This window comes from Sceloporus occidentalis, unplaced genomic scaffold, assembly GCF_023333645.1.
Source record: "Sceloporus occidentalis isolate IW3139 unplaced genomic scaffold, rSceOcc1.0.p SCAF_1, whole genome shotgun sequence".
Classification (NCBI taxonomy): Eukaryota; Metazoa; Chordata; class Lepidosauria; order Squamata; family Phrynosomatidae; genus Sceloporus; species Sceloporus occidentalis.
The window spans coordinates 113,854,392-113,925,582 of record NW_028316981.1 but is presented as its reverse complement, the minus strand read 5'-3'; the positions used below and the strand labels follow the sequence as shown (position 1 = coordinate 113,925,582).

General features: G+C 41.8%; 3 protein-coding genes and 1 pseudogene across 7 annotated transcripts; 3 read left to right on the top strand and 1 right to left on the bottom strand.

The window, feature by feature from the left end:
- Window positions 1–13,268: 13,268 nt before the first annotated feature.
- On the top strand, window positions 13,269–25,419 carry LOC149321964 (cyclin-G1-like). Of its 2 annotated transcripts, XM_089532032.1 has the most exons (8): window positions 13,269–13,334; window positions 13,426–13,500; window positions 16,142–16,405; window positions 19,688–19,941; window positions 20,653–20,731; window positions 20,818–20,916; window positions 21,929–22,123; window positions 23,108–25,419. In XM_089532032.1, exons 3-7 carry the CDS (start codon window positions 16,142–16,144, stop codon window positions 22,118–22,120), a joined length of 888 nt encoding a protein of 295 aa, XP_089388158.1. In that variant the 5' UTR covers window positions 13,269–13,334; window positions 13,426–13,500; the 3' UTR covers window positions 22,121–22,123; window positions 23,108–25,419. The 2 variants fall into 2 exon arrangements, with proteins under 2 accessions (XP_089388158.1, XP_089388163.1); XM_089532037.1 differs by lacking the exon at window positions 13,426–13,500.
- Window positions 25,420–27,228: 1,809 nt separating this feature from the next.
- LOC149321963 (nudC domain-containing protein 2) lies at window positions 27,229–33,636 on the bottom strand. Its single transcript, XM_089505560.1, has 4 exons — window positions 33,442–33,636; window positions 31,746–31,794; window positions 30,087–30,238; window positions 27,229–28,822 (listed from the first exon to the last, which is right to left on the bottom strand). Exons 1-4 carry the CDS (start codon window positions 33,628–33,630, stop codon window positions 28,739–28,741), a joined length of 474 nt encoding a protein of 157 aa, XP_089361686.1. The 5' UTR covers window positions 33,631–33,636; the 3' UTR covers window positions 27,229–28,738.
- A 1,719-nt stretch (window positions 33,637–35,355) lies between these two features.
- HMMR (hyaluronan mediated motility receptor) lies at window positions 35,356–68,329 on the top strand. 4 transcript variants are annotated; one of them, XM_089505318.1, is made up of 18 exons: window positions 35,356–35,411; window positions 41,552–41,650; window positions 44,491–44,579; window positions 46,663–46,743; window positions 47,756–47,944; window positions 48,447–48,530; window positions 49,103–49,203; window positions 53,211–53,282; window positions 53,778–53,959; window positions 57,422–57,540; window positions 60,775–60,989; window positions 63,702–63,818; window positions 64,733–64,888; window positions 65,442–65,588; window positions 65,728–65,827; window positions 66,677–66,853; window positions 67,702–67,864; window positions 67,990–68,329. In XM_089505318.1, exons 1-18 carry the CDS (start codon window positions 35,366–35,368, stop codon window positions 68,043–68,045), a joined length of 2,193 nt encoding a protein of 730 aa, XP_089361444.1. In that variant the 5' UTR covers window positions 35,356–35,365; the 3' UTR covers window positions 68,046–68,329. The 4 variants fall into 4 exon arrangements, with proteins under 4 accessions (XP_089361444.1, XP_089361452.1, XP_089361502.1 ...); XM_089505326.1 differs by lacking the exon at window positions 64,733–64,888; XM_089505376.1 differs by lacking the exons at window positions 67,702–67,864; window positions 67,990–68,329 and adding an exon at window positions 67,083–67,134.
- LOC149321962 (uncharacterized) lies at window positions 50,182–53,204 on the top strand (annotated as a pseudogene).
- Window positions 68,330–71,191: the final 2,862 nt, after the last annotated feature.

Sequence of the window (71,191 nt, the reverse complement as noted above, 5' to 3'; positions counted from 1 at the left end):
GCCTAAGTTGAAATATGAATATTAATGCCCATGCTTGACCTCTTTTTGTATGCACATGTGGGATTTTACTTCACTACTCCATCTTCCCTCCCTGCTCAATTTTGCTTTAGCAGCTTCTTTAATTAAACTGGCAAACCCCCTTCTAAACCCAAAATGAATTTAATAAACAGCAGCTTGTGTTCTAGTGTGAGTGGCTGAAATAAAATCAAAGTTAAAATCTGGGCATGTCTCCAGCAGTAACACTCAGTGGGCTACTGTATATACTCATGTATATGTCTAGAAATTTTAGTCAAAAAATTAACCCTCAAAACCTGTGTCAACTTATCCACGGGTCAGTGTAAGTACTGTACTTTAACACTTATTTTAAAATTTCATCCCCTTGTGAAAGGCAAGAGCATAATCTGTCCTGGAAGCACTGACCTCCCACTATTTTCTCATCCAGCTAGCCTTTGGTATGAGCATCTGCTAGAATTTATGTTCTTTGAAGTTGTTTTCCTTTGCTTTCTCCTTTACATCCTTTGTTACATACCTCTAAGTTTTACTGTCGACTTATCCATGGGTAATATCAAAATCCCTAATTTTGGCCCCCAGACCTGCCCTTGACTTATACATGAGGTTGACTTATAGTTGAGTATATATGGTAATTGCTCTTCCTATCAATGGGATTTGTGTAAATATTGGCATTTATTGCTGTTTTTACTTGCTATCAAGTTGATTTCAACTTTGGACAACCCTTTGAATGACAGACCTCCAAGAGTCCCAGCCATCAGCTGCCCTATTCATATCTTGTAAACTCAGGGCCATGGCTCCCTTGACTGCTGAAGGTCCATGTTGGCTTTTCACTTGCAACATACTTCTAGACCAACAATGTCCAAATTCTGGCCCTCCAGGTGTTTTGGACTTCACCTCCCAGAAGCCTTGGCCAATGGTTTGGGATTCTGGGAGCTGAAGTCCATCCAAAACACCTGGAGGGCCAGAGTTTGGACATCACTGTTCTAAACCTTTAGAAAAAGGTGTTCTCTTGGATTTTTTATTCTGCTTCCTTTTAAAGCTAAGATGGATCCTTCCACCATCTGCTTTGATCCTAAGAAGAAAGGGGTATCTATGATTTACATGTTTCCCCCTCTCCTTTTCTAAACAATAAACAGGAAATGGTATGCTGCTTGTAGAAGCAAATATGATGTGGATGTATCACCCTAATCCGTTTGAGTAAGTTAATATGAATGTGATTTCTGTCCTGTGATAAAAATACATATACAAGAGAAGTAAAGGGGTCTGATCTTTGCTAAAAAGTGTGAACACAATTGAATTCAAAGAATAGTTCTGTCCACTGACTTTGCTTGGAAAACAGAGGGGAAATCTCTTATTCCAGGAGCATCATACAATAGTTGTTGTTGTTTTTTTTAAAAAAAGAGCTGTTTACAAAATGAGACAAATACGTTAATTCATCCAATTCTTTTCAATGTTTTATTGAAAGGAGCACTTGTTGTTTACAAAATGCCATGACAGTTAATAAATTACAGCACTTTCTCCTTCACTGAATGCTTTCTTTTGCATTCTTCTCTCCCACTTTATGTACACGTGACAAAGGCACATTAGAAAGTTTGGGTTTTTTTTAACAAGTATGGTCAATTATAAACCAAACATTACTGAAGGAACATCCTATCTTGTTTTAACAAGTAGATTGTAATGAGGTAGAAGTATAAAGGGTCACTGGATTAGACCTGAATAAAGAAAACCCTTATTATTTGGTTATTTGTCACTATCACAGCAATTTGTCACTAGGCTTGGGCCCTTTCATGTATACACAGTTGTAACATATCTTATACAATCCTATGATTTATTTTTTGGCTGGAGACACCAGAGGAACTCTAGCTGAGAGCTCTTAAATGTCCATCCCTAAACTGCAAATCCTAGGATCCCATAGGTTGTTGTACCATGACAGTTAAAGTAGAATTATAACACTATGGGTGCACAGTGTGAAAAGAACCCCCCCCCCCCAAATTACTTTGATAACCCTAAAGACAATTTAGGGCTCATTCACACTACCAAAAGAATCGGTTCTGAAACCGATTCAATCACGTGAAGTTCATACTCACCCCGAATCTCACACAAGCGAATCCGAGGCTTGCACACCCGTTCCGTGGTAAATGGCCCCTAGCGCGGTGTTTTTTAAATCGGCGCAAATACCGTTTCTTTTTAAAAACCCCGGGTCCTGGGAATGAGAACTTGGCCTCGATCACGATCGAGGCAAATTGAGGGAGGGATTTAGGTCAGAGGGTGGGCAAAGGGCAAGGCATTTCCTCCCCTCATCGGAGGGGAGGGGGAAGAGGAAAGAGCCCTGGGAAGAAGGGCTGCTGCTGGGCAAGGAGCAGGCAGGGCTCCTGGCGCCGGGAGGAAGGGGATGCTCTCCTCCTCCTCCTCCTCCTCCTCCTCCTCCTCCTCCTCCTCCTGCTGTCCTGCTGGCCCCTGCTCCCTCCGGGGCCATTCAAGGCCGCCTCTCTTGCTGGGGGACTTGGCCAACCCCAGGAGGGCACATTGCATGCCCACGGAGGCAGCCGCTTCCAGCCTGGAGCCTGGCACGCAGAGAGGGGCTCCCCCGAGAGCCAGCCTGGCAGCCAGGGGATGGCGGGAGGAGGAGGAGGAGGAGGGTCGCTGGCCAGGCAGCAGCAGGCCTCCAGCAGCTGAAGCAGGGAGAGAGATGCCCCTCTCTCTCTCTCTCTCTCTCTCTGTGTGTGTGTGTGTGTGTGTGTGTGTGTGTGTGTGTCAGAGGGAAAAGGGGGGGTGGTCTACTTCCCGCTCCCGCAGCCTCCCCATTGCTCTTCTCCCTCACGATCCCAAGGCTGGAAGGGATCCCCAAGGGACATCCAGTCCAACCCCCAATCAAAGCAACAACCCCCCCCCTTTTCAAGCAGCCTCTTTTGACAATCTATGCGCATTTTTGGGGGGGTGACATGCCTGGGATGTAGGGAAATGGATGCAGGAGAAGCACCCTCTTTTGACAATCTATGCACATTTTTTGGGGAGGTGACATGCCTGGGATGTAGGGAAATGGATGCAGGAGAAGCACCCTCTTTTGACAATCTATGCACATTTTTTTGGGGGGGGTGACATGCCTGGGATGTAGGGAAATGGATGCAGGAGAAGCACCCTCTTTGGACAATCTATGCGCATTTTTGGGGGGAGTGACATGCCTGGGATGTAGGGAAATTCCCAATTGATCCCATGAGGTCACTCTCTCTCAGCCTCAGTGGAAGGCAATGGCAAAGTGTAAGCAGGAGAAAAGAGTTCAGCAGAGGAGGAAGCTACAATAATGTTGCAAAAGACCTCACAATCAATGTTACATTTTTAAACAATTTGTTTGGTGAGGAAAAGGAAAGCTAAAATGTTGCTTTTAAAAGCAAAAAAAAATGCATGGCAATCCCATCCTTTGCCTGGGACAGGGGCAGATCTGACCCAAAAGCCCACAGGTTTATAAAAAAAAGAGAGAGAGAGAGAGAGAGGCCTCTCTCTCCCTGCTTCAGCCGCTGAAACCCCTGTGCCTGGCTCTTTAAAAAGGGAGGACACTTTCCCCGATGCCCTGCAAACGTCACCATGACGATAGCTTGATTGGCAGCGGCCACCTCGCCAGCAGACTTGAATGCATTCGATTTCTGAATTTGCAGGTCAAAATGCATTCGATTTCAAATTTGTAGTGGGCACTTGGTAACGGAGCGATTCGGGGGAGGGGCATCCGGATCAGCCCAGTTCCTTCCAGGTCTTTTAGACCAGTATGAATGGGGCCCTAGTTTCAACTAACACCATTCTGGTGACATTAATTCAGACAGTAAACGTTAGAACTAATATTAACAAGCAACGAGATACTACACATTTTAACAAAGGCTAGAAGTCAATGACTGGATCAACCCATCTTTAGCATGTGTATATATGTGCCTTCATCTTGCCTGTCAGCTTATGGTGACCCCATGATTTTCATAGGATTTTCTTAGACAAGGACTCCTCAGAGATGATTTTGTCAGTTTTTTCCTCTGACATATAACCTACCGCACCTGGTATTCCTTGGTGGTCTCCCATTCAGGTACTAACCAGGGCTGATCCTGTGCAGCTTCCAAAATCATACAGGATATGGTGTGTTTAGGGCCATGGTTCCCAAACTGTGGAGTGGGACCCCCAGGGGATGTAAGCGTTGCTTGGTGGGAGGAAACACCCCATCCTCTGCTTGTGAAACCTTTTCTGTGTTGGAAGGAGGAGAAAGGTGAGAAGGGTGCTTGAAAGAGGAGGAAGAGGGCAGGGAAGATCATGACCTCTGGCAGGGCCAATCAAAAGCTACCATTTCTTCTTCCCCACCCATCCTGTCACTAATCCGGTTCTCAGGATGAGACATTGCTGCAATCTTAACCCAGCATCCTTGCTCAGTCCAGTGTACCCTAGACACATGGCTTCTGAAGAAGAGCCAGTGTCCATGAGTTTTCTGCTGCTCTACAAACTAGGACATGGTACAATGGATTCAAACTGCAAGAAAAGAGATTCCACCAAAACATTAAGAAGAACTTGCTGCTGACAGAGTTTTTTAACAGTGGAACAAACTCCCTCGGAGAATGGTGGAGGCTCCTTCTTTGGAGGTTTTTAAGCAAGGCTGGATGGCCATCTGTTGGGAATGCTTTGACTGTATATTTGTGCATGATAGGAAGCTGGACTGGCTGGCCCTTGGGGTCTCTTCCAATTCTATGATTTTATTATTCCATTATCTTGCTAGGGACTGTTCAGTTCCAACTCAAGAAGACCCACTGAATCAATGGAAGATAAATAAGTCTTGCTTTTTCTAATTCCTGTCAATTTATTAGCATTTTTTGCACAGATAGTAAAAACAAACTCATATTAAAAATGCATCCATTGTTTCCATTGGGATTTATGGAGCAGATTAAAGATTACTGGTATGCATAGACATGATATGCAAGGAAAAACTGGGGCTACAGTTGCTGCTTAAACCACTCTCGGGGTTTTTAACCAATTGTCCTTGACACAGAAATAACAATGGCTTGATTGACTAATCACAGAGAACAATAATTTGCATAAATGCAATTACTAGGAAATAATTATACATTTAGAATGCAAAATAGGCCCATGGCCCCTAAGCAATACACAAATGAAATATAATCAAACAGTTCAGGTCACAGGCTGAACAAAAATTCTATCCACTGAATATGCCAATAGGACTGAACATATGCAAACAGTAATTTGTGTGCTCAAAGATAATTTTAAACATAAAAAGATATGTAGACTGCAGTAACAGGTATTGAAACCAAATTTCCATCAGGTGGGCATAATCCTTTGGAAAGTTCTTGTGTTTCAGGAACAGAACAGGAGTTCCACAAGAGCAAGGTTGACCCTATTATTAGGTAGAGAGAGGTGGCCATCTCAGGCAACTTGTTTTTGGTTCCATGAAAACGCAACAGATGGCCGATTCCTTGCTTTTGTCATTCTTGTATTTTTATGACAGTATACTGTCCAACTATTCTAATTTGCAAGGAACAGTCATGATTAAGTATCCATCATCCTATCTTTTAACTGGTTCTAAATTAGTCGCCTTTTCCTCTTTGTTCTCCACTTACTTCAACTGCTGTAAATTGAGTTGTGGTGATCCTATTTTCTTGGCAAGATTTGTTCAGAAGAGTTTTGTCATTGCCTTCTTGTGACTCTGAGGCTTGTGAGGCTGAGAGAGTGTGACTCACTCAAGGTCACCCAATGGGTTTCATGGCCAAGCTTGGAATTGAACTCTGGTCTCCAGAGTCATAGTCCAATATTCAAACTACTATGGCATGTCTTATTACTATTTTTCCAAACTTTTGAGATGCTTGGATAATCTGGCTGTTTTAAATTTGCTCCTTTTGTAGCCTCTTCATTTGTTGTGTTTTCCATTTTTTTAAAAGATAAGTAGTATATTTTATTATTTTTTTAAATTAAATTGCCTTAGAAATATGATTGGAAGTTGATAGTAAAAGAGTTTTATCACAAAAACAATAAATAAACCTATTTATGCATACCGTAGGTCTCTGCAGGTAACAGAATGTGACTTGACCAAGCTGGTTTCCATGGCAGAGCGAGGATTTGAACCTGGTCTACGGAGTTGTACTCCAACACCCAAACCATTATACTACACTGGATATAATGGTACTTACTTCTGAGCAAAAGTGCATGTTAGCAATCTGAAACATTTGAAGAATCAGAGAAGGAAATCACTACAAGTTGATTACTGGCATCTTGTGAAGGCATTTGGTTTTGCAAGAGATGAAAGAATGCTGACGGCACATATTCTTTTACTGACTGTATTCCTTTAGGGTTAAGCCCTAATTTTCCTCTTTGGAGAAGAATGACAGTTTCTTAGAAGCCTTCTGAAAATGAGAATTGACTAATAAGTTAAAAATGGATATAATCAAACAGCTGCAGTCTTAAAGTAGCAATTCTGTAACTAGCAGCTGCTGATTGCATATAATTCTGTCTTTCAGCTGTTAAATACCATTTATGGCATATTTTCTTATGCCTGTGAGAGCACCATTTGCATAGGAGACTAGAATTGAGCACAATTAAGTTAAAAGTTGTGCATATATTATCCATTTTACTTCCAGAATTTTGCCACAGATATGTACTGACATGCATTTGTGTGCATGTGCACACACATAGACCACAGCAATAGGTCCAATTACAGTCAAATAAAAGAGCACATTTTGATTATGTCTTATTGGCACTGGACACAGAGCTTTGGGAAGCTGTTGGAGAAGCTGTATTGCAATGAATGAGAGTATGTTCTTGTGCATGGACAGCTCAAGACATTTTGTTGCCCAAGGCAGAAAAGAAAAACCCACATCAGGTTTTAAGGCAGCATGTTTCAGAAGCATCTCTTTCCTTCTGTCTTGAAACATATCCTCCAACATTTCTCGGATGAAAACTGGGAAACAAGTGACTAAGCAACATCAGAATGTGGTAAAGATGGCAAATATATATGAGAGAGAGGAAGAACAGACAAATTAGGAGAGACTGCTGCATTTTGGTTTTGTCTGAGCCTACTGGGAAAAACAAGATGCCACTTCTTCTTCTCCCCCTGCTGCTACTGAGTGTGCCAGGGTAGTGTTCAGGAGTGTCCTACACTCTTTACCTCAGGAAGGGAAAATGGGCTACTTGACAGCTTGCTGTGAAGAATTTACAAGACACTGCAGACAAAGTCACTCAGATCCTCTCCAGTTTGGATTTGTAGTAGATACAGGAGAAGCCCACATGTTGTAGTGGTTTGAGTGTTGGACTAGGACACTGGAAGACCAGGCTTTGAATCCCTGCCTATTCAGAAAAGCCCACCAGGTGACCTTGGAGAAGTCACATTTTCTCAGTCTTAGAGAAAGGCAAAGGCAACCTTCTCCTCCTTGAACAAATTTTGACAAGAAAGGTCCTTGATTTGTGAACCCTTGAGTTGCCATAAGTCAGAAACAACTTGAAGTCTTGCAACAAGTTCATACAGGTCAAGTGGATGTAACTTTTGTCATCTTCTTGTCCTGTATTATTGGATACATTTCAGTTTGGGCAGCCTGAGGATGTGGACAGGAGAGATGTGAGCCACCATATGGGTACTGGCTCCTGAAATCAACCTGAAGGAGACTGGCCAAGTGGCTCCACTGTGGCAAAGGAGGCTGCCCGCCTTGGCAGGACAGCCCGGTTGCCACTCGGGTGAGAGATGTGCGGCTCAGTGCCTCTGCTCTCCCAGCTCGGGCGGCCCAAGAAGCCTGTGCGCGGGGCCGCCCAAGCCATGATTGGCCAGCAAAGGGGGAATGGGAGGGACTTCCGCCCATGCCAGCGGGGACTACATGCCCCAGAAAGCGCCAGGGGGCAGAAGTGCCTCCTGATTGGGCGGCGTCATCACATGGTGCCGCCCGGGATTGGTGGGGAGGCCGGGAGGCGGGTCCTCTGCCCTATCCCGGCCTCCTATTGGATAAGAAGCCTATTTAAGGCCACGTGGCGCCCCGGCCAGCGCCATTGCCAGCTCGGCTCACCCACCCACCCTCCCTCTGTGGGAGCAGGGTTGCTGTCACAACTTTGGAGCAGTTGCATAGGTCTCGGATCTGGTGGGTGTGCTACCCAGGGCTGTGTAGCGCTGGATCAGGAGTCCAATGGGGACACAGGGTTGCTCTGAGCGATGTGGTGTTGCCATTGCGGGGGCAACATTGATACAGCGTTCCCTGTTGACAAGGGATAGAGATGTGGTGATTCGCATATGCGGAGATGCGATCAATCGCATGACCGGTTATTGGAACAGATGGGCGTTTAATTAGTCTTTCCCTTTGTCATCCCGAAGCTTGGTCAAGACCAAGTACTTGGGTTCATCCATCAGTCAGGGGTTGATGCAGGGGATGACAGATGCAGACCTCATGCATTAGAGCCAACCCTACGTTTTGGTTGTTATAGTTGTGTTAAATAAAATTGTGGCCTTTTTCTTCCAACTGCTGTGTATTGCATTTGTTCTGCGGCGACTTCCCTCTGAGGCAAGGAGCTTTCCGTCCTGCCTAAAAGGGGCTGTGTTGCAGCCGCTGCTGAAAAAATCCTCCTCAAACCCCATCATGATAGAGAATTACAGGCCTGTCTCTATATTCCTGTCCTGTGAAAGGTTCTAGAGCATAGGATGGCCTCTCAGCTCCAAGAGTTCTTGAATGAAGTGGATTTTCTAGATCCATTTCAGCCTGACTTCAGGCCTGGTAATGGTAGAGACTGGAGTCAATTGGGTGGATGACCTACCTACACAGGGAAATGGACAGGGGAAATGCGTCCCTGTTGATTTTCCTGGACCTCTTTCACCACTGACACCCAACTCTCTTTCGCTTTCCCATTGGATCCCAAGGTTCTGAACTAATGTCTGTTGTCAGTAATGGATTAGATCAGGGCAAAGAAATGGATGTGCTCCTAGTCAGTTGACTGGTGGATCCAGGAACAGAGGTCCAGCCTGCGCTAGATGGAGTTACATTATTCCTGAAAACACAGATTCAACCCTGAGCCAGGAAGCCCAGTTTCAGTGGTGGTCAGGAGTGTATTTGCAAAGTTAAAACCAGTGCACCAGTCAGATCTGGCTACAGTGACACACCTTGACTACACCCTGCTTGGACTATTTTGATACAATGTGGCTGAGCCTGTGTTTAGGAACTGTTTGGATTTTACTGGGTCCAAAATGCTGCAGCCAGCACGCTGACTGGAGCCAATCCTAGGAAGCATATAACTCACTTGTTGAACCAGCTTCCCTAGCTACTACTTTGTTCCTGGGCACAGTTCAAAGTGCTGGTCACAACCTATAAAGCCTTAGATCACTTAGGTCCAATCCTATACAAGACAGAGGCATCAGCCTCACCTAAGCTTGTTTCCTTTTTAAAAATATTACTTTTATATTCCCTGCCCCCCTTGACCTCAAGACATGGTCCTTCTGCCCTCCTTATGCTCTCAACAACCTTGTGAGGTAGGCTAGACTGGGACAGAGCAGAGTGACCAGATGTCCTAAACACAAAGGAGGACAAGGTACTGTAAAATGTAGGACATTCAAGAAAAATGACATGACCAAATAAAAGCTAAAACCACTCATATCAAAGTAAATTTATGATTCTTAGTAATGCTCAACATGGAGGAAATTTTGGAATTCCTCGTGGACAGGAGGTTGAAATGTAGGACGTCCTGGAAAAGGAGGCCATCTGGTCATCCTGGGAATAGAGTGACTGGCTCAAGGTCACCCAGGAAATTTCATGGAGTGGAGACTAGAACCTGGATCTCCCAAATCTCAGTCTAGTACTTCAGGCATTATATCTGCTCTCTTCTCTTCTTTGTCTCTTTATAATTCATAGTTTTTTTCTTATTGCTTGCATTGCTCCTTTACACAAGAGCCTCCTTGCAATGCTGACAGCCACCACTCTTCTACAGATCCTTCCTCAATTTATTTATTTATTTGTGGTATTTATACCCTGTTCTTCAGCCCTAAAGGCTTACAGTTTATAGATAGTTATTCAATTTTTTTTTAAAAATCCTTCCACCTTCATTTAAAAAATGTTTTAATAAGTTTTATCAAATAACAAACTTATAAACAATAGAAATAACAGGCCTTGGGAATAAGCAAAAAGCATTTCCACTCAGTGGAGTATATCACATGGGGCTTTTTGCAGCTCAGATCCAGGGTGACTCCTGGTTCAGCTATGCGAATTCATGTCATAATGTGAATGTTTTATCACACCTGGTTCCCCTCTGTTGCCCTTCCAAATCGAGGGGGAATCAAATCCAAGGCAAATCACGTGATGTGGATTCATGCAAAGTAGAGTGAGTGCAAATTGTATTACCACACCTGTGCATACCATGCGGATTCAACGAATTGAATTGGGACTCTTGTGCATGCTCAGAGGGGTTCTGGACGCTGTCCTCCTTCCCTGCCCCCTCTTTACCTGTTGTCATCCTTTATTGGACTGAGGAAGCAGTCAGGGGATGATGAGATAGGTCACAGGGGGTCACTGGAGCCAGGATTGGGCTGAAGGAGCAGTCAGGGGATGATGGGATAGGTTGCAGGGTGGCAGAGGGGGCGAGAGGGCATGAAGGAGGAGGAGGGGGATGAAGCAGCAGGACACAGGGGGGCATGGGGGATGACATTGGAGTGATCTTCCACACCAGACCAATTCGAAGTGAAATCGAAGTGAGCTTTAAAGCGAATTCTGTGAATTCACTTTTTCCGATTTCACAAAAATGAGGGGTCACTTTGGAATCACTGCGGAAGCGCCACAGAAAGAGCACCCATAGAAAGGAATCTCATCTGATAACACATTCACGTTAGGATGTGTATCCACATCATGGACCCGCAGTCACCCTGGATCTGAACTCCAAAACCCCCCAAAAATCTCCATGTGATAAACGCCAATAATACAGTCTTTTGAAGTTGTAAAAAGATCCAGAAAGGGAAATCATAGATCATTTTGCCACATTCAGGTGGTCAGTGTCCAAGATGTCCTTCCAAAAACCAGCTTGGTGCAAAGGTAGAGCAAAATGAGATATATTGTTATTGACATAATCAATAAAAACAGAGCAATCCTCAATGAATGTGTGTGCTTTTTTTTTTGTCCAGATCTGTTCTTGAAGGAATAGGAAGGTTTTTCTGATAACCATGTGTCCCAGCTCTTTTTCCACCAGTTTTCAAGTAACAAATTCCCTGTATTCCAGCATCTTGCAATTTCAGTTCTAGCTGCAGGGATTAGGAATAAAATGAGTCTCTGGTGTTTTAGATAACTATTCCCTTTGCTGATGCCAGGTTTCCTCTGATATATCCATATTTAAATCTAACTGCTAGGTTATTTGTCATAAAATCACATTCTAATAAATGGGTTCATATGGAGCTAGAGGATAATAATTTAACCAATCTTAATCTCATTTTTTCTACTAAAACTCAAAGGAAGTTGAGAGATATGCATAATCTGTTCCTCAACAATTCATTCTCGTATGGAAAGAATGGATGCACTGAATAATTGTCCCTGATCCCTCTCCTGTTGCCCTTTTTAGTGCACCCCAGCTTGATTAGCCTACTCCAGAAATTGGAATAAATATTGAATATATAGAATAATGGACTTATTTGATGCAGGAAAACTGAAATCTCCTGATAGTTTGTTCAAAGCCTTGAGACAAGCCAATCCCACTTGGCTCCAAATGTTGCAAGTCCTTTCCTTTGCACACCACATCCTGCTAAAAGGTTATAGTTCTAGAACCACAAGTTTTTATGAATCCATCTGTATAGATAAGGGACAATCCAAGAGGAAAGCATCCACTATATACAAAAACCCAATACAGTCCACTTATGGTAAAAATCATTCTGCCAAAATCCTTCCACCTTTTATCCAATTCTTATCTCATGGTTCTTCTCTTATATCTGGTTCTTATCAAGAAATAGTGTTATGTAGTGGTTTGAGTTATGACTCTGGAGACCAGGGTTTGATTCTCCACTTGGCCATGTAAACTCACTGGGTGACTTTGGGCAAGTCACACTCTCTCAGCCTCAGGGGAAGGCAATGGCAAACCTCTTCTGAAGAAATCTTGCCAAGAAAGCCTCATGATAGGGTTGCCCTAGGGTCGCCATAAGTCAGAAACAACATGAAGGCCCACAGCAACAACAACCTACAAAAACGTGCTGAATCTTAAGTCCCATCAGCATCCCAAACCGATTTGGAGAGAGCACAGGCCGCCTTTTCCCACCAGAGAGAGCCCAAGGAGACTTTTAATGACTAAATGCTTGCAGACGTCTTCTTATAGACAAAGGCACATGGGCACTGCAACTTTGAGGCTCTAGTTATAACATAGGGTGCATCTATAGCAGGGTGACCAGATGTCCTAACCTCAAAGGAGGGCAAGACACCACGAAATGGAGGATATTCGAGGCAAATGGAGGACACTGCAGAATAAAAGCTAAAAAAAACCCACTCATATAAATTCATGCTTCTTAGACCTGCTCAAAATGGAGGACATTTTGAAATTCCTCCCAGACAGAAAGCTGAAATGTAGGGCAGATACTAGAAAAGGAGGACCTCTGGCCACCCTGTTCTTAGTCCTGCTCAAAATGGAGGACATGCTCTGGAAAAGGAGGGCGGCTGGTCATCCTACACTGTAGAAATGATGCAGTTTGGCACTACTTTTAAGTGTTGTAGCTCCATCCTATGGAATCCTGGGATTTGTAGTTTTACAAGGCCTTTTGCATTCTCTTCCCCAGAGTACCCGTGTCTCATCAAACTACAAGTCCGGAGATTCTGTAGGATGGGGTCATGGCAGTTAAGTCAAAATGCACTGTTTCTACAGCGTAGATGCACCCTAAGTGAAAAATCTGTGCCTCAAAAATTAAAACAAACAAACCCAAAGTCCAATACGCATGCGCCATGCAGTTCCACCATTGGAGCAGGGGTGGACGGAGGCGCCGTTTGAAAGCCGGACGCCAGAGGGCGCCTGTAAGCCTTTTTCTCCCCTCTCCTTTATGGCTTCCCCCTTTCAACTTGAAGCTGATTGGAGAATTGGCCTGTGACGTTTTCAGGCTCGGTAGCCAATGGCAGGGAGCGGCTCGTGGGGTGGGGCTATATAAGCCAGGGGGCGGAGCTTGTGCGTGGCCTCTTGCCTTTCGCAACTTAGCGATGGCCAGAACTTGTTAGAGCTAGAAGAGGAAGGAGCGAGTTCTGGGAGGGCCAGCAGCAGCAGCAGCAGCAGCAGCAGCAGCAGCTCCTCCACAGGCGACTCTTTTCCTTCGTGCCTTTAAGAAGAAGGACAGATGTTTCGCTTTTAAATATAGAGACTTGGCCCAAGTGCGCTTATTTATTTGCTTTAATTTTAACCTATTTTTAAAATTAATTTGCATTTAGCTTTAATGCGAGCCTTGTTTTTAATTGACCTCAGCTCTGGAAGCTGCCAGCCTGCCTTGATCTCCCTGCTGCTCTGTTTCAAAACCTTCTGCCACGTAAGGTTTTAAGGGTATGCATACGGTCTTCATTTTTGTTCTTTCAGTGTGTTTTAGCATTTTATCTGCTTTTAATATGTGCTGTTTTTAAAGAGCTTTTCTCTTTTGGCTGTGTTTTATTCTGATGATGAGTCATGCTTGAACATTGTGCTGTTTTAATGTGTTTTAATGCTCTTTTAATGTGGGCGCATTAGTGTGTTTTTGATTGTACTGTTTTGGTTTGTAAAGCTGCTCTGTGCCCTCAATTTGGGGGAAAGAGTCAATAATAATAATAATAATAATAAGGTAATAAGGTAAGAGAAGAAGGAGGGCCATTTGCGGGACCTTGTGTCCCTCCTCTTCGGAGGTTGCCAAGGGCAAGCCTGGGCATGTTGCTTTGCTAGACTTGGGCCATAGAGGGGGCTGGTGGAAGGACTTAAGGCTTGAGCAGGATTCAAACACAGAGCCCTGTTAGTCTGGGGAATCAGAGTGCAAAGGGATCTTCTAGCACCTCTCAGACTAACTGAAAGAAAGAAGCTGAGAGCAGGAGTTCTCATAGACTAGAGCCTGCTTGAGTCTACAGATGCATCTGGGGAAGTAGCCTCAAGTCTAGGAAAGCTCCTGCTCCCAGCTTCTTTCTTTCAGTTAGTCTAAAGGAGCTAAAAGATCCCTTTCACTAAGAGTTGACTGGTATCTGGTTTATTTGCTTTAAGTTGCACACCTGTGAAACCACAATCCCCAGGTCCAAAAACTGGCTTCAAATGCAAAAAGGGCAGTAGGGGATTGGGGGGGGGGGGTGCAGTCTCAGCAAATGCTAAAGGAGACACAACTGAACACCAGCTTAGATTAAGTCTCAGCAATTTGCTATGTTTGCATCCTACATTTCTTCCAAGGATCTCAAGGTTGTGTTGGCAGGCCTCTGTTTTTTTAAATCCTTCTGGAGTGTGTCAAGCTGAAAGGTAGTGCCAGGCCTAAAATCACCTGGGGAGCTGAGGGAAGGCCTAGGTGAGCACCTTGTTCAGGGATAGCAGTACACCCTGCAGGGCTTCACAAAGACCAAGGGAAAGGCATCCCATTGATTCTCATACTTCATAGGCCAGGTGCCCTGATCTGAGAGAGAGGCCACCCAGATGTGCCTGTCTTAAACTGAATCATAGAGTGGGAAGAGGCCTCAAGGGCCATCCAGTTCAACCCCATTCTGCCATGCAGGAACTCACAATCACAGCAACCCCCCCCCCCCCCCGACAGATGGCCATCCAGCCTCTGTTTCAAAACCTCCAAAGAAAGACACTCCTTATAAATACCATACATAAACCTAACATACAACATATACATTTATGTATAAGCTTAGGCCTAAATACTCTGAAGGCACCAGATCCTGCCTGATCTTGGAAGTACTAACCAGGGCTGACCTTTCTTAGTACTTGGATGGGAGACGACTAAAGAATACCAGGTGCTGTAGGCTTTCATAGGAAGGAATTGGCAAAACAACCTCTTAATATTCCATGCCTGAGGAAACCCTATGAAATTACTTGAAAGCACATATAAACACATATGTACCTTTTAATTTATAAAATAAATAAAATAATAATAATAATTTATATTCCGCTTAATCTCAAGGAATCAAAGCAATTTAGAACAGTAAAACAAAATACAGTAAAAAAAGAAATGTTAAAAATTCCCCAAACCCCATCCCTCCCACATCATAACAACATATTTAACACTAAAAAGAGATTAAATCAAAAAAGACATTTGTTGACATTAAATACAATAACAATTAAAATGAAGTAAGGGTTTCTAGCAGGGTCAGGATAAAATAAAGATAAAGATGGGGGATAATGGAAGAAAAAGGAGGGGGGAGGCAGGTCAACAAAGATGTTCTAGTCTGGAAAGGCCTTCCAGAGTCTAGGATGTCATTTGAAGAAACGTCTTAATGATAAAAATATATGTATCCTCCTACCTCTGGGGGCTGCAAAACGATTAACCTGTCAACTAGATGTTGTTGGCTTTAACCTTTCTACTGACTTAGTATAATGAGATTGATGGGAGACATGCTTTTAGGGTAAGATCTCACTGTTGGTTGTCCTCTTGTAGTTTTCTGAGCATGTCCCCCCACCCTAAAGCTAATGGTTTCCCATTTCTTTGAAAACTGTTGTCAGCCCATCAGCTATCTTTAATCAGTCCTCACTCGACACACCTGCCTTTTGCATTACCTTGGCCATTCTGGCTTTGGGAAAAATGTAAACCAATAAAACATGCATCATAACACATTAGCTTTGGGTGACATATCTACAACAAGGGCAAAAACCTTTTGGCCCGCCACATGTTGAGCTGCAACTCCCAGCATTCCTCACCATTGACTAGGAATGCTGGGAGGTGTTCTCTAACAATGTCTGCGGCTCCATGTGATATCGCTCTAGTTCTACACCATTGATGCTCTTCTGCAGACTTACATATATGTTGGACCATGTCCCCCATCATCCTTGAACAGTGGTCATGTTAGCCGGGGATAATGTAGACTGGCATATCTAGAGGGTACTGGTTTGCAAAATTGCTGATCTATTCCTTTGTCACTTGACTTGTAACCAATGGCAGAATCAAATATGATCTTCATACAGGATGACAAGTACATGCTTTGCTGTAGGCAGTTATTCTGAACCAAGTCTTGTATTTCAGATGATTGAAACATTTGCAACAAGTGAGGCTCAGGAATTGCTGCACCAGCTGAATGTGTTACTGGATCAAGAGTTAAGATGTCAGCCAAAGTTCTCTGGTCTAAGAATAATTGAATCTGCTCATGATAATGGGCTCCGGATGACTGCGAGGTTGAGAGACTTTGAAGTGAAAGACCTGCTTAGTTTACTTCAGTTCTTTGGATTTGGTACAGAGACATTTTCTCTTGCTGTGAATTTTTTAGACAGGTTTTTATCAAAAATGAAGGTAGGTCTTTAGACTACTAAGTTATAAGCCAATTTATCTCTGCTTTTGTGTAACACTTCACAAATATATGGGTTCTAAGACTTCAGCTGTCAGGGAGACTTGCATTCAATACATTGTTGATTTGTAATCTTGTGTGCTGTTATGCTTTGTAAATCAATCCTATTAAATGGAATCAGGACTTGGGCTGCTCAAAACATACCCTCTGTCTCTTTCACAAAATACTGAATAAATTCACCATGGAGTATAAGTAAAGTATAGTGTCTGAGAAGTCTTGCACCTAGTTTTCTTGAAAACAGGCACGCAAGTGGAGTGTGCCTTGATTTTGAACATAAGATACACAACATTGGCTTGAGTATGCATGCTAATTTTGATTTGGGTTATCTGTCATAACAAATGGTTCAGATCTTATTTGCTGGCTGACATCACAAGGAGTGTGAGGTTAAGACTTGTTGCTCATGTCCAGAATATTCCTGGACAGGCGTATCAGTTTGCATTTGAATATCTGTTCTAAGGGAAATTGTGTCATAGCAGGGATGGAAAACCTTTCATTTATCAGATATTGTAATTTAAAACTCCTATAATCCTTAATCACTGCTATGATGTCTTTGGCTAATGGGATTTGAAGTCCAAATGGAGGGCCACTCCTGGTTTATAGGCTAGCTCAGGGGTAGGCAACCTTTTTGAGCCGGGGGCCGGGTTGCTGTCCCTCAGGCAACTGGGGGGCCGAAGCTGAGGGGTGGAGCTTCCACCCTCCGAGGCGGGGCCACGTGCCAGGGGTGGAGCTTCCACCCTCCGGGGCGGGGCCACATGCCGGGGGTGGAGCTTCCACCCTCTGGGGTGGGGCTGTGTGCTGGGGGTGGAGCTTCCACCCTCCAGGGGCGGGGCTGCATGCCAGGGGCAGAGCTTCCACCCTCCAGGGGCCAGGGCTCCCCATTTTTGCTGGCCCCTGACGGGGCCCCAGGCCCCGTCAGAGACCGGCAAAAAAGCTGGGGGGCCCCTGCCGCCCTGGGAGCCCTCCTGCAGGGCCCCAGGTACGGCAGCGGGCCCCGCAGAGGCCCCCTGCCGCCCTGGGAGCCCACCTGGAGGGCCCCAGGGACGGCAGCGGGAACCGCAGAGGCCCCCTGCCGCCCTGGGAGCCCTCCTGCAGGGCCCCAGGGATGACAGCGGGCCCCACAGAGGCCCCCTGCCGCCCTGGGAGCCCACCTGGAGGGCCCCAGGGACGGCAGCGGGCCCCGCAGAGGCCCCCTGCCACCCTGGGAGCCCACCTGGAGGGCCCCAGGGACGGCAGCGGGCCCCCCAGTGGCCCCCTGCCACCCTGGGAGCCCTCCTGCAGGGGCCCAGAGACGGCAGCGGGCGCCGCAGAGGCCCCCTGCCGCCCTGGGAGCCCACCTGGAGGGCCCCAGGGACGGCAGCGGGCCTCCCAGAGGCCCCCTGCCGCCCTGGGAGCTCTCCTGGAGGGTCCCAGAGACGGCAGCGGGCCTCCTAGAGGCCCGCCGCAGCAGCCGCTCTGGGCGCCGCCATTTTGGGCGGCAAAATGGCGGCGCCCATAGCCCCAGAGGCCGCTATGGGCGCCGCCATTTTTTCGCCCAAAATGGCGGCGCCCAGAGCGGCGAAAAGCCGCGATGGGCGGAGGCGGCGGCGGCAAGAGCAGCCGGGGGCCGGTAGCCAGGCCTTCGCGGGCTGCATCCGGGCCGCGGGCCGGAGGTTGCTGACCCCTGGGCTAGCTAGTAGGCATGTTAACTCCAGACCTGCTAAGTGGGCCGTTTGAACAATTTCCAACAATAAACAGAGAGATGAAGGGCAGACTATGAAAAGAACTTCAAGGCAGATAAGTCTAGGAAATGTTACATTGGATGCCAGTACTTAATTTCAATTCAAATGTCAACTACTATTAGGGTTTTTGTATGCATGTTCCTTTAAAGTTTAAAAGGATTACAATGGAAACTTGGGTGAACTGCTTGAAAGACAGTGCAGACCAAAATGATGCTGCATTTGACGTTTAGTGTACCCACCTACTTGGCACAATGCTAGAGGATGGCCTTTAGGGCAGATGCCCTGTAGAAAACCTAGTTGTGCATGGGCAACTTGCCTCCTGGTGGGTAATTAGTACCTGTTGTAAATTATTAGGATGCATTGGGCTGTTGGAAATAGAATAAAGTGACTTTCTGCATAATACCTCTGTGGGTGTAAGTAGTCTTGCTGGAACCATACGGGAACATTGTGAAACTGTATGTAATTCTCAAACTGCAGGCAAAGATGGTTCTGTCTGGCATACAGTGTTAAAAGGAGGCAGCATTCTGAACAACTGCATTCATCTAGTACATGTCTCAAAAGGTATTAAGCAACTAAGGCCCAGTACAGATGGGTCTTTTAGCACGTAAGGAATACATGCTAGGGTTGCCTCGGGGTGTCTCTTACAGACGCCCCGCAACCCTAGTACGTATTCTCTATGTCAAAATGGTGGTGCCCTGTACACACAGGCGACACCATTTTGACGTGACGGACACTTAGCGTCTGCCCGAGTGCTGCCATAGGCGCACTCGGGCATCACAAGTGCACCAGGTAAAGAACCCACTTTTTGCGGGGGGGTTTTTTTGCCAGTGGGAAACCGCATGGTTTATCCGCTGCGGCTTCCCGCTGGCAGAAAAGGGGCATTGGCAAACCGCCCTTTTTGGGCGGTCTGTATCCCGCCTATGTGTTACATGTTAAACCTCTCTGCAAGAATGGCGAGTGTTTATCAGTAGTCTTAAAACATTGAGAAATCTGTATGATAGTACATATTTTATCAGAATTATGGACAACAAGAAAAGTTCATCTGCTTTTCCTAAACAATATCATGTTGCACCAGACACAGTTTAGTGTTAATGGTACATATATTTGGTTGGAGAAATCATTGCAGAACAGCTGATTGGTTTGTAAAAATGATAGGTTTGATTGAAACTTTGTCTCACTTACAGCAGACTCATTGAAATCCATGCCTAACCTAACTTACTTTGCCAAGAGTAAGAGAATCTAATCCATTATGTTCAAGAAACCTGTTACCCAGCTTGGATATTGACATTAAATGAATGAATTACATGATTAGCTGACTTCCATTGTGTATAAAGAAGAAGCTACTGTACTTTAAGTTTAAATATGGTATTGAGTCAAAATTTCTGTTGAATTCCATGGAATTTATTTTCTGTTTTTCCCCCCTGTTGTGGCCTAATTGTAAAGCAAGCAAAGTTGTACATAATTATCCTGTGGGGGGAAATTGAACTCCAGTGAATCTTTGTTTTCTAGGTACAGCCAAAGCATTTGGGCTGTGTTGGGCTAAGTTGCTTCTACCTGGCTGTGAAAGCCACACAAGAAGAGAGAAACGTTCCACTAGCCACTGACTTAATCAGAATCAGCCAGTATCAGTTCACCGTTTCAGACCTCATGAGGATGGAGGTGATTCTTCTAGAGAAACTATGTGGGAAAGTGAAGGCAACAACTGCCTATCACTTTCTACAACTTTATCATTCAATCCTGCATGGTAGCCTGAGCTGTGAAAGGTACAGTCTCCCTTCTGAATGAATTTAGAATTGACTGTCCCTTTAAGGAGGATAGGAAGCATGGAATTAGAGAAAGACTCCAGTATGTTATATATTAGTAGTATACATTGTTGCAGAATAGCAGTTTAACTGGGTGTAATAACTACAGTCATCCCTCCCGATTTGCAGTCTTCCCATTCGTGTCCCACAGTCCTTCACGGACAGCAAGCCAGGAAGGACAAAAGGGTGTGTGCGTGCCCCCTTTGTAATTAATGGGGCTCCAATCTTGGCTATTTTCCCAATTTGTGGGAGGGTACCCCACAAATCAGAAGGGACTTCTGTAACTCCCTGCTGCCAGACCTATAGCTATAAATACTATTGTAAGAGGGTTTTTTCCTGCTTAATCAGTCTGGTGTTAGTCATGCCAGCTATGGTCTGTGATCTTTGTGTATGTGAGTGAAAGCAGATGAGGGGGAATAACGATTAACTTCTTGAGATGAATTTTTGCCTAGCTTTTTAGGTTCAGATGGTTTTTGAAGTGCCTAAATACCTTATGTGAGTCAAAAGCTAAATGCTATTAAATGCTATTCATTAATCTGCAGATGGCAGTATATTAGGGTGCATACTGAAAACCTTGATGGTTTCTTGGAGATTTAATTTAGTGAACTAGTACTAAAATGATGAAATACCCTCTTTTTGCAAGCAACTGAACAAGGCTTTGTTTTCTCACAGGAAAAGTCACCTTAGCTTAGAGAGACTAGAAGCCCAGCTGAAGGCATGTCACTGCAGGATTGCCCTTTCTAAAGTGAGGGTAAGAATTTTGATCAACACTTTCATGAGTTCTGTCAAAGCTTGATGTAACTGGTTGTAGTCTTAATTGCACTGTCTCTCCTTCAGCCGTCGGTGTTGGCTCTTTCAGTAATGGCTCTGGAAGTTGAAGAAGAAAAACTGCTGGAGTTGGTGGAAGTAATAGAAAGTCTCCGAATGCATTCCAAGGTAGGCTACATTTAAATGCTGAAGCACATCTAGGAATGACACAAGATTGCATAGCTTTGATAGTTTCACCATCCTCATGCTTACTAGTTAGCTTCTCTAGCAAATATTTTCTTCTGTTAGAAAAAAAAATTGTTAGAAAGCTCAGTGTCATCTGCATATTATCAGCATAATTTAGATTACAGTAAGAAATCCATCTCCTGGATCTTTTAACAGCTAAGGTCTGACTAGTTAGGAAGCCCCTTCGGCAGTGCATGATTCAATGTGGTGTGTTTCAGAGAAAAGATTGTTGAGGTCACAGTCTAAAAAGCTACCACCTTACTGACTCCGTGCTGTGAAATATGTTTGTCTAACATCAAACTGCCTTGTGCTGGACAAATTGCAAGTCATGAACCACTGGTGCCGCAATGCTACAGCTCAACTATTAAGGAAATATGTATTGCAGAATCATGTGTTGGTTAAAATGAAATGGGTAATTGTTGTCTAGAGTGAGTGCTTGGTCTTTCAAAAATCCTGTGGTTCCTGTTTGCTTAGGAGAATGGTACTTTGGAGATAAATCTCTCAAGATAATGGTATACTTTAGCTTAAAGTATGTTAACAATAACTTTTTGGACATTTGTCAGGGCCAGAGTGCAATGCATTTTGACTAAGAACATCAAAGATGTAGCACAGTGGTTCCCAAACTTTGGTCCTCCAGATATTTTGGACCTCAGCTCCTAGAATTTCTGAATGTTGGCCAAGCTGGCTGGGGCTTCTGGTGGTAGAAGTCCAAAACAATTGGAGGACCAAAGTTTGGGAATTACTGAGGTAGCAGCTTGATAAATGCAGCATGGCCTAGAACCTTTGCTGAATATAAAAGTGTATATTGTCACCTGCCAGTTGTATTGCTGGCATCCACTTTGAAAGGTGCCTAGTGTGTGTCATAAGGACATGTATGCACCTAACAGTCAGTACATTTGTTGCTGGTCTCTGGGTGATTTTGATTGGGTGTTATTTTCACATTTGCCTTCTGCAGATGAATGGCAGAGAGCTTTCCATTTGGAAGGAACTTGTATCAAAGTGCCTCTCAGAGTATTCCTCAAGCAAGTGCTCCAAACCAAATGTTCAGAAGTTAAAGTGGATTGTGTCTGGTCGCACAGCAAGGCAGCTAAAGCACAGTTACTACAGAATAGCCCATCTTCCCACTATCCCAGAAAGTAGTCTCTAAAAGGTGAGTGTTTGTTAAAATTATGTTTTGTGTCTGGGTTCTAGTAAAACAAAAATCCCCTTCAAATGTATGCTGTACATGATTTCTGTAGAATTCTTAACTGCCTTTTCCTTATAAACTGGAATAAGCTACAAATGGATGAGAAGCATTTCTCTCTTGTGTCCCGAAGAACCTAGTAACTGCATGTGTGTAAGATGTTGGGAAATCTCTTAATTCTCTGTGTAATCATCAGTCTCTAAGGCCTGTTACAGACTACCAAAATAAAGCTGCTTCGGGTCTCTTTGGAGGTATGCTGTTTAAATGATGCGTGCACCCTAAGAATCCGGAAGCTGCACTCCAGTGCTTAGGAATGGAGTGTGGCTTTGGCGCGACCTCCGGACTCTTAGGACCCATGCATCATTTAAATAGCATACCTCCAAAGAGACCTGAAGCAGCTTTATTTTGGCAGTCTGTAACAGGCCTAAGTCTGGTGCTGGCTTTGTGAGAATATCAAAGCTTGTAACCTGCTTAATTCTTCTGATCTCTTTAGAATGCAGGGAAGAGTATTGGTAGCAGCTAGGAGTGGCACAAGACAGTTATCCTAGATGGAGACCTCTTAATTTTTGGCATAGGTTTTCATAATAATGGTGGTACACATGAATATTTCTGCCATTTCACATACATGAATGTCTTTATAGAACTACAGAAGATCCCTGCCTTTGCTAATTTGGTCCCCTCCAGATATTTTGGGCTACAACTCCCAGCTTTTCTGGACATAAATCATGTTGCTAGGGCTGGGAAGAGCTGAAGTCCAAAAGACTGGTGAAGACTGGGCTGACTTGTCCAGGTCAGAATAAAATGAAATAGCAGGAAAGTTTGTGCAAATCTTTTTCTTACTATAACATTGTCAGTCCTAAAACAAATGTACTTGTAAGCAAGGTTGTTTAAATGAAGCACCTTGAAAAAACAGAGATCCTTTTAATGAGTTTCCTTTTTTGTTTTGGCTAGAAATGGTCCTGAAGAAGAAAAGATGGATTACTAACTGGCATCATGGATACAACCTTTTGGGCTAAGATCTGATTTAAAGCAGAGACTCCATTGAATGCCTCCAACCATACTGAGGGCCAAGTTCATGACTGATTAGACTGTGACCACATGCTGGGTGCTTTTGACCTATAGAACTGTACTTCACATTCCAACAAGACTGCTTTTATCTCTCCACCATCTCATGGGATTTCTGTTGAAGAAAACAAAGACATGCTTAAAGAATGATGCCTCAGCCTCAAACATATACATGGCAGCTAGTCTAGTGTTTCATACTGAGCCACCAATAATAGTTTGTTTGGTCCAAAACATTTCTGTTTTATACAGCACTTCCTGGACTAGCTACTGAAAGTGAATATGCACAAACTGATAGGCTGAAAATATGTTTGGACTAGTGCAATATAAATTCATGTGCCTAGTACCTTACAGACTAGAGTAGTACTAGTGCTCCCGAGCCTGCTGGTTTAGCTATGGCTCATAGTATTAAAAACTAGTTTTTACAGCAGAAGAGAGCAAAAAATTAAACTTCCAACTGTATCCAGAATTCTATTATTGCTTGAGTCAATAAAGCACTTTAGAAATGTGAAACTATTACTAAATTTTTGTGTCAGCATTAGATACTAAGGAGAATGCAGTAACTTCAGTTAAAATGGAGTGTTCAGTATCTTTAGTGTCTTTGCCTAACACTAAGATACCAAAATCTTGATAGTTATTCCTGCAATGTGAAAGAAAACCAATATGATACAATTCTAGCAAAGTATAAAAAACTCTTTGGAAGTACTACTTTTTAAAAAATGAAATTAGACAATATTCTCCTTTTAAAAATTAGACTTAATTAAAACTGTAGGGCATACACCAGCTGAGAATGTTGGCAGCATCTTAAAATAGAAGTAGACAGCTGATACATACTGGGTTGGATTAAAAAAAGAAAATCAAGACTGTATTCCAGGTTTGTTCCAGAGTAATCTGAGCTTGAGTCTACGTGTTATTGAAATCACTTGGTCAAGTTGTGACTGGGCTTCAGTTTCACTAATTTCAGTATGACCTTCCCTTAAAGCTAACTTAGTCAGGGTCCAGTCCTTTGTCTGCATAAGGTTAAATTTATTTCAAAGCCTTTGCAGTTGGAAGAGGAAGCAATTTGTCCTATGACACATCTTTGCAAACATAGTAGTGGCTTTTATATAGCACCTTGTAACTGATTTGTAGTAGTTCAGGTTAAATTGATTTTTCAGACCCTCATTAAGTGTTGACTAATAGAATACAATTTTCAGTTTGAAAAGTTATTCTGTTGAAAATAAACTGCAAACTGCAGCTGCAGTCATGATGAACCAGCCCATTAAACTGTACATTGGTTTCAGATTTGAATGTGAAGGTAGGGAAGCCAAAATAGTGTCCTTTGTCATTGTGATTCTCTGAATATTGACAGCAGTAAGTGTCACTTAGGGTCTTCTGAAATGTAAAGCATGCCGAGAGATGTTACATTAGCACAGTTTTGCCATGGCACTTTGTGCTTAAACCCTTGGCACTATGCCAAAATGTACTGGTAGCTACTTTTCCAGTTCATTTTTGGATACATTGACTTCTAGCCTTTGTTAAAATGTGTAGTATCTCGTTGCTTGTTAATATTAGTTCTAACGTTTACTGTCTGAATTAATGTCACCAGAATGGTGTTAGTTGAAACTAAATTGTCTTTAGGGTTATCAAAGTAATGGGGGGGGGTTCTTTTCACACTGTGCACCCATAGTGTTATAATTCTACTTTAACTGTCATTGCACAACAACCTATGGGATCCTAGGATTTGCAGTTTAGGGATGGACATTTAAGAGCTCTCAGCTAGAGTTCCTCTGGTGTCTCCAGGCAAAAAATAAATCATAGGATTGCATAAGATATGTTACAACTGTGTATACATGAAAGGGCCCAAGCCTAGTGACAAATTGCTGTGATAGTGACAAATAACCAAATAATAAGGGTTTTCTTTATTCAGGTCTAATCCAGTGACCCTTTATACTTCTACCTCATTACAATCTACTTGTTAAAACAAGATAGGATGTTCCTTCAGTAATGTTTGGTTTATAATTGACCATACTTGTTAAAAAAAACCCAAACTTTCTAATGTGCCTTTGTCACGTGTACATAAAGTGGGAGAGAAGAATGCAAAAGAAAGCATTCAGTGAAGGAGAAAGTGCTGTAATTTATTATCAACTGTCACGGCATTTTGTAAACAACAAGTGCCCCTTTCAATAAAACATTGAAAAGAATTGGATGAATTAACATATTTGTCTCATTTTGTAAACAGCTCTTTTTTTAAAAAAAAACTACTATTGTATGATGCTCCTGGAATAAGAGATTTCCCCTCTGTTTTCCAAGCAAAGTCAGTGGACAGAACTATTCTTTGAACTCAATTGTGTTCACACTTTTTAGCAAAGATCAGACCCCTTTACTTCTCTTGTATATGTATTTTTATCACAGGACAGAAATCACATTCATATTAACTTACTCAAATGGATTAGGGTGATACATCCACATCATATTTGCTTCTACAAGCAGCATACCATTTCCTGTTTATTGTTTAGAAAAGGAGAGGGGGAAACATGTAAATCATAGATACCCCTTTCTTCTTAGGATCAAAGCAGATGGTGGAAGGATCCATCTTAGCTTTAAAAGGAAGCAGAATAAAAAATCCAAGAGAACACCTTTTTCTAAAGGTTTAGAACAGTGATGTCCAAACTCTGGCCCTCCAGGTGTTTTGGATGGACTTCAGCTCCCAGAATCCCAAACCATTGTCCAAGGCTTCTGGGAGGTGAAGTCCAAAACACCTGGAGGGCCAGAATTTGGACATTGTTGGTCTAGAAGTATGTTGCAAGGTGAAAAGCCAACATGGGCCTTCAGCAATATAAAACTGACTTGCAGGCATTTCAAAGACACAGTACTTTATCCACTTGTATGTAAGCAGCCATTCTGCCTCCTATCAAGGGTAGAAACATGCAGCCCTCTAGGTGCTGGACTGTAACCTCCAATAGTGCACTCCTCAGCAGTGGCTATGATAACAGACTAATGCATGGGGAGCCACAGCTCCCACCCAATCCTCAATGGAAATTGAGGTTCCTTCTAGATTAGTTTATCCCTTTGGTCACAAGAGTGACTACACCTTTGCATTTTAAAGGGCCCACTGTACTAACTTCGAGGAGGAAGCAAGAATCTTTTCAGTGAAAAGAATGTCTATGAAAAAATGTTTTAATTTCTGTATCTTTTTTGTCTAGAACATTTAATGATTTAGCTTATCAAATGATATACCACTTGTGAAGCTGAGTTATTCAAATGTTAAACCACATGACATCGATCTTCAAACAGAACTGTTGTCCTCCCAATATGGTCTTCAGATAGTGTGAATTTCTGCTGTAGAATCAGCTAAGTGTACTATTTGATAGTCAAGACTAGCCCAAGGCACTTAATACATGTTTCTTTTGCTATACTCTGAAAGCTAAGAGGTTGTACACCATTTTTTCTTTCTTTTTGTAAAGCAGCCTAGCACACTGAATAACCAAATATTTAAGCAGGGTAGCTTTTCAAAAATCTTAATGACATTAATAGTTCAGTTTTCTCAGTACAAAAACAAAAAATACAGAGCAGAAAAAATACATTAATCAAGAATTCATTTTGAAGTCTTAAGTAGTTCTGCTCCCAACAGCAGGGCTCCATTTTCTAGGAACAGAACTTTTTAACTTAAACATAAGTGTTTCCCCCTACCACTATATTTCCAAGTCTTTTGTTCCATAAAGGTTGTTCATTCCAACACACAAACCACCCCTCACCAAATTTCTGAAGGCTGATAGTAGTTTGATCAATTTGTATACAATACACACACTACTTTTGTTGTCTTAACAGTGAAAATAACAGCTTTGGGTCTGTGGAAGATTTAACACCTAGTTTTTGTATCACACAATTAAACTATCAACCAATCCATTGTAAGGGACTTCTAAGTGCAGTATTTTTCATACAAAAATTTGGAACCTCTTCCATAGGCAGCTAAAAGTGTCTTAGTGTAAAAACACAATAAATTATAGACATAAAAATGCACAATTAGGGAGGAAATCAGACAAACTAAAATTAAAATTTATTCAGTTCATTGTGTGTATATACAAATACAACTGTTATCTGAGCTACAAACAAGTTTGCGTTTACCAGATTTCAGAACCTATTATAATTCAATTTCATCTAAACATTTCCTAACTGCCTAGGAAATATTTTCTTCTAACTTTACATAAAAATACAGTTTTAAATACAGTAGCTGTATTTAATTTTACAGACCTCAGAGTATGACCAGATTCAAGCAATTAGAAAAATGCAGACCTAGTTCTATTCAAGAGGACTTTATTTATACCAGTATTTCTCAAACAAAAGCATGAGATACTGGCTGCTTTTGAAATTCCTATGTGTTGAAATTCAATTTGCTATCTACCATAGGGAGGGAAGAATGCACTGCTGCTCAAATGAAGGTGTTTTTTTAAAAAAATCTCATCAGCCAGCAAAGACAGCTATGGTGGGACCAAAGCAGTTAAATCCCATCTTCAAACCTGAGTTGCACAGAAGAGGCCACTACAAATATATTGGGGTTACTGCACCTTTCAACAAACCACTTTACTGGATTGAAATAAAGACCTAAGAACAACTGGGTGCTCTCTCACTGTTCTGGCTACAACCTTCTTAAATCCTAGGAAGGATTAGGAGTGTTGCAGTCCAAAGCATCTGAAGGATACCCAATTGCCTAACCCTCAGATCAGGACTGGGGAACAGTTCTTATTGGGCTATAACATTCATCAGCCCTAACAAGCACAGCTACTGCTGGGTGATCACAGTACATGAGGTTCGGTAATATCTGGAGTCTTTATGTTTCCTAGAACAGTTATTACTTCTAGATTATTATGTGCAACACTGCAACTTGATTTTGTTTTCATTCAAAATTGTGTTTATGGTGGAATTTGGCACAAAACTGTCACTGTACCACACCTTAGCACTATTGGATTTGTGAGGCTCCTTCCATGTGAATCACACTCATTTTGACTGGAGAGGTTTTAAACAGCATCTGAACAGGATGGCAAGTATTGTTGATGTTTACAAGAAATTGTAGCCTTTAAAAATGTGTCTTTATGCCAGAGCATAGTACATCTGCAAAGAAGCACTGTTGTCATTTCAAGCCTCAGTTTACTAACCTATCAGATCCAGAAACATTTACTTTAAGTAGAAGTATCCCACCTTTCAAAGAATTATACAGTCATAGCTCTTCAAAAACAATTCTTGCTGGTTCAAAAACAATTAAATTTATACCATATTTTAAAAATTACATTAATTGAAAATGTGTCTGTAGTCTTGGTAAGCAGTGACAGTGTACACATAACACTGATTTGCATATATATATGTCAGGTGTTTATTTTTCATTGCTGCATTAGCACATGCTAAAATAATAAAACCTTTTCTCATGTTGTGGTTTAAAGATGAGAATGAGTAAGCCAATGCCTGCTCTCACAGATGAGTTTTTATTGACTGCATTATATTCCTTTTTTGTTTTAGTTCTAGAAATACAGCCAAAAGCATGGGCTATCTTTCAAGACTGGAGAAGTCTGGCCCTCCTTTACTATAGTTCCCAGAAATTTCTGCTCCACTGAAGTCAAATCCAGGGTTCTGCAAAAGAGATAATCAGATTTCATTTATATTACTTGTGAGCTTGTTTGTCAGGCTAACTTTCAATGTTGGTTAACTCTTTTCAAAAGCAAAAAGAGCACAGATCATGTTTTTCTAAGCTTTTTGGAGCAATTTACAGTAAGTCTTTCCATTCACAGTACAGATGTCAAACATTTGCGGTACATTAAAAAGGTGACTTTACACTTGCAGAATAGAAATGGCTTTATAATGCCATTCAAGAGTAATAATGTCAACAATGAATACACATATTACTTTATGGTCCCTCATATTTCATGAAGCTAATTATAAAACCACATTCAATGCATTTGATAAAAGGCTACCATTACTAGTGTATGGTACCATCAAACTGCCCCTTCCCCCTCAATTTCAGTCATACACAACAGGCTGCTACACATATCTATGCAGAAACTAGTTTCACTGAGTTTGATTAAATTTAATTCTGGAGAAGTTTTTAAGATTGCAGTATCAATATGGGAAAATTCCACACAGCCTGCCTAAAACCTATATGGTACAGTTCGTCTTCTGTATTCAAGGATTACGCATGCAAGGATTCAACCAAACACAGTTTGAAAATATTTACACAGCACACAAAATGGTGAGACATTTATCCTTCTCTGTCAGAGAGCTCTGGCGCCACAACAAACTACAATTCCCAGAATTCCATAGTACAGAGCCATGGTAGCAGCAGAAGTGTCAAACTGCATTATTTTTGCAGTGTAGCTGCAGTCCTAGCCACCACCCTATTGTCCTTCCACTAGCAGCAGATCTAAATGGAATTGCTGAACATTAATGTCAGGGTTAATTTTAAAGTGTTGCAATGGATGTTTCAAATTAACATACAGTCGCCCTTCCATTTGCATGGCCTTGCAATCTGCGCTCTCACTTATGTGCGAGCAACAAACAGAGGGGGACACTATGGGGTGTGTGCCCACAGTGCTCCCATTCAAGCATGTGCTCCCTTTCAAGCCTATGGGGCTTGAATATTGGCAAGTTTTTGTTTTCGCGGGGTGGGGTGTGTGTGGGGTCCGGAATGCATCCCCCGCAAAAACAAGAGAGCCGATTGTATAATTTAATTGGTATAATTTACTGTGTTACTTTAATATATTGTAAGCTATCTTGATCCTGACCTTGGGAAGGACAGATAAATAAATAACTTAAATTTCAATATGCTGCTTGCTCAACAAAAAACTTTGGTTTCAACATATAAAGGGCTACAAACATTAACTGATGCCCATGGACTCACCTCTCTCTGGAACCTCTCCAGAGTAAGTTTCCTTTGCATTTGGTCCTGGACCCAAGGATCAGCAGCATATTCATTCTCCAGCAAGGAACTCCAACAGTTTCCAGCATCACGGTTAGTTTTTGTTAAGACAATTCGTATCAGTTTCTGGTCCTCTTTACAAGAGAAGATAAGAGGGGGGAAACAAAATTATTGATGACACACAAATGGCAACTCCCTCCATCTCATATAGATCTACTCTTTGAAATAACCGGCAAGGGAAGAAAATGTCTCTTTAACTTATTCACCATAGCTAATATTTGCATGGACAACCATCAAGAAATAAATTTCTCCTCTCTAGGTTTTTTTGGGGATGTTTTTGCTTCACTTATTCATCCTAAGAGACTATACTATGAAGAACTCTTATGTTGATTTAGGCACTCACTAGTGTCAAGTATTTTTGTGTACTCTTGCATACAAAACAATCAATATGTTTGCGAAAGTGCTGTGTTCAAAACAAATATGTCTGCAAGGGTCCAACAAAAGGTCTGACAAACATGCCCCATGCAGACTCAATAATAGATGCCTCTGATTCCAAGCAGCAAAACAGGCGTTTATAGAAATGGGAGGTCTATGGCTGAATCCACATCGCAGAAATAATCCAGTTTGACACCACTTTAACTGCCATGGCGGAATGTTATTGAATTCCAGGAACTGTAGTTTGTTTTGGCACCAGAGCTATCTGACAGAGAAGGCTAAATGTCTCACAAAACTACAATTCCCCAAATTCCATAGCACTGAACCATGGCAGTTACAGTGGTGTCAAACTGAATTATTTCTGCATTGCGGATGCAGCCTGTGTATACCTGCCATGTCCCATTCAATACTCCTTTCTATGCCTTGTCAAATTAGGATGATTCTGAGATACCACAAACCTAACATAGTGGAGAGCTTGTTAGGTATGCTGGAGTAAGTGAGAGGCATGGAAATAGCAGAATTAAATGGACTCTGCTGCAGTGGCATCACTGGGGTTGCTATCAGCCCAAGTTGACTTCCTCCCATACTACACCATACTAAGAATCCTTAGTAATGCTGTTTGTACTATTGTTACTCATAAATTGTAACTCCTGTATATCACTCAATGTAATGGCAATAGTTGTGACATAAGCAACTAGCAAAATTAAAATTATACCTTTAAATTACAGTATCATACACAGAGCCTAAACGAATTTACATGCACATAGTTTCCTGTTGTTAAAGGGAAAATTTGGTAAGATATGATTTTTTAAAAGAAATTTAAAAAGAATACAAAAATTTAATGTTAAAAATATAGTTTTAAAATTAACTTTTTAAAAAACATGAGGGCCCCCCTTTTCTCCTCCCACTGAGCCTTGCCCCACCCCACTCATACTATCTCTTTAGCATTTTAAAGGGATCCAGGCGAATGCTACAAAGGCAGATGTTTGGGGAGCAGTGGGGTCACCCCTGTTCTTAAGGTGTCACCTCAGGAGGCCTGCACTCTGCACAGCCCCTGCTCTCCTGAGGTCCATGGGAGTCCTCCTGAATCCTCCTTGCAATGAGGATCAAAACACCAGGTGGTTTTGATTAACAAAACAAAAGGGGGAAAAGTCAGCAATGAAACTTAAACTAACTTTCTCAAAAGTTCATTGAAATGTGGGTTACCTAGTGTCCATGTTGCTTCATCAGCTATTGTAGAATCAAAGAGTTTGCCCTGAAAGAAATATCAATAGTTTTCAAAAAAGCAAAAAACAAAACAAAACACAGCAGCATGATCCATGTTGCAGAAGTAAATCTTATTTGCTTGCTATCTTCAAATTAGTAAGTGATCATTATTAGCATCCACAGAACATGTTTTAAAATTGCTAGCTAGTACTGTAAAACAGTCCAATAAAAGAAGCTTACTCTGTTGCAGTTTCACCACTGTAATCCTACAGTTTACAAGGGTTTCAATATATTTATCATATCCCAATACTGCAACTATGAGCTGAATTTCAACCATATGGTTCTCATGTATTTGTACTCTATTCTGTGCAAATAGAAGGATTTTATTCCAGATCATTTGATCGTCTGGTTTAATATGTGATAAAGCAAGCAGCTGTTTTTTCACACATAATGAATGTAGAGAGCTAAGTACATAGGTTCTGCAGGGCTACCTCTCAAAAGCTGAGGCAAAGAAGAACTGTCCTGGAATCATTAGTACACAAACAACGGAAGACGTTTGGGGAGGGAAAAAAGAGGACGGACAGATGCTGCCAAAATAAGAAGCCAAGATACAAATACAATTTCTTAGGCTATTTCTGTTTACAGACCTAATGTGCAGCCATGACATGTCCGAATCAGCTTGTCAAAACAAAATATACCTCCCCCAACTTGGTGCTTTCCAGATAGATTTTATCCCATGACTTGCATCCCAACCCAGGAGAAAGGCGGGCTATACATTCAATCAATATAAACTTGGATTAGGTGTAACTCCCAACCTTCCCGTGATGGTAGTTGTAGTCCAATACCACTCTGATGTGGGGCAGATGTTCTCTAACCTTGTCTTCTCTAAGTGTTAAAAGTAGAAGGTAACTTCACTGCTTTCTGAGAGAGTGAGACTTGCCAAGGGTCATCCAGTGGGATCCTATGGCTGAGTGGGGAATCGAACCTGATCTCCAGAGCCATCGCCCAGCGCTCAAACTACTACACGCATCATGTGTGTGTGTGTATATATATATATATATATGCATATATGAGAGCCCTTGTGGCGTAGTGGTTTGAGTGCTGGATTAAGACTCTGGGGGGCCAGGGGGCCAATCCCCCCTCAGCTATCAAACCCACTGAGTGACTTTAGCCAAGTCACACTCTCTCAGCCTCAGGGGAAGGCAAGGGCACACCTCCTCTGAACAAATCTTGCCATGGAAACCTCCATGACAGGGTCACCTTCGGGTCCTCATAACTCTGAAATGTTTTGAAGGAACACAACAAGAACAAAAAATGCATGCATGTATGTATATATATATGTGTGGGGGGGTGTATATATGTATGTGTACATAGATGGGTGTACGTATGGTCGTGTGTGTATATGTATATATACATATATGTGTGGGGGTGTCTATGTATTGACATGGGTGGGTATCTATGTATGGGTGCTTATATGTATGGGTGTGTATATGGGCATATGTATGGATGTGTGTGTATATATCGATGTGTATATATATATATATATATATATGTGTGTGTGTGTGTGTGTGTGCATACATGGGTACATGTGTGTATATGGGTTTGTGTATATGTGTGTGTGTATATATACATACAGACACACACGCCCAGAGCCTTTATCCGCTTTTCTCTGCCTTTCCCGGAGCCCTCGCCTTGCCTTGAGCACGTCCTTCCCGGCGACGGCGAGGGAGAGGTGGCGGCTCTTGAGGCTGCAGGCGACCTCCCTGGCGCGGGTGCCCTGCGGGACGTCCACCTCCACGAAGACCTCCTCCATGGTCTGGTACCAGCGGCCCCAGGGAGCCACGCAGGGCACCAGACCGCTGCGCTCCTCGAACGGACCCGACATGGCCACGCCGCGCATGCGCACTCGGGCTACCTGCCGCCACACACCGACGGAAGCACGGACGCGCGCATGCGCAGTTCTCAGAGGACGCCGAGGCTCACTTCCGCCAGGAGCAGAAACGTAGAGCTAGGGAAAAAGAGACAACACTCTGGGGCTGCATCCACACTGGACAGAAAACCCGGTTTGGCACCGCTTCAATTTGTCTGGCTCAAGGGTATGGAATTCTGGGAGCTGGAGTTTGTTGTGGGGTCCAGAGCTCTGGGCCCACAACAAACTCTAACTCCCAGAATTTCATACCCTTGAGCTAGAAAAAGAGTCAAAGCGGGGCCAAACTGGGTTATTTCTCCAGTGCAGATGCAGCCACAGAGTGTTGTGCACCGCTTTAACTGCCCTGGCGCCCTGGGATTTGTAGTCGGTTGTGGCACCAGAGCCCTCTAGCCTAGAAAAGGCTAAATGTCCTTCAGAAACACAGTTCACGGGATTTCACAGCATGGCGCCATGGCTGCTAAAGGGTTGTCGAACTGGGTTATTGCTGCAGTGTGGATGCAGCCTTAGAAACCTTGGCTGTGTGCCAGAGCTTCCTTGCAGAGAACCCTAAGCGCTTCCCCAAACTACAAATCACAGGATGCCCTAGGATGGATCATATTGCCATGATAAGCCCCTAGCGTGGAATTACGTACTAACAGCTCTCATGAAAAGGGCTGAATTCATCCTGCCAGGCCATAGCAGCATCATTTCCATTTTAACTGCCATGTCTGCCTCCTGTTGAATCCTGGGAACTGTAGTCTGACCAGAGGCATCAGAGGAGCTCCCTGGCAGAGGATCACAAAGGCCCCCCTCCACTGCCAGTCCCAGGATTCCTTAGTATGTTGCCATGGCAATTAAAGCGGCATTAGAGCAATACATTTGGGTAGCATGAAGGGGCCCCATGACACATGGCACCAAGGGGGCCCATGGACTAAAGATATGCAACACACACACACACATATATATATTGCTTATTCTTAACATGAAATGTGCAGAATTAAAATTATTGTATTTTCGAAGCAAATGAGAAACAAGAATAAATAAGAAAAAATTACACTTCGTGTTAAAAAGCTGTAACTAGCTTCTATGCGGCTGGACATCTACTCTCTGGCTGCATCCGCATTGCAGAAACAATCCAGGTTGACACAGCTTTAAGTGCCATGGCTCAATGCTCTGGAATCATGGGATTCCCAGTTTTGTGAGATGTTTAGCCTTCCCTGCCAGAGAGCTCTGTTGCCACAGCAAACTACAAATCCCACTATTCCATCGCATGGGAGCCATGATGGCAGTTGACTGCAGAAATAATGCCATATAACTGACACCACTTCGACTGCCATGGCTCCATGCTGTGGCATTCTGGGAGTCGCAGTTTGCGGGCAGTTAAAGCAGGGGTCAGGCTGCATTGATTCCGCAGCCTTGGCAGTCCTGGGCTCCAGAGGATTCATGAAGATCCCGTTCCACTTCGCGACTGTTCCCTCTAAAACACACTACAAACGCCGCCCCACCCTTAAAGCAAACAGAGCTGGAAAGACTCGCTTTCCCGTCAGCCCCTGCAACTTCCGGGTGCGCGCGCCTCACGCATGGCTGCGCCTCCGCTCTGATTGGCGGAGCTCGCAGCGTTCCGACCCTTCCGATTGGCCGGCCTTAAAAGAGGGCTGCAACGCCGCGTCTTTTTGAAATCAGTTCTCTTTGGGCCGAGCTGATTGCGGCCATGTCTTTCCCTAAGGCTCCTCTCAGGCGCTTCAACGATGCTCCCAGTAAGTGGCTCTGCCTCCCTTTCTGCTCAATGGGGAAAAGCTGGGACTGGCTGCTTTCTTCCTTCCTATTCTAGCCAAGGAGAAGGGCTACTGCTAAATGATATAAAGGCGTGATCTCTAGGGCTGCAGCTACGCTGCAGGATTAATCCAGTTTGGTACCGCTTTAACTACAATAAGGCTTCTCCTCCCCCAACTATGGACATTTTGGGATTTGTAGGGTTAAAAGACATTGAGCCTTCCCTGAGACAGTGCTCTGCTGCCACAACAAAACTACAAATCCCACCATTCCATAGCATTTAAGAAGAGCCATGGCACTTAAAGCGGTGCCAGACTGCCTTTATTCCAGGCAAGTTCGTTTCTAAACTTCCCATGGGCTGCATCTTCTGCACTACAGGATTAATGCAGGTTTGTCATCAGCTGCCATAAGGCTCCATCCATTTTGGGATTTGTAGTTTCCTGAGGTCCTTAGGCTGCCCTGCCGGAGGATTTGGTGCAGGGCGACCAGATGACGTAACCGCAAAGGAGGACAAGACCAAAGAAAAGGAGGATATCTGAGCTAAAAGCTAAAACACTCACAGAAATATACGTAACTTCGTGCTTCTGAGCCACGCATGCTCAAAATGGAGGGCATGGCCTGAAAAGAAGGACATCTGGCGCCCCACCGAACTACAAATCCCAACTATCCTGGAGTTTGCAGAAAGCCTTTCCAGCGGCTGTTCTTAGAATACAGAATGACCGTTCTATGAGGGACTCACTTAGGCTGCATTCACACTGCAGAAATAATCCAATTTGGCACCACTTTAATTGCTATGGTTCAGTGCTATGGAATTCTGAGATTTCTAGTTTTGTGAGATATTTAGTCTTCTATCAGAAAGCTCTGGCGCCATGACAAACTATACATCCCAAGATTCCACAGCACTGAGCCATGGCTGTTAAAATGGTGTCAAACTGGATTAATACTGCAGTTAGCTGCCATGGCTTGGTGCTACCAAATTCCGGGATTTGTAGTTCTGTGAGGTATTTAGCTTTCCTTGTTAGAGAACCCTGGTGCCACAACAAACTGCAAAATCCAGGATTCCATAGGATGGGGCCATGGCAGTGGTGTCAAACTGCATTAATTTTGCAGTGCGGATGCAGCTTAGCATGTGGTCTTACCCTGGGGACACTTTGGTCCAAAACAAAGTGCCAAAATAATCCAGTTTGAGACCACATTAACTGCCCTGGCTCAGTGCTAGGGCATTCAGGGGACTGTAGTTTTGTGAGACATTTAGCCTTCTCTGTGAGAGAGCTCTAGTGCCCCAACAAACTACAATTCTCAGAATTCCCCAGTACTGAGTCAAGGCAGTTACAGCAGTCTCAAACTGGGTTATTTCTGTAGTGTGGTCTGGACCTTTGAAAGGGGTTTTACGCTCTGTTCATGTCAGATTTGCTTTCTTCAGAGATTGCAAAGTTTTCCCTGTGGAATACGGTTCCTAGACTCCCTCATATGGAGGTAGCTTCAGTTTAGAAACTTACCTTTCCCAAGCTCTGGCTTTTCTATTCCCATCAGTGAGATGTAGCAATCTGAGGATAGGACTATGACTGGACACCAGGGTTCGAATCCCACTCAGCTCAGCCATGGAAACCCACCGGGTGACCTTGGGCAAGTCACAATCTCTCAGCCTCTGAAGAAGGCACATGCAAACCCACCCACTGAACAAATCTTGCCAACAAAACCCCATGATAGGATTGCCTTTGGATCATTGTAAGTCAGAAAAGACTTGAAGGAAAACAACAACACCACTCTGGCAGGCACACAGAAAGTGTTTCCTATTTTTAAGGTAGCCTTTCCCAGCCAGGTGCTCTCCAAATGTTGTGGACTACAGCTCCTCCTCAGCCAACATGCCTCGGGGAAGGAGATTTGTCGGTATTGCTTTGCTCGGTCTGACAAAACAACTTTCTGGGTCAAGGGTTGGGAACCTGTGGTCTTGCAGATGATGAGCTACATCTCCCATCATCCTCAGGTGGCACAGCTCATCTAACTTAATCTGATTTACTTGATACTGTGAGCACACATGAAACAACACTAGGGTTCCTTTGCTGCTAAGCCCTCTGAACTATGTACCGAAAGATGAATAAGCAGGTCACCATTTCTCAAGTATCAGGCAGTGAAAAACTCAACAAAGGCCTGTCTGGAGCTGCATCCGCACTGCAAAAGGAATAATCTGGTTTGACACCACTTTAAGTGCCATGGTTCAATGCTAGGGAATTCTGAGAACTGTAGTTCGTTGGGGCACCAGAGCTGCACACATGCAGTCTGGGGCATTTATCAGACAGGGTTTCTGCAGCCCAGATCTGGGGCTTCTGCGAACTGGGCAATTCAAAATGGCGTGTGATCTGGAATGCGGGACTTCCGAACTGGCTCCTCATTTTGGAGCGTTTTGCTGAATCCGCTAAATAAGGGGATTGACGAGAATCGCATTGGGGCTCTGTACCGTCTCAGTGCGAATTGGTCTGGTGTGGAATCCCAGTTTGCTTGTTCTCCTGAGCACCAGGTCTCCTGACCACCATCTCCCATGATGCCCTGCTGCAAGTTGCCCCATTTGCTTCCGCCGGGGCTGGGGAGCGATCATCGGGGCTCTCTCTCCCCTTCCCTCTCCTTCCCCACTGGGGCCGGCCAGCCAGTGCTTTCTCCCTGCCTGCCTGCCTTTCTCTCTCTCTCTCTCTCACACACATTTCAGCCACATCTATATCTACATCTATCCTCCTGTCATTCTCATCTGTTTCACATACACACACACTCATACATACATACAGACACACACAAAGGAGGGGGGGAAGGTGCCTGATGGGAGCTCCCTTCATGCCCTGCCTTTGGCCTGACCTGACCCTTTCCTCCTGCTGACAGGTCACTGAGGCTGAGAGAGTGTGACCTGTCAGTTTCAACTAAAGTAGACCCATGGAATCAATTGGTAATAAAAGGGAAATGCAGCGCAGGCATATAACACTAATAATAATAATAACAACAACAATAATAAAGGCTCTTAAGTTCCAGGAGGTGACGTTTGCAGCCCCCATTGGGGCATCCCCCTCCTTTTTTTAGAGCCAGACACCAGAATGCGCAGATTCTGTCATCAGATTAAAAATCTCTGGTGTGTGTGTGTGCTTGTCTTGTGGTCATTTGGGTCTGCCCTTGGCCCCATGTTCAATCCCAAAATGCAAGCTAGTGCCATCTTTGTACCCTGCATCCCACTCCCTTGCCACCCCAGAATGCCTCATACACAGGTAATAATAATAGTAATAATAACAATAATAATTCCTCACCTCTGAATGCCAGAAAAGGATGCATGTTTTTTCTTTCCCTAGGCAATCCCCAAATTTCCTTAGAGACAATAGCAAAAACTGTATCAATTTGACAATATGCCAAATTGGACAGAGAAACATTTTAACATTTGGATTGCAACATCCCTTCGGATTGAAACATCCCTTCGTATTGCACTGCAGCAATTGATTCCAAGCAGCTAGCCACATTCCATCTCAATATAGATCTATCTATCCATGGCAAAAAATATTGCATTGCCAGAGAAAAATAATTTAAAAAAAGTAAAAGCTTTGCTGCGCTGCCCTGCCCTGCCCTGAAATGACCCCGTCAGTCACCCCCTTTTAAAACCTCCAAGGAAGGAGAGCAGGCCACAACCAGAAGCAGTCCTTTCCACTGTGTCAGATTTCCCTCTTTTGCATTCCTCCTTCGGCTCTTTCCTCTCCTCCTCCTCGGATGAAGGGAAGGGAATGGCAACTGCTACAAAGGGAAGGAGAGAACTCCCAGAATTCCATAGCATTGAGCCAGGACAGTTAAACTGGAGTTAAACTGAATTATCTCCCCAGTGTGGATGCAACCTAAGAGAAGGCAACTGAATGACAGGAGGATGGGGCTCTGACACGGATCCTTTGAATTTCGCTGCCAGGGATGGGAAAAAAGGGGCAGCTGTCATTGACGTGAGGCTAACATTTGCATGAAAGGGGAGGCAGGATCCCTTCTTGCCCCGGAAGTGCAAAGGTTCAGGATGCCTTCAGGGCCCCACTGGGCATGTGCAAGGGTCCCAATTCAAATCATTGAATCCCCCATGGTCTGCACCGGTGTGGAACTACCATTTGCACTCACTCCGCTTTCCCTGAATCCGCATCACGTGACTTCCTTCAATTCGATTCCCTGTCAGTCCGGAGGGGTCACGTAACAGCGTCCAGGTATGAAAATAAATTCTTGTTATCACGTCAATCCAAATGGCCCAATCTGCAAAAGCCCCTGCAGAAACCTCATCTGATAAACGCCTGGGTCTGTTCCTCTTGCAGTGTACCCTTTTGCTGCTCTTCTTTTAGAGAACAATAATATATCTTGATACTGGGCCCACTGCTATTCAACATCTTTATTAATGACTTGGAGGACAAAATTGGTGGCATACTTATCAAATTTGCAGATGACACCAAATTAGGAGGAATAGCTAATACCCCAGAGGACAGGATCAAGATTCAAAATGACCTGAATAGACTAGAAAGCTGGGCCAAAGCTAACAAAATGAAATTCAACACAGAGAAATGTAAGGTATTGCACTTAGGGTGGAAAAACGAAAAGCACAGATATAGGATGGGGGACACCTGGCTGAATGAGACTACATGTGAAAGGGATCTAGGAGTCCAAGTAGACCACAAGTTGAACATGAGACAACAGTGCGATGTGGCAGCTAACAAGGCCAATGCGATTTTAGACTGCATCAATAGAAGTATAGTGTCTAGATCAAGGGAAGTAATAGTGCCACTCTATTCTGCTTTGGTCAGGCCCCACCTGGAATACTGTGTCCAGTTCTGGGCGCCACAATTAAAAAAGGACATTGAGAAACTGGAGCGTGTCCAAAGGAGGGCAACTAAAATGTTGAAAGGTCTGGAAGCCATGTCCTATGAGGAACATTAGGGAGTTGGGGATGTTTAGCCTGGAGAAGAGAAGGTTAAGAGGTGATATGATAGCCCTGTTTAAATATTTGAAGGGATGTCATATTGAGGAGGGAGCAAGCTTGTTTTCTGCTGCTCCAGAGAACAGGACACAGAGCAATGGATGCAAGCTGCAGGAAAAGAGATTCCACCTCAACATTAGGAGGAACTTCCTGACAGTAAGGGCTGTTCGACAGTGGAATGCACTCCCTCGAAGTGTAGTGGAGTCTCCCTCCTTGGAGGTCTTCAAACCAGAGGCTGGATGGCCATCTGTCAGGCATGCTTTGGTTGTGATTTCCTGCATGGCAGGGGTTGGACTGGATGGCCTTTGCGGACTCTTTCAACTCTACGATTCTATGATTCTATGAGATTTTCTGTGTTGGCTGTTTCAAAAATAGTCTGTTTCAGGCTGCTTTCCTGAACTGGCTGATCACTGTTAAGGATAATGGGACATAGATATACTGAGGAAGGACAATTGTTCATTGACAAAGCACATGCTTTTCCCTTTGCAGTGATTCCCTAATTTTGGCCCTCCAAGTGTTTTGGACTTCAACTCCCAAAAGCCTCAGTCAACTTGGCCAACAGTCAGGAACTCTGGGAGCTGAAGTCCAAAACATCTGGAAGAAAAAGTTTGGGAACCATTCAATGTCTTGTTTTGTAGAACTAGGGTACTAGGCAGTAAGTGAATGCAAAGATGTCCATCTTAGACCCTTGCCACCCCCAGTCAAAATAGCAGTACTGGGCTACACAAACTGGCTGTCTTGGTACAAGGGGACTTTCTGTTGCTTATTGAAAGCACCCGCCCAGTAAGTGGCATTTGGCTGGTGCCCAGCCAGGGTGGTCAGATGTACATTTCACCCTTTTGTCCAGCAGTGATTTCAAAATGTCCTCTAATTTGACCAAGAAACATGAATTTACATTTATATGAGTGTTTTTAGCTTTTGTTTGGCAATGCCCAACTTTTTTCTTGAATGTCCTGCATTTTGCAGTGCTTTGTCCTCCTTTGCAGTTATGACAGCTGGTCATCCTGTGCTCACGTTATTAGAGTGTAAACTGTATACATGTTTCTTATGTCTTTGCTGTCATGTGTAAACCACTGAAACTGTTAAAAAAAATTGGTTTTCATCACTGGGGCTTTGATTCTGATTATGCTTCACACCCCTGCCCATCCTATCTAGCTTGTGCCCCACCTCCAGGTTCTTATGATATCAAAACTTCAGATCCCTCTAAAGGACCTGTATCTTTCGACAAGTCAGAACGGTTCAGAATACAAACAGGTGAGTAAGCAAGCTACAAATGGCAAATATCATCGGCAGCTCCTTGCATGTCCTTGTGGCTTCCTCACTGTGAACATGCTTCTGCTTTCCAGTTCATGCATTTTTGCATCATGCATGGAGTCTCCATTCTGAGCTTTCATTGTGTTCATGGCTGTGTGCAGTGTTTGCATGTACAGTGGTCTCTCCACCTTTGCTGGGGCTAGGGATGAAGAACCCCCCGTGAATGTGGAAAAAACGCAATTAAAAAAAACCCACTATTCTTTTTACCTAAGAGAACTTCTCTGTAAGAATCTTCAGGTCCTCCAGTACAACTCTGTTGTCAAAATATGCCAGAAGTAGATCATAGAATCATGCTGGAGGACCTGGAGATGCCTAATGAGAACATATTAATTAAAACTGCAAATAATCAAATCTGCAGAAGTCAAAGCTGCAGATGTGAAGGGCCAACTGTAAATGAATTTATCATCATCATGTTTCTTCCTGACTTGGGTTGTGGTCCTATGTACAATGAACCTGCAATCAAATCTCACTGAATACATTCATATATTAAATCTTAATATAGTGTCCAGTTCTGTATTATTTGATAGGTGGAAGAAGGTGGACACAATTTAAGAAGTGTATTTATTAATTTATATCCCACCTTTCTCTGGGCATAGCACCCAAGGTGACTTCTAGCAAATTAAAGTACAGCTAAAACCTATTTATTACATATTTAGAAACAAAAAGAAAAACATTTAATACACAACTATATTGAAAAATAATTAAGATAGTTTAAAAACACATTAAAATACAATAAAATGGATAAAAGTATAACACCCCGTTAAAAGACCCTTCTGCCACAGTAAATTACAAGCCCAAGGCCTTGGGCTTGTAATTTACTGTGGCAGAAGGGTCTTTTAACCTTTGCCTGGTGCCGGAAAGAGCAGAGAAAGGGGGCAAACCAAACCTCCCATAACTTGGAGGAAGTGACTAGGAAGACTCCCTTCTGTGTCCTCACCAAATGCCAAACAGGTTTATATTGGTTTTAACTTTTGCAGCTTTAAATCATTTAGGACCTGATTATTTGGATTGCATCTGCATTGCGGAAATAATCCAGTTTGACATCACTTTAATTGCTGTGGCTAAATGCTATGGAATTGTAGGATTTGTAGTTTTGTGAGACATTTAGCCTTCTCTGTCAGATAGCTCTGGTGCCACAACAAACTGCAAATCCCAGAATTCCATAGCAATGAGCCATGGCAGTTAAAATGGTGTCAAACCAGATTATTTCTGCAGTGCAGATGCAGCCTAGGAGACAGTCTGTCCTGTGTAAAAGATCTTGCAACCTGCTTTGGTCCACTTGAAACAGATACAAGAAGGCTTCCAGAGTGTGGAATCTGTTTCTCTCAGAGTTGTGATCAGTTCCCACTCTCACTGCTTTTATTATTTATTTATTGCACTTTTGTCTTGCCTTTCTCCTAAAATGGGATTTAAGGTGGCTTAGAATAATTTTAAAAGGTCCAACTAAAACATTAATTTGGGTAAAAGGTCATACCTTGACATGAATGTCTAGTCATAACTGACTGTAGGGAGGCGGTGCTCATCTCTGTTTCTAAGCCGAAGAGCCAGTGTTGTCGGAGGACTGCTCTGATGGTCATGTGGCTAGCATGACTGCACCAAATGCTGTTACCCTCTCATGGAGAAGTGGTACCTATCTATCTACTGTACTTCAATTTCGAACTGCTAGGCTGGCAGAAGCTGGGACTAGCGACAGCAGCTCACCCCATCATGCAGCACATGGCCCTTGAACTGCCAACCTGCCGATCTTGCAATCAATAGAGTCAGCGTCTTAATATTAATTTACAAAATTTAAAAAGGAATTAAACATCAACATTATTCAAAAATGTGATTAAAACAACTAAAACACTAAAAAACTTAAAACATAGTTGAACCAATTAATTTCAATCAATAATATAACACACAAACATACACACACACACTTACTTTACACTGCACCTCCATAATCTTGGAAGATGCTACTCTTCAGATGGCTTTTAAAACTGCTGAGTATTGTTGATCTTAACTGTTGATTAATATAATAATTTTAATTATTTTATGGTCTGTTGCTTTTCATTTCTCTTTCCTCTGGTTTTTAATTATTGTTAGCTACATTGAGTGTTGCTTCCTAGTGGAAAAGCAAGATAAAAAGCATGAATTTGTATAGTACTGTACAAATAATATCAAACTTTTAACCTTCTTATACGGAATGCTATTGAAGATGAGCTTGTGGCTTGTATGTGGCCCACTTTTTTAATTTTCAAAGGTCTGCTGTGCACAAGTGTCTCCCTTCCAAATACAGATGCACTTCAAGTCAAACAAACCACCTTGGGTACCAGTTTGGGAGAAAGAAGGGATATAATGAAGTAAATCAATAAAAACATTTCTCTGTCTGATGGGGGAAAGCAATTATAGTTCTGTGTATTCTCCTTATTTAAACTCAGTTGCCTGTGCCTAACAAGAGTAGATTAACTGGGGGGGAAATGGTTTACCGAAGTGTTGACTTGCCATTCAGCAATTGATTTAATGGTCTACTTTGGTTGGGACTAGCAGTTGGATTTAAATCTGTGTCTTCAACTAGGTAACACTTCTTAAAATTTTGGTGACCTGTAAATTTAGCTGTAATATGAGACATAAACAATTCTTGTAATTGTCTCTTTATAAGCAGAGAGTTAAACAGATGATGTACATCTCACATTTCCCATCTAAGACTATAGGATAAACAACTAAAAATATAATCTGTTGAAAGCATTTTCATGATGGATAACTAAATGTCTCACATATTTGCTTCTTTCCTTTCATAGGGGATACTGGAAACCAGCAGATTCCCAGTAATATAAAACCAACATCTTCCCCAGCAAATGGAAGAAAACTCCCAGCTCAGCGGTCAAGGGTAGTATTCATATTATGGCTATTCTTTCTCGGCACTTTTCTTTGTCATCACTGAAAGCTATTATTATTTGATAACCATGCCAATTTGACAAAGAGACAAGAGATCATTTGTCCCTAAAGAGAAGTTTGTAACATATGTTGAAATATAATGGATAACAGCCAGAGGATGGAAGTTACGTGTAACATGCTGATGTTGTTATTATTATGTGTTATCAAGTTGGCTTTGATTTATGATGATCCTATGAGAGAATTCCAAAAGTCCCTCTTACAGGTTGAGTCTTCCTTATCCGGAATACCAAAATATTCCGAAACCCAAAACTTTCTTCATAGGTGGCTAAGATTATAACACCTATGTTTTCTGATGGTTCAGTGTACACAAACTTTGTTTCATGAACTTCAGGCTATGTGTATGAGGTGTGTATGAAACATAAATGAATTTTGTGTTTAGACTTGGGTTCCATATCCAAGATATCATATTATGTATGTATGTATGTATGTATGTATGAAAGATATCATATTATGATACCAAGATATATTATGTATGTATATGCAAACATTCGTAAATCCAAAATAATCTAAAACCCAAACCACTTCTGGTCCAAGCATATCAGATAAGGGAAACTCATCCTGTAGTAAAAGCCCTGCTTAACTCTTCCAAATGCAAAGCCATGAGTTCATTTTTTTAAAAGTCATTCCATCTATAACACAGTCTTCCTCTTTGCCTGCTACCTTCAACTTTTCCCAGCATTATTGCCTTCTCCAATGAGTCACCTTTTCTCATGATATAAGCTGAGGCTATCACACACTTGAGTGATTTTGGCTTCTAGTGAATATTCAGGATTGATTTGCTGTCAGACCCCTTCATTTGTCTTGGCAGTCTATAGTCCCTGTAATATTCTCCTCCCACACTACGTTTAGAATGAGTTTATGTTTTTTATCATGTTTAGCTTTTTTCATTGTCCAACATACACATCAATTCATAGAAACATTACTTTTTTAAAAAAAAAAAGTAATATGAGAACTGGTAACGTAGTTGTTGATTTAGCTTTAAGTGACTTAAATCTGTTCATTGCATCTTAAATGTTCTTTTGAAGGTAAGGATTTTGAGGGGCTAATTTTGTATTTGCAAAAAAAAAATAGTTTTAAAGGTAATACATTAATAGCAATACAACACCAAATAACAGGTAGCACTAACCAAGCATCCTGTGCCTTCCTTCATGAGCCAGCCTAGGCTCTGAGATCATCAGGAGATTCTCTCAGTCCTACCACCATCACAAATACAATTGGTAGGGACATAGAGTGGGCTTTCTCAGTGGCTGCCCCTAGATTCTGGCACTGTCTTCCCAGAGAGGCCAGGATGACCGCCTCCTTGTTCTTCTTCTATCATCCCTTTTATTCAGACAGGCTTTTAAGACAGAGTTTTTAAAGAACAGGATAGGGTGTATTGTATTGTTTTAAACTGAACTTTTAAAAGAGCTTTTATGTCATTTAATGTCATTTTATTATTTTATTGTGTGATTTGTTCTGATGCTGTAATAGTTTAATTCTATTTTAATGATTTTTGTATGTTTTTCATTGTATTATTTTAAATTGTAAGCTGCTATGCATAAAGCAGGGTACAAATAAATACACTACTACTTCGGAAAATTAACATTTAATACGTTTTAAACATAATTTCCCAAGCTCTGATAAGACCTAAATCATTCTGTTAGTATAGTAATCTGTTAGGCAAATATGGGAAGATAAAACCCATACTAACAACTGTCTTGGGTTATTAATATGGATGTAGACAATACTCAAACTCACAGTTCTAAGTGAAACAAGATAACTGCCACATTTAAATTTTGTGGAATTATTCTTCTGTGGATTTTCAGCAAAGTGACACTGGTATAACTGTTAGATATCCCTGTGGATGTAAGCCTGGTATTTAGAAATATAGTATTTTTAGCTGCAAGTGTCAAATCTCCTTCCAGATAAACTGAGTTTATACTTTTAAATGTTGCTTTCCTGAAATATGCCTGAAAACAAAAATTATTTTCTGGTTTTTAACCTTAATCTGGTTTCTCTGCTTCTTGCACTCAAAGCCAAGTAATTGTGGAATGAAGGCTAAAAAGGATTTGACTGTCCTGAAAGATATGAAAAACCAAAAGGAGCTGGAAAAAGAGGTATTTGCACCACTATCTTCTTTAATGAGGCTAGCAATTAACTTTAACAATCTAGTGGGGAATATCAAAATTTTAGTTCTTTAACAATATCTATATAATAGTTGTCTGATTTTTGTTTTCTAGTTTTAAAACTGTATTCAAGCTTAATCAACTTACTTTCTCATAATCAACTTTACCTTCTCTTAATCAACTTTACCTTCTCATAGACAGTGACACAATATACTAGACCAGGGGTAGGCAACCTTTTTGAGCCGGGGGCCAGGTTGCTGTCCCTCAGACAACTGGGGGGCTGAAGCCAAAAAATAAATAATTAAATATTTTTTTTAAAAAAAAATTAAATATATAAATAAACCAGGACAAATGTAGGACAAAATTTTTAAATGGAAGACACTTTTTTTAAAAAATGGAGGACACGCGAAATAATTTGCTGATTTTTTAAAAAATGTTAATATAAATGCATGTTTCTAAGGCTTCTATAGACAATTGCCCCCCAAAGGCCCCGGCGGCAATCGGCGGCAGGACCGGGCTGGGGCCGGTCCCAAGGCCTTGCCGGGCCGCATCCGGCCCGTGGGCCGCAGGTTGCCTACCCCTGTACTAGACCTTAGAGTACACTATATTCTCCCAGTATTCCCTTTCTCCCCAGACTTTCAAGTGATGCATAAAATAATAACAATTTTTTGTAACAGAAGAGGCATTTCCCTCAGCAGGATACATGGATAACTCACAGGCTGGTGTTCATACTGAATTCTTGTAGCATTATTGCTGCACTTGTCAAAATGTTTTAGTATCTCTTGATTCTTCGTTTCACTTCTTATATTTTTTTGAAAACATGGGACTTAACATAATAAATGTTTTGCCTTTCAGCAATTGATTGAATGAGTCTAATTTAGTTGGATTAGCAGTAGAATTTAAACTTGGTGGTACATGCTATTATGCACATGGGACACAAAATAGAATGTCTGGAATCATTTACCCTCTATCAGTTCATTTAATACCTTCATGCATATTGTAGATACGTGTGCTAATTGCAGAACGAGGACAACAGGATAGAAGGCTGCAAGCCCTGGAGGAAGACCTTGAGAAATCTGAATCAAAGCTATGTGCTATACTGAGAGAGAAAACTTCTCTTCTGGCAAATGTTGCTTCTCTGGAAAAACAGCTTCTGGAGTTGAGCAAGACCAATGAATTGCTCAAAACAAAGGTATATAAGGTCTTTGGGTCTTCTGTGGTGTTTGTCTATTTGTAAAGGTAGCATAACTAGTTACTTTCACTTCTGAAAGTAGCAGTTCATTCCTTAGTGTAATCATAGACAGTGACAAACTCAAGTAGGGTCCATGCTTCCTTTTAATGCTGAGTTTCAAGGTGAAGATTTCTATAACTATCATTCTGAGCCATCCAGCTTTTAAAAAATGGCATAAGATGCAGATACTTTTGTATATTATGAGCAAATGTTTAATTTGTCAGTCCCACATAAATAACTTAGGAATTAATTTCACTGGACACCATGGGACCTAACCTCTTAATTCTCCCACACTGAAATCAGTGAACTGAAAAATATTATCATTGGCTTGTTGATTCTTGGCTACCTTATCTTCAAGGTGGTTTCTGGAATGATTTGGTCAGATAGAAATTTGAAAGCAAAACTTTCCCCATCCCACCACAACCCTCACTCTCTGTCTCTCTCTCCCTCCTTGCCATTTAAGTGTTTTGAAGATGGGGCACAGAAAAAAGTGAGCAGTCTATTGGTAGAGTTAATGAAGCTCAGGAATCGGCTGAATGCAAAGAGGGTGAGGTTATCTTTATTTTTATAATATCTGTATAGTGTTTTAGTTTCACAAAATCTGAGAGGATCACATGAGAAGCACACATAACAATAATTTGAAGCAGTTAAAAATAATAGATTTAAAAACATTCAAAGAGCAACACAAAGAGCAGTGAAAATATTAGGGAGAGAAGTTACAGTGCAGCTACTGCTGCTTTCGATGAGTTTCTGCTACAGTATATCTAGCTACATGTTCAGTGTGGCAGATGGTAGGAGTCAATGCTGACATGCTAGAACCTCTGTTTTTTCCTTGTGAATCTCTACATGGCACAGTTTCAAATTGATGAGGCAGGAGTTCAGCTGATACTGGGTAAATCACAGGTAACCCATGCTGTTCTGCTGTATATAAATTTCTTCCTGGCTAAATAAAGTTTGCATAAGGGCAGATTCAATGATCCAATCATCTTCTAAATTCTGATATAAGAATTTAAATGTGTGCTGCCCTGAGGTCCGAATTCTGTGAAGGATAGTGTGTGAATATTTTAAATAAATAAAAGGAAATGTCATAACTCAGTGGTTCTGACTATGGGTTTTCAGGTCACCTTTGTTAAGCAGAAAGACATGGATTCTAAACTTAATGTAACCCAAGGAACCTTGGAACATTCAAAAGAAAAAGTAGCACAGCTGGAAGAACAACTGTAAGTCAAACAACACATTTTCAACTGTTAATTCTTGTGTTAACTTCAGTATAATGAAGGCAAAGATAAATGTGGTTAATTGTCCTTACTTTGTGAAATAGCCATGTGTTACTTTCTCAGCCACCTTTTGAAACTGAAGGGTTGTTTTTTTCATTGAATGTTTCAGGCTTGGATTGTGAGTTGGGAGAGGATAATGACAAGTAATTGTATGGGCTTATGCTCATACTGTATGAACTTATGTTTGCTGGTTTGGTACTCGCTCTATTGTACCCCTACTGCAAGCGTGGGGATCATATAGTCTTCAGATGTTGTTTGACTGGTTTCCCAGCAGATACATTAGTAAGCAATGCTTGACGTTGAAGTTGCAATCTGACATGATCTTGAAGGCCCTATAATTCTTTCCACTGCCCTAATGTAATCTGATATATGGTAAGAACAATAACCTTGATTCACCTTATATTGTAGGGGGAAATATGATTATGCACAATAGTATTAATGTAAGACCCACTTCTTACTGTATATACTCATGTATACGTCTAGAAATTTAGGTCAAAAAATTGACGCAAAAACCTGAATCGACTTATCCATGGGTCAATGTAAGTACTGTACCTTATGTCTTATTTAAATGAAGAAACCATCCCCTAGTGAAAAGCAAGAGTATAATCTGACTCCCTCTACTCTCTCATCCATCCAGCCTTAAGACTGAGCACAAAGAGTTATGTCTGCTGGAATTTTGTAAATTCTTTGACATTGTTTTGCTTTGCTTCATCCTTCAGCTCCTTTACTATATGCCCCTAAGTCTTACCCTTGACTTATCCACAGGTCATCAAAATCCATAATTTTGCCCCCAAAACTTACCCTCGACTTATATATGAGGTCAACTTATAGTCAAGTATATACGGTAAATGTATTCTTTGCTGTGTGCATTTTTTCAGTTCTTATTGCAGGAACAACAAGCTGTCTCCCCATCCAAATAGTATGAATAGCCTTGGTAACAGTCTCCCTGGGTTGAAGCTGCTGCTGCTGAATGCCAGATCAGTGAATGGTAAAACAGCTGCCATTCAGGACCTGATCCTGGAAGAACAACCTGACCTGACATGTATAACCGAAACCTGGTTGGATGAGACTGGAGGAGTCAATCTCTCTCAGCTTTGCCCACCAGGTTTCTCTGTGCAGCAGCAGGCAAGACCTGGGGGGCGGGGAGGTGGAGTTGCAGTAGTCTATTGTGATTCCATCCCCCTGACCAGATGCCCCCTCACACAGTCTACAGATTTTGAGTGTGTTGATTTAAAGGTGGGTGGCCAGGACAGAATAGGGATTCTGTTGGTGTACCGCCCACCCCGCTGCACAACAGTCTCCCTTCCTGAGCTGACCGGGATGGTTCTCGGGGTTGATGTTGGAGTCTCCACATCTGTTAGTACTGGGGGACTTCAACATCCATGCTGGGACTGCCCTTTCAGGAGTGGCTCAGGACTTCATGGCCTCCATGACAACCATGGGTCTCTCTCAAGTGGTATCTGAACCTACTCATGCTGCTGGGCACACTCTGGACTTTGTTTTCTGTACTGGGTGGGATGGTTATGATCTTGGTGTGAAAGAACTCTCCACAGTGCCATTGTCATGGACAGATCATTATCTGGTCAGATTTAGACTCACTGGGACTCAGAACCTCTGCAGCGGTGGGGGACCGATTAGGATGGTCCGCCCCAAGAGGCTGATGGATCCAGATGGATTCCTGAGGGCTCTTGGGGAGTTTCCTGTCACCTTGGCAGGTGATTCTGTTGAAGCCCTGGCCAGCCTTTGGAATAGGGAAGTGGCCAGGGCGGTGGACACAATCGCTCCTGAGTGTCCCCTCTCACGGAGTGGAGTCAAACCAGCCCCCTGGTTCTCCAGGGAGTTGATGGTGATGAAGCGAATGAGACGGAGACTAGAGCAACGTTGGCGGAAGACTCAGTGAATGTGATCGAACACGGGCTAGAGCCTATTTGAAAACCTACACTGTTGCAATGCGGGCAGCGAAGAAATCATTTTTTGCTGCCAGCATTGCATCTACAAGGAGCCGGCCAGCAGAGCTGTTCCAAGTGGTATGGGGCCTTTTACACACTCACCCTCAAGTAGAGGATACAGACCACTCAGAGGCTCGCTGTGGAGAATTTGCACGGCATTTTGCAGATAAAGACACTCAGATCTGCTCCAACATGGATGCTACAGTTGATACAGTCTCAGTTGGTGCAACCTTGGCTCCTATCAGTCCAATGTTAATGGATACTTTTCAACTTGTGCAGCCTGATGGTGTGGACAGGATCCTTGGAGAGGTAAAAGCCACCACGTGTATCTTGGACCCTTGTCCTTCTTGGCTTGTTAAACAGGCCAGAGGAGGACTGACTGAACGGGTAAAGGAGGTCATCAATGCCTCCTTACAACAAGGCAGAATTCCATCCTGCCTAAAGGAGGCTGTTGTAAGGCCTCTGTTAAAAAAAGCCATCCTTAGATCCCACAATAATGAAAAACTATCGGCCAGTGTCTAACCTACCATTTCTGGGCAAGGTTCTGGAACGTGTGGTGGCTTCCCAACTCCAGGGATTTCTGGATGAAACGGATTATCTAGATCCATTTCAATCTGGTTTCAGACCTGGCTATGGAACAGAGACAGGCTTGATCACCTTGGTGGATGACCTACGCAGGGAACTGAACAGGAGGAATGTGTCTCTGTTGGTTCTCCTGGACCTCTCAGCGGCTTTTGATACCATCGATCATGGTATCCTTCTAGATCGCCTCTCTGGGATGGGGCTTGGAGGTACTGTTCTACAGTGGCTGCTCCGTTCCTTCCTGGAGGGGCGAACTCAAAAGGTGGTACTGGGGGACTCCTGTTCGACCCCCAGGCCATTGACCTGTGGGGTCCCTCAAGGTTCTGTGTTGTCCCCCATGCTGTTTAATATATACATGAAACCGCTGGGAGGGGTTGTCCGGAGTTTTGGGGTGCGGTTTCATCAATATGCAGATGACACTCAACTCTACTACTCCTTCCCACCTCAATCCAAGGAGGCTGTCTTGGTTCTAAACCAGTGCCTGTCTTCAGTAATGGACTGGAAGAGGGCAAACAAGTTGAAACTTAATCCAGACAAGACAGAGGTGCTCCTGGTCAGTCGGAAGGCAGATCGGGGAATAGGGATCCAGCCTGTGTTAGATGGGGTCTCACTCCCCCTGAAGACACAGGTTCGCAGTTTGGGGGTACTCTTGGACTCAGCTTTGAATCTGGAGGCCCAGGTCTCTGCTGTGACCAGGAGTGCTTTTGCACATTTAAAACTTGTACGCCAACTGCGCCCGTTCCTTGAGAAGCCAGATTTGGCCACGGTGGTACATGCCTTGGTTACATCCCATTTGGACTACTGTAATGGGCTCTACATGGGGCTGCCTTTGAAAAGTGTTCAGAAAATTCAGTTGGTTCAAAGAGCTGCTGACAGGCTATTAATGGGGGAAGATTACAGAAACCATACAATGCCCCTGTTGAAACAGCTTCATTGGCTTCCAGTTTGTTTCCAGACACAATTCAATGTCCTGGTCCTTGTTACCTACAAAGCCCTACATGGCTCAGGTCCACACTATTTGGCAGACCGTTTCTCTTGTTATGAACTGGCCCGGACTCTAAGATCCTCTGGGGAAGCCCTTCTCTCTGTCCCAACATCATCACAAATATGGTTGGTGGGGACACGAGAGAGGGCCTTCTCAGTGGCTGCCCCTAGACTCGGGAACTCCCTGCCCAGGGAGAACAGAATAGTTCCCTCCTTGATGGCCTTCCACCGGCAGGTGAAGACCTACCTGTTCAAACAGGCATTTAGGGATTTACTATAAGAACAGGCTGGGATGTTCGATGTTGGACCAGTTTAAAAATTCTTTTCTATGTACTTTTTATTTTATTGTACTATTTTTATTTTTATTTTTTATAAAAAATATTTTTTACCCAATCTCTAAAAGATAATGTTGTGCTCTCCTCATCTTGATTTTAGGATGGAAACTGAGAAACAGTCTGAAGAGAAATATGATTCAGAGAAGCTCTTAGAATATATTGCAGAACTTGGGTAAGTCGAGTATACAGAAACACTGATTTGGTTTATTGAGACAATCCTAGGGTTTCCTTCATACATGGGAATAGAAACAATATATGATTATATTTTCACATGTTCATCTCCTGAAGTGTAAATCTACAAGCACCCAAAGCTGCAATATCCTCAATCTATAGTTCTATGTGTGAGCCATGAGGTTGGTTTTAACTGAGGATTTATGTCCATATAGTTGCTCTCAAGATATGGTGAATTGGCTCTATTGTAATGCTACATAAATCTTAAAAATATAATAGTACATAGGCAAGAAGACTGCATGAAGACTGTGTGACACCTGTATAATGTTGGTTGGGATATTTTGCCCGTGGATGGGAGTTGCTGTTGGAATGGTATGGAGAGAAGCAGGAGAAGAAAGATAGGATTAATTTTAGGAAGAAGACAGAGAAGAGGGAGACACTGAAAAAAGATAATAAACTACAATAAAAAGTAGGTATTTGTCTGTCTTTCCAACAGGAATGTTGCAGAACAAATGGGTGATAAATACAATCTAGATATCACCCATTTAGAGGAAACAATAGAAGCCAAGAATAAGGATATTGAAAAATTACAGACTGCTCTTCAACAGAAAGACACAATGCTGTCAACAGAGGTCAAAGAGCTGGATGAAAAGTACAAGATGACTGAAGACCAAAAAGGTAACTCCAAATATATATTGTGCTTTAGTGGAACATTCTCTGTTTGTTTCAAAAGAGGATCCATTTGTTTTCCTTTGGTTAGTCTTTGCGATTCAGCTAATTTCAGCTGAAGTGTATATCACATCCACTTCTTGTGATGAATAAAGTAATATTTACTGTACATTTATCTAAATTCTTTTCTGCCTAATACAAATTCTCCACTGTCAGATAGATGAAAACTTGTGCTAGGACTATCCTTATTTTCCCATTAGAACCTCACCATTCCTTTTTAGCACCAAAAGTGTCTTACACTATGACAGAAATATGCATAAAAAGTTGTCTCCTAACCCTAAGCTTGTGTCTCCTCCTAAAGTGTGTATAATGGTTTTATGGAATGACTTGTGGTCTTACTTGAACTAAGAACATGGATTTTACTGAAAGCATAGTATGATGCATAGGCCAAAACTAAGTAGCCCAGTTTTTCAAACATTATTTAATAAAATGAATGGCCATTCCTGTCGCAGAAAAAAAGAACCTGATTGATGCTTTTAACTGTTTTACGTTGTTTATACCATGTTCCAAGTCTTGACAGTGACAATGGCTAGGGATTCTGATAGCTGCTGACATGCAAAACATTTAAATGTCCATAGATTAAGAGCCACTGGTATGTTTAAAATGACCACATACTGTACATTTGATTCAGCTTAGGTCTAGACTCTATCTATCTATCTATCTATCTATCTATCTATCTATCTATCTACAGAGACAGCCCTCACCAAGATCTCAAACGATCTCTTGTGGGCCAAGGCAAATGGCTTCTACTCTATTCTCGTTCTTCTTGATTTGTCTGCAGCCTTTGACACCGTTGATCATTGTCTCCTGGTTGATTTACTTTCTGACCTTGGGTTCTCTGACTCTGCTCTCAACTGGTTTAAATCTTACTTGTCAGAGAGATCTTTTGCAGTGGTCACAGGTGGTCAGACTTCGTCCTCTGTTCCCCTATCTGTTGGAGTTCCCCAGGGCTCTGTCTTGGGTCCCCTTCTGTTCTCTCTATACACACTGTCCCTAGGTAAACTCATCAGTTCTTTTGGTTTCTCCTATCATCTGTACGCCGTCGACACTCAGCTGTATCTCTCCACCCCTGACCTTTCGATGGGGCTTGAATACCAAGTTTCTTCTTGTCTGACTGCCATCTCTCAGTGGATGCGGCTTCAGCGCTTGAAGCTCAACATGTCTATGACTGAGCTTCTCGTCTTTCCACCTAAACCCACCCTTCATTATTCCTTTTCTGTTTCTGTCAACAACACTTCTATTCAACTGGTTCATCAAGCCCACAGTCTTGGCTTCATTTTTGACTCTTTTCTGTCATTTTTTCCCCAGATCCAGGCCACCGCCAAGGCTTGTAGATTCTTTCTCCTCAGCATTGCCAAGATCCGTCCATTCCTCTCAGCCTCTACTGCCAAAACTCTGGTCCATGCCCTAGTGGCTTCGCAACTAGATTATTGTAACCTTCTTCCGACAAGGCTTCCTCTTTCACACCTCCATCCTTTAGTCTCTGTCCAGCATTCAGCTGCTCATATTGTCACATCCGCTCACCGGTTTGACCATGTTTCTCCTCTTTTCTCCTCCCTTCATTGGCTCCCCTTCCCCTTCCGCATCCAGTACAAGCTTTTGTTATTGACTTTCAAAGTCCTCCATGGATTGCCCCCCCCCCTTACTTATCTGACCTTCTTTCTCCTTACATTCCTACTCGCACCCTCCGCTCTGGTAGTCAAGGTCTCCTGTCCCAGTGTAGGACTACCACTGCCCCCTCCCGAATTCGTCACTTCTCACTTGCTGCCCCTTACTCCTGGAACCTTCTTCCCCCACATGCACACCTCATCACTTCTCTACCCAGTTTCAAAAATGAGTTAAATACTATATTGTTTAGAGAAGTGTTCCCAGGGGCAAGCCCCTCTATGACCCAGGATGCCTCCTTTTAACCATTCATTAAGAAGCCAAGCCCTTCCTCCATTCCATCTGCCTTGGTCCAGGCCTCTGAGGTGGAGAAGATCTGCTGGACCTGATCCTATTCCCCACCACCACTCCCTTCTCCTTTTGTGTTGTGTCTTTTTAGATTGTAAGCCTGAGGGCAGAGAACCGTCTGACTAAAAGACTGTATGTACAGTGCTGTGTAAATTTACAGCGCTTTATAAATAAAGGTTAATAATAATAATAATTGACAGGGACCTGGGGTTGCATTTCAAGGTAATCACACCACCAGTATTAACACATAGACTATCAGATATATGTGGATTTGGAACACATTTTGCTTACACAACAATGTATTTTAATTACATATGCATTCATGTTCTCTTCATGACAAGCAGTCTTGCAAACAGTCTCTATTTTTTTAACAATAAAATCTTGTGAGGTGCTTGCAGTTCTATTTAAAGTTGCACTCAAGGAGAAATTGATTAAAATGCTATGCTAGCCTATAGACACTTGTTTTGACATTTAAAACCTGTCTCATTTATATTGAGTTTCAAAAGAAGAATTGAAATGTCTGCTTTTGATAATACCTTGCTTCTGGGCATATTAAATAATCAAGTGTTAGGAAACCTTTGCAAGAAAAAGAAACTCTCTAAGAAGGGTTTCTGGTCATCAAACTGCTTTAGCAGAAAGCAAGTGAGACATTAAAAGTTCTGGGTAATATTACCGCAAAAAGTGGAGGGATTTTTTGTCCTCACCAGCAGTGACAGTGCCTCCTTGGTATTTTAGGGGAATTTTATTAGCTCAACAGAAGGTATGCAAGACTTTGGGTAACTTAAAGGGATCTTTCCAGTTATGTATACCAGTACTAACTGCAGAAAGACTCCAGTTTTGATGAATAAAAATGTTTTATTAAGACATTTGCAAAGATGCACACAAACATTCAATGCAACAGGATCCATGGGCAAACTGAGTGCAGACTATGTTCACAGGAAGGCTATGTCTAGGACAGATATTTATATCCGATTTCCTTGCCTTGAGGGGTACTTGGTGGTATCCTATAGTGTGACAAAGACCTGATGGTCTTCCCAGGAAATTGACAATGGGATTCTGGAATGACTGATGGCTTTAACTTTGGAGTACCAAAATTGATTGGATATGATAAAAACCCTTGGATGATTGGATAGAAAGGAATGAACAGGAACACAGCTCAGGGTGAGAAGGAATTATGGCCTTTAATTGCATTGCAATGGGACTCACTCAATCCCTATTGTCAGAGGATATGCATAAAGCTTGAGGGGGATGGCATGATCAACAAATCCATTTAACCTTTATTTAGTGCTGTCTAGTTCTTTCATGTGTTTTTGGGCCAGCATGCCTTTCACATGGGAAACTTCCCTGTATTCCAGGGAGGGGTTGTAGGGTATTCTAACAGTAGCATATTTGTGTGTGTGTGTATATATACTATATATGTATCAACAGACTTTATGTAATGAGCAAATTTTCTTTTAGAGAAAATGTTAACTGAATATGGAGAAAAAGAACGAGCTATGAATGCTGAGATAGAATGTTTGAAAGAACAGTTGCATCTAGAAAAACAGGAGCACCAAAAGCAGAAGGAAATCTGTAAGGTAAATAAGACAAATGGCTAAGGATTTGCTCTAGCTGTTTACTTTTCAGAAAGAGAAAAATCAGTGAGGGGATGGAGAGAAGTTGCAGGATAGGTGTCAGTCCTATGCCCTTGGAGTTTTCTCACATATCCCATTCCTGAAAGTAATGAGAGCATGATGGACCAGATTAAAATGGCAGTGTTAAAAAGAATGCAGGATGGCTAGCTACCTTGGAAACTTCTCAAATTACTTTTGAACAATAGCATCCATGGGATGAATAAAATAGTGCGTTTCCACTGGTGGACCAGTGGAATTGAAGAGGAGAATCAAATCCACTGCAGTCCTTCATGCCACCTTAAAACATGTGACTCTAGGAAGCGGGAAAGCCTGCAGGAGCCATTTGTCAAATGGTTCAGAGATGGAGGACAAAGAGGTAAAAGGTTTTATTGTGACCACTGCTGCACTTGATTTATCCCTTTGTCTAGAAGAGCAGTGGGCAACCGTGGAAGGCTAGGGGTCCACATTAGGGCGCTCAGAGATCATGGAGGACTGCACCTGCTCCCACAAAGAAAATGGATTTTTGCCCACAAATACTTCTAGACTAGAGGGCATGGGGGCATTTTCACTATGTTTTGAGTTTCAAAAAGAACCTCTCTTAAGCATAAATTGACCTAGGGGGACTGCAAAATTTGGTAGAAATGTACTCCAAATCCTGTAGTGGACATTTTGGAGCAAAAAATGTTTGTGGAGCAGAGACATTTTTGCAAAGAATTGTATTTTTCACCTGTGGATCAGTGGGCCTCCAAACATGATCAAAATGTCCTCCATGCCCACTAGAATTAATTTGGGACATTCTGGGGGGCGGGGGAGGGGGGAGTAAATTTGAAAAAAATTGAAACCATGGAATATTAAGCTTAGATCATTTTTAACCTTCTCTGTTAAAACAGAATGGCCAAGATCCTCTACACTCTTAGTGTGATCTGAATATAAGCTAATTGCTGGATCCACAATAGTGCAACAGGTGCTGACTACTTGAGTTAGAAAACAGCAGACACATTTCAAGGTGCTCAACATAGTCTTAATCTTCAGACATCACAGTGGCTTTCAGAATACCCTCCCTGCTTAAGCCCCTCCTCCGACAGGCCCAGCTGTAACACTCTAAGCAATTATCTTTCAAGAATTAGATTAGAAAACAGAGCTCCACCCCTGTTAAATAAATGTATCGGGCATAACAAGCCTTAAGAGAATTGGTCTTCTGTTATTATTAAAGAAACAAAACAAGGGAGCAGCCATTGTAGTCCAGTACAGTGTTCATTATAAAAATGATTCCCCTATGGCTTTCAGAAAGATCAGTGTAGTTTATGTGAGAAGACCCTCACAGTAGCTATCACTAAAATAATCAAATCCACCTTGTCTCAATTTGGGCTGCCTATCAGAGGGTAGAATAGAACACCTCCATTATGTGTCTTATCAAAAACACATAAAATGTTTACTCTCTTTCCAGGCCTCTGAAGAGGAGCAGGTTGTAGTTCAGTTCTAGAGCTACTTTCTCTATGTTTGGACCATTAAAAAAAAACCCTTTAGTCCCAAACTTCCATCTCGTATATGGGTCTCTACAAAGTTATTTTAAAAATAACATCTTTGAAATTAGTATGGATGTGAGATCTCTTTACACCAGTACACCCCAAGATGAGGTTTTGGCCATTATAAAGCAAACTTTGGACAGGAGTGAAGTGAGACACCCTGTTTCTCACTGTTTTACTAGCTGAAATAGCTTTAACAATTACTTCAAATTCAAGAACAACTTTTACTGGCAGGTAAAAGGAGTGCCTATCATAGCCCTGGCAGTGGCCAATTTATCTGGAGAAGTTTGAGAGTGTATTCACCTGTCCTGAAAGTACAGGTGTTGTTGCTGTCACAATGGGCTCTTAAGGAAAGTATAGGGGAGCACCTTTGTAACTTAATAAGTAGCAAAACAAGCATTCCCAAAATGAGCCATTGCTTGGGAGAAAAAATTTCTACAACAATGATTCTAGGGTATAGATAATATTATGGATGAAATAATTTGGAAAAGAAGAAAGGTAAAACGGATTTTAAAATTAAAATTTTGTTCCTCAGAGGCCTAAATGTGGAACTTGTTTTCCTGCACTACTAAATTTCCTGTGAGTTTTTCAAAGTTCCCTTTTCCTTCAGCTCGATTGTATTGAAACATCTTTGAATGTTATCTAGAAAAGCACTTGCCTTTCTTTCTTTTTTTCTTCCTCCTTTTGTGCTAACATTTTTTTAAAAATCCCCAAACCTTTAGTATTAGTTCACTTTATTCCTCTTTTTATCCAGTAAATGATGTGTAGAATTTCAGCTCTTGACATTTTTGAATTTAAATTTCAAACACATATATACAGGCCATAAACAGTGTAGAAACGTAATAAGAGTCCCATAGTTTGGAAGATTATGGCTGCCTGAAAGCGGCAGTCTGCCGGCGCTGCCAGTTGCCGCGTCCAGAAACTGCAGCGGCCAAACCGCATGGTTCCTGGACGCGGCAAAAAGAAGCTCGAAAATGGCGCTTCTTTTTGTGCCCTGGAAGTGGCACCACGAGGCACTAGTCATGCACTCGCGGCGTCACTTCTGGGGCACGACGTGCGGACGCTATGTGTCCGCTACGTCAAGAGGGCGGTGCCTGTGTGGAAGGGCGCCACCATTTTGTAGGGTTAGGGGCATCAGGAAGTGACGCCCCTTCCTAAGCCTAGTATGCGCAGAGCACGTACTTTATGCCCGTCCGGAACGGGCCTATGCTTTGTTTTACTATGGATTTATTAATTGTTTCTTTTTACGATTTCATATAGCTCCTGAAGAAGGCCTTTGAGAAAATGCACAGGATGAAACATGTTAGGCTTTCTATTAATAAATTATTCATGTGTTGAGCACCTTGAGATATATCTCCTATTTTATGCTGATTAAATTGAGTGTTCCTCAGTGTTAATTTCTTTTGTCAAATTCCTGAGCTCACTCATTCCTTGATGGTCAGTTAGCTCACCAACTACCATCTAACTTGTAAGAGAGGGCTGATTGTGTTTTTGTGAAATTATGGGCTGCATGGGAGTCCACACACAATCTCTGAGAAAGCAAAATTGCTCATGTAACCATTTTTATGCTAGCATAGTATTCCAAGAGGATTCTAGTCAATTTTTTCTTTCCCTAGGCAGATTATTTATCCTAATTGTATACAAACACACTTTTTTGCTGGATCCATTTCAGGAGATCTCAGCTGCTACGCAACAGACGCTGTTTGTTGTCCAAGAAGAAGTGGCTAAAGAGAGACAGATTTTAGAGAGGGAACTGAGAGAAACCATGGATGAAGTTGATAAACTGCATGCCAAAGATGCTGAAGCTGCGAAACTGTTGAAGTACTTGGGAGAAAAGATTGAATCCCAAGCTGAGACAATAGCACAACTGGAAGCAAAACTAGAAAGGTATGTATTCAAAGATATAGCCAGGTTAGTCTGTAGAATCAGTATGTAGAGAGATCTTGTAGCACCTTTGAGGCTAACTAAAATAAAGAAGTTGGCAGTCTGAGCTTTGATAGACTTAAATCTACGAAAGCTCATGCTGCAAACTTCTTTCTTTCAGTTAGTCTCAAAGGTGCTACAAGATCTCTCTACATATAGAAAGATATGTTGAAAAGACAGCAATCAGTTACTTTAAAATCCAGCCTGTGCCCTGTTTGCCAACAGAATGGATTCCCCCTTTCTCATCTTTTCTGGAGGACTGGATGATTCTCTGGAGGATGGCTGGAGGGGGAGGAGGGAAAGGCCCTTTTAGACAACAGAAATGTACTCGCATGATGAGGATGAAACCCATTTTCTCATAAAGCCAAATTTGTGTCTGAACTAAGCATTTCAAGTGCAGATGAGATGGTATATAAGTATACTCTATCCAGTAAAAAGAAATTAACGTAGTGGGGGAAGATTCAGTTATTTGAGCTTTACCAGCAATCAAAAGTAAACCAAGAGACTACTACACATGCTGTTTATGAAAGATCTAGTTCTAAATCTGTTCCTGTGCTAGGAACTGTTTGGAAATACTTCCTATTCCTATACAATGAACAGTTGAGTTGAAAGGGACACATACATTTTGCTTATTACAAATTTTGATGTGGGAATTATTCATTATTTTCTATACACCAGATGTGTATTCAGGGTTAGTTTTATTACTGATATTTTAACAGATACTAAATGGATAGCATCGAGATCAGTACTGCATAGGTCAGTGTTTACAGATATTCTGGATTACAAAGTGTTTCATGGAATCTGATATGCTAATGACATTTCCATCAAGCCAGCAACTTCATCACCCCTCTGCCAAAGATATTTTACAGGACAGTGTAAAAGAATGTGTACTGAATAATAGACGTTATGAATTGAAAGGCATCTAGCACTTTATTGCATTACTTCATTATATATCCATTATATAAAACTAGGTATAAACCCATCATGCCTAGGTCCATTCCAGCTGCTACTATTGTGGCATCTGAAGGAGAGAACAAAAGCTATCATCTGCTGGATCTAATCCCCTCATGACTGCCATCCCCTTTTCTTTATGTGTCCTGTCTTATTTATATTATAAGTCTGAGAGCAAGAAACTGTCCAAGTAGCAATTGTAAACAACTGATGTAAACAGATGGTGATTATCTAAAATTTTCTTTTAAATTCAGGTTCTTCAACCTAAATATTTTTAATCCCATGGTTATTAATCAAACCTGTTTGTTTAGATCTTGAATAGTGAGAAATATGCCTTTTAATTATTTTAGCCATGTCTCTTTCCTTCTCTGTGTGTATGTGTATTTGCTTTCTTAAAATGTTAAATGCAAATGTATCAATTACCCGTGACAGATACATACACTTTCTTCTCTTTATTTTTTTCCTCCCTCTTCTTGTGTGCCATGTCCTTTCTGCTGCCTTTTGCAAGATTTTGGAGATGGTTAGAGTTGTAAAATTTCTGGAAATAATTTAATAAACATGGTTTTTCTTAAATGCAACTGTGGCATACTTTACAGATTGAAAGGTGTTGCTCTAGGAATGTGAAATATGTTGTGTGCATAAAAATATCATGCTTGGTATGTTAAAAGTACAGTTGACTCAGACAATAATTACAGGTTCAATCTACTTTTTTAATTTATTTTTTATTACCAGTTGTGCTACAAAGTGCTGAACTGTAAGGAACATCTGAACTATAAGGAACTTCTCTGGTTTTGTCATTTTTTTAAGTGCATAAAGCAAGAAAACAAAAACAATAGGAATGTAAGAAACTATTAATATTAGTAAAAGAAATGAAAGTATTTTGTGTCTTCTGGCCCTCCTTGGGGAGGGCAATGGCAAACCACCTCTGAACAAATCTTTCCAAGAAAACCCCATGATAGGGTCGCCATAAGTTGTAAGTGACTTGAAGGCACACAACAACAAACCCTCCTTAGTGTCAAACCAGGCATAAAGAACCAACAAAAGAACTGTGAAAAGGAAGCTGCGGCCAGGAATTAGAATGATTTGGTACTATACATCAATGTTTCTCAGGTTATCTGATGTGGTTTTCACCAGGTGTGCCAGGGACCAATACCATATTGTGCCTATTGGCTCCAATTTTCTTTTTTTTCTCCTGGATACATACAATAGCTATTAGCTAATGCCTTGTACACTGATGCCTATCTATGGACCACCATTTTGAGTAGGACAACTGTTTGTTGTCTTACATTATATGGGAGATACAGATAAGTTTATCTAAAACATTTAGATAAAATATTTTAGATCTAAACCTTATCTGAAATATTTTATTCATCATCTAAAATAAAATAATCAATTTTCTTCCATTTTTCCAGAAATTGTAACTTCAGAAAAAAAGGAATAAAACTGTGTTTTTCTAAATGTTTCCATTCCCCTATTCCCCAGGCCTTCACATATCTAGGGATGGCTTTACTTACAGACAAGGACTTAAATGAGAATGAGAGGTATCAGAACCATTAGGTTGATGCATTATTTTAATTCTTTCCCCATATCAAATGGATATTTAACCACAGGCTTCTTTGGAGCCTGAGACTGATGACTGAAGACACTGGATTGTAGAGACTTTCTTTTCATTCTGTCTTCCAATCCTGGAGGTTCTTAAAACTTATATTTTACTTTTCCATATAGGAAGAATGCAGAGTTAAAGAAAATGACTGAACTACACAGTAATGTCATTGAGAAGAAACAAAAAGAGCACAGCAATGCCTTGTGTAAACTGGGAGAGACCACTGCTGAATTTGAAATGTATGTAAGGATTTGAGTAGTAAATAGTTTTACTTTATTTATTTATTTCATTTGTATGCTACCTTTCTTCCATAAGGGACCCACTCTGCTGTTGTAGTGAGTGGTTGACATCAGAACCCTTCCTCTTCCTCCTTTTGTAGATGAGTGTTTCAGATACTTTATGTTCTTTTCCAGACTGCAAACACATTTGGCCTGTGATGTTCATGTATTTTGGGTAGTTAGATGTTTGAAATTTATGGGTATCCTTACAACAGGAGTAAACTCTTATTTATGTCTCTCATCACAGGAATGTAAGATGCTGTCTTACACATTAAGTCAGAATACTGGGCCTGTCTACTCTAAGTCTATATTGTCAACTCTGACTTGTAGCAGCTGTACAGGATTTCATGCAGGTTTCTCACCTAGCCTTACGTGAGACTGTGTGGCATAGCCTTGTAGTTTCTCATCCAGGCACTAACTAGGCCTGACTGTGGTTTAGCTTCTGAAATCAGTTTAAAATGGGGTTTATTTAGAGTGGTATGGTGGCTTTCATTTTTGTAATTTAGTGTAACATTACATTTATTTTAAGCATTTCACATTTGTTAGTCAAGGTAAATTTATTAAAGCAAGGGAACTTTGTAAAAGTTTTTTTACTGAGTAAGCAAAACTATATTTGGAGAGAACACTTGCTGATAATCTATTTGGCCAGGGCATAGCCCTTCATTTGATCTGCAGTCTCTTGTGGCCGCAATGAACAATTCAAGGATCAGCTTGAAGAAACAGAACAATATCAGCTGGAAAAATTTCCCCATCTGTTACCTTATCTGGGGACTAGGGTTCACTGCAGGAAAGATTGATCTAAAAGCAGGTAAACTTTTCATATAGGTGTGAAAATAGACACTCAAATGGGAATGTAAATATTGTCATCTCTGTAGTTATAAGTCTTGTGCTGAGAAAGAAATTGCATGCCTCAAAGAAGAGAAAACTACTATGGAGGAAAAAATAATTCAGATGAGTAAAGCATTCCACCAGAATACTGAAACAATGGAAGAGTTGCAGCATGCTAAGAAGGCAAAGGAAGAATATTCAAGGTATGGATAGCCCTGAAAAATCCACAGGACAGTCTTCATGAAGAAAACAATACAGTGCATATCATAATATTCTCTTGTGTTTCAGACCTCTGACTGAAACCACTGTCTCATCACTGAACCAGGTCATCATACTTTCTGACATAATCATTCTTCAAAGCTTAAACTGAAAAAGTTGACAGTTTCAGTACAGTCAGCCCTCTGTATCCATGGATTCAACCATCCAGGGCTTGAAAATATTTTAATATTGATAGAAATTCCAAAAAAGCAAACTTTGATTTTGTTGTTTTATATAAGGGACACCATTTCACTGCATCATTGTATTTAATGAGACTTGAGCATCCACGGATTTTGGTATCCATGGGGGCAGTGGCAGTTTCCTAAAACCAAACCACACCTAATATCAAAGGCCTGCTATATTTGACAGAAAAATATCTTTATTTTGGGAAATTGTTTAATATATAGTGCACTGTTTGGAGTACTTTTTTTCAGCCCTAGATTATGCCAATGCCCAACTGCATTTTAAACTAGAAAGCTTATTTTCTTCTCCAACCAGGATGCTGTTGGATGCCCAGACAAAAGTCACATTAAAAGATGCAGAAATAAAAAGAATCAAGGAGTCAAGTGCTATGCACATTGCTAATCTGCAAGCAAGATTAGAAGAGCAAAGTGAAGACTTCAAGAAACAACTTGAAATAGAAAGGCATGTTTTGTTTATCCAATCAAAATATCTACTGACAAATGAAGTGGAATCTTCAACAGACACAGCCTGTTAGAATAAATGAAGCCTTTTAAAAAGAAAATAGAAAAATGATTTATATTCCTTTTTTGTTTTTACTTAGGAAAACTATTGCAGAAAAGTTAGAAGCAGATTATAAAGACAGCATAGAAACCTGGCGTGTTCTATATGAAGACCTGTCTAACAAAGTAAAACCTTTCCAGGTTAGTCTTTGAGCACTAGAATTACTGAATTTAAGCTGGAAAGTTTACTCTTCTCTCCAGATGCTTCTATTGCATAACTCTGCTAATATCTAGTATGTATTTATGAGCAGTGTTTCTATTAGTTATCCCCTAAGTACAAAGGTGTTTCTCTGGTGACAGAAAGATTTTTTTATCCAACAGAGGTTTCATCAGTGGAATGTGGATGAAGGAAACAGCACTTGGCAATTTCTCTTCCTACTATGATTCATCACAAAATCCACTCTGGGTGGTTGGGAGACCTTTTTTAGACAGTATGAGCTGTGATGAGGGATGGGCTTCATAGAAGATAAATTACTCCAAAATGATATTGCTTCCCATTGTCATGAAGAAAGCCACTGCTGGATCAAAGAGCTTTTAACCAGTGACGCAACACCAATGGGATCCAGACTAGAGTATTAGGAAGTCCCAGATTGTCTGGAATTCAGCTAGCTTCACATGGCCATTCAGTATTTCACGGCAAGCAGACAGGATGGGAGAAGTGTCTGGATACCTCCCCCATAGCCAGATATGAAATGATGACATCAGCAGTGAAATTCACCCAGGTCCTCTGGGTATGCTGCTGTAATTATTCTGTATCTGGCTACAGAGAATTAGCCAGCTGCTTCTCTGATCCTGATTGCTTTCTGTGAAGCATGGAATGGCCATGTGGGGAGGCTTTTAAGGGTTTTACAGAAAGTTGGGGAGAGGCTATATGGCTCAGTGCAGGGTAAATCTACAAGCAGATATTTATGCTGTGCTAAGGGGATATTGGATTGAGACTGTGATGTGTTGATGACTGTTGTTCAGCCTATGCTAAATGTTACATTTCAGCAACAACTTGATGCATATGAGGCAGAGAAAAATGCCCTTCTGAATGAACATGGTGCTGCCCAAGAAGAGCTAAACAAAATCAATGATGCATATGCTAAGCTGCTGGGCCATCAAAATCAGAAGCAGAAAATCAAACATGTCATGAAACTGAAAGAAGAGAACACCCAACTGAAACAGGTTTGTGTTAATATATGTGGAGCTATATGTTTGTGCTGCTAGATGGAAATTCAGGCTATTTCTTATCAGTTGAGCAGCTAAATAGGCCTACCAAAAAAAAAAAAAAAAGCTAGCAAATTTCACATACTTGAGGGGCACCTCTAGGTGTCCCTGATTTTGCAAAGAATGAAGATTGCATTTTTTTAAAGCCAACCTCTTGCCTGCCTGACTACAACCTTTAAATTTATAGAATATTAGTGCTATGAGCCTGAAGAGAACACAAAATTAGGCACAAAAAAAAAAAAAAAACCCAAGCAGATAGCCTGCGACTTTGCACCTCAGGCCTTATGGTAAGATTTTTTCAGCAGGGATTTGCCTTTTCCTCTGAGGCTGAGAGTGTGTCATTTGCCCAAGGTCAACCAGTGGGTTTCTGTGGCTGAGCAGGGATTCAGACCCTAGTCTCCAAAGTTGCATTCCAATGCTCAGATCGCTACAATTTTCCTATTGCATCAGTTTGGAGTTTCCAGTCCTCCAAGATATTTTGGACTTCAAATTTCCAAAGCCTCAGTCAACATGACCAGTGGTCAGAGATTCCAAGAGCTGAAGTCCTAAACAACTGAAGCAACAAAGGTTGAAAATTGTTGCCCTATTTTACTCTTTACTTCCTGATGATGGGAGCTTTGGGTTGGGAGGTGCAAATTAATTATCTCATCTCAAGAGTTCTATTTCAAACTATTATACAAGTGTTTTTCTCCCGTTTGATTTAGTAGGCCTAAGTAGTAGATGTTAGAGTACTAACGGAATTAGTTTATGTCATATTTTACAATACGTGGAGTTGATCTTGAACTTAGATATTCATTCGTTCTCAGGAAATATCAAAGCTGCGCTGTCAGCTAGCAAAGGAAAAACAAGTTCGGGAAGAGCTCCAGGCGCAAATGAATCAAATTCAGGGTGTCAAGCGATTTGATCCTTCAAAAGCTTTTCAGCATGTTCCCAAGGAAAACATTCCTCCCAAAACACCTTTTAAAGAAAGTGAGTGTCTCCTAAATAAATTTCAGAAACTTCAAAGGATTTTGCCAGAGTGTTCAAATAATTTTATCTAACACCATGAAACCTTATTTTTCAAGCACCTTACTTTATCTTTTGTTGTACAATAGGTAACAGAAGAACAGCCAAACTGCTCTCAAAAGAACAGGAACAAAATCACATGTAGGAGCTCCAAGGACTTCACTTTTGAAGAAAGTAACTGGCGAGTCCTATGAAATAGTTTGTACATATCTAGGCTATCTCAATTTAGCTGGATGGTAGAACTATCATTTTAAAACCTCTGTTTAAATAATAAAGTAACTGGCTATATCCTTTCACACTGTCCTTTAAAGTGAAAGTGATGATAATCCTGACATACTTAATGTACCATCAGCTCATGGGTCTGCTCACAAGTATTTACTAAAAGATGACTGGTAAACTTTTCTGATTATTATATTAGATTATGTGTTTCAGGAGTTATAGATCTGTTTTTTCTATATTTGTTTTTAATATTGGTGTCTTTTAATGGTTGTACAGTATTAGGGGTGAAAACTTAATAATAGCAGTAATAATAACCAGACTTTTTGTAGGTGCCAGTAAAGCTAATTTTTGTATTTGTTTTCTCAGATCAGTTGGCATTTTTGCTATGTTCTTAGGCAGTGCATCCTAAATGTAGCCTACTTATCCTCTATGATATATAATTAATGTTTTCAATTTCTTTTTTAAAAAGGAAAAACCTTTACTATCAAGAAATAAACAGAATTATCTCTCCAACCAAGTGAAATTTATGAGAAATGTGTTTGTGTTTTTGTTATATTCTTAATAAATGTGTAAACTGACTTTAAAAAGTTCTTGCTTGCTCTGGTTTCAAAAATCCTAAGGCTGAAAGCAATAACACAACCTTTCACATTTCACTTAGTCATGATAGAATTTTTCCTCTTTTATTCAGGGTAGCTTGTGACTGCAGGATTGCTTCTACTGAACCATGTTAGTGTTTAAGATAGTTGTGGGGTTTGCCACTTAACCCATCACATTTCCACCAACCTAAATTGTTGCTGCCAACAAATGTGAAGACTTCCACAAATCTCATTGTTATCACCAAGAGTGAGGGCTTTCCCTTGTCCCTATCTCTGCCCCGTGTCGCAACCTCCTCCTGTCCTACTGCTGCAGCTGCCAACTTGGGAGCCCCTAGATGCCTTTAAAGTACTTGTGTAAAATACTACACAACTTATATCTCCATCAGACACCATGCTTCTGTATTCACCTCTGTCACTACAAGACACCTTGTGTTTAAATACACAAACAATATTTTATTAACAGAGGTTAATAACAAGAGATTAGCTATTTAATATATTTTGAACAAAGCTCACTCACACATACTTCACTCCCAGCTAATTCCAATTCTTAAACACCACACATTAATTCCTAAACCTGATCATCACTCACGCCTTTCTATTCTACCCTAAACTGACTATATCAACTGTCTACCAACTGTCATACACCGGTCTTTTCAACATCCATTTGTCAGGGATGATGGGAGTTGTAGCTCTTCACCTCTGGCTCGAACTCACCACCTTGTTACGCACCGGCGCTGACCAGTTTTGGCCAGTGGTTAAAGCTTTGCTCTAAAGCAGCAGAGTTACAGAGAATAGGCTGAAGACCCTGACAAACTCTCCAAGCCTTCTCACTCTTGCTTCCACAGAAGTCTTCCCACTTCTTCAGGATCCAGCTGGCTCTTGTATCTTCACTCAAGACACCAGACAACTCAGTAGTCTTATATAAAAGATCTACTTTATTCTACTATATACAGCTCCAAAACTATCCAATACAATACTCCTCACTACTACCCACAAAATACATTGGGATTCATAGCCATTATTATAGCCCTTGGAAAACACCACCCACTCTTGTCAGTTTCCACCCAGTGGGCGTGTACAACCATTTTCATTGGTTCTCTTGGTTCATCCCACAATTAATGATTTCATCATCTCACCTTGTCCACTTAACAATTCTCAGGTGTGTTCAATTATCCACTTTGCATTTCTGTCCTTGGCATTTAGGACTTGCTAATTACATTACCTTTTACACCTGTGTGGCTCTTAATTGCTTTTGCTGAGTCATCCTGACTCTCACATACATGTTTTATTTCTTTCACTGTATATCCCATGCTGCTTTTTCCTTAACACCATTTTCCACTAATCACTCCCAGCATTCCGTTCTCCCTAATTACCTCTGTGTGTGTGTGTACAAAATTTGCACCATAAACTCATGGCATCAGAATAGTATATTGGGCCCCATCACTGGTCCTTTATAGGGTGGATAGATTTTAAGTAAAGGTGACTTAACACATCAAAGAGAAAGCTTATTTCATACAGTCAGTCCTCAGTATCCATGGGAATCCATTTTGGACCCATTGAGGATACCAAAATCTGTGGATACTCAAGTTCCATTGTCCCCAGTGGTGACACATGTACATAGCTGTGCCACCACTAGGGACAATGGAACTTCAATGGCGACATGGCTGCATGCATGCACCGCCATAGGACAATGGGGGGTATCCCAATTGGTGATGCAGTCATGTGCACGTGTTGCCATTGAAGACAACACAGGCTTGCCATTCACTAATACCAAGGGCTCACTGTAATCGATTCAAATCAAGGTGTCCAGCATTTAGTTTTTCAGACACAACGTGGAAGGTGGTTCATATCTAACCACTAAAGCATGTTAATTTACAGCTCAGGTCTGCATTTTACAGCATGAGGGAAGGATTTAGTCATACAATGTTGTAGAAACTTTTCTTCCTCTTGCCTAATTCTAGAATGTATAATTATACCAAGCTGTACAATGGGAGGTTCAAGAGGAATAAAAAGGAAATACTTCACACAGTGCACATCTGAACAAGATACAGTAATGGCTGCCTATCTGGGTTGCATTAAAAGGAAATAGGATGAGTTCATGTAGGCCTAAATACCTCAAAGGCACCAGATCCTGTATGATCTTGGAAGGTAAGTAGGGTCAGCCCTTGTTAGTACTTATACAGGAGGCCACTAATGAATACCAGGTGCTCTAGGCTACATTTCAGAGGAAGGAACTGGCAAAAGCCATCTCTAGGGGGTGGTACAGACCACCCCTTTGGGGCGGCTGGATCGGCCCCTTCCCGCAGAGGATTGGAGCCAAGGCAGCCCAGAGGCCCCAATCTGGCACTTTTCCAGGCCATGGACAAGTAGCAAAATGCCACTTCCCCATGGCCTGGAAAAGGGGTGTCCTTGGGGCTTGATGCCCCATGACACCCTGGGAGCCAGAGCCATAGGAGAAAGGGGGTGTTCGGCCCCT

Bases quoted from the DNA above. Each gene is read 5' to 3' on its own strand.
- LOC149321963 (XM_089505560.1), bottom strand. From the start codon at position 33,630: ATGTCGGGTCCGTTCGAGGAGCGCAGCGGTCTGGTGCCCTGCGTGGCT. The intron at 30,239-31,745 runs GTAACCCACATT...TCTCTTGTAAAG, and splicing joins TGAAGCAACATGGACACTAG to AGGACCAGAAACTGATACGA. The intron at 28,823-30,086 runs GTGAGTCCATGG...TCTCTTTTGCAG, and splicing joins TGGAGAGGTTCCAGAGAGAG to AACCCTGGATTTGACTTCAG.
- HMMR (XM_089505318.1), top strand. From the start codon at position 35,366: ATGTCTTTCCCTAAGGCTCCTCTCAGGCGCTTCAACGATGCTCCCA. The intron at 35,412-41,551 runs GTAAGTGGCTCT...CATCCTATCTAG, and splicing joins GCGCTTCAACGATGCTCCCA to CTTGTGCCCCACCTCCAGGT. The intron at 53,283-53,777 runs GTAAGTCGAGTA...TCTTTCCAACAG, and splicing joins GAATATATTGCAGAACTTGG to GAATGTTGCAGAACAAATGG.
- LOC149321964 (XM_089532037.1), top strand. From the start codon at position 16,142: ATGATTGAAACATTTGCAACAAGTGAGGCTCAGGAATTGCTGCACCAG. The intron at 19,942-20,652 runs GTACAGTCTCCC...GTTTTCTCACAG, and splicing joins GGTAGCCTGAGCTGTGAAAG to GAAAAGTCACCTTAGCTTAG. The intron at 20,732-20,817 runs GTAAGAATTTTG...TCTCTCCTTCAG, and splicing joins TTGCCCTTTCTAAAGTGAGG to CCGTCGGTGTTGGCTCTTTC.